The following is a 72,089-nucleotide window of genomic DNA, read 5'->3' as shown; positions in this document are numbered from 1 at the left end:
TTTGGCCTCCCTGCCATTCAACTTTCCCTCGTCCTCGGAGTCAGACGACTCCGAGGCTAGAGCCCCGTCCTCCTCCTTAGCATCCTTGTTCCCCTTGACAGACACCTCTCGGGAGCTCCCTGACTGGGCCTGCTCAGATACCCTGCGTACTTTTGTAAGCTCTTGAGAGCTTTCTCCACAACCACCCTCGCTCTTAGTGCCGCTACCTAGCATGTTTCCCATTTTTTAATATGTTACTCACCGCGTGAGGCCCAAGGAATCCGCCACTTACGCGTGAGCCTGAGGGGAGTCTAAAAGCCCTGTAGGTGCGCGCCACCCAGAGCCCAGGCTTATCCCCAACTCACCTGTCTCGCAGCTCTGTACTGGAGCGTTGTCCACTTCCACGTCGCGGGGGTGATCAGTCCCCGGGCGGGCCTCCAAATGTCGATGTCCGCTCCCGGCCGGCAGGAAGGACACACGACAAAGTCTGGTAGTGGACAACCTTTTCTTTTTATTTTTCTTCTCCGTACAGCCTGCCCTGGGTTCTCCCAGCTGAAGCCTCCTTTGGTCCGCTCCCCGCGGCTCCTTTTGTGCTTCAGCCTGCCCCAAAGCCTCTACCGGTCCGCTCTCCGCGGCTCCTTTTGGGCTTCTACTTCCGGGCTTCTATCTGGCTTCTACTTCCGCCCAGGGGTGGCACCGGTATATATACGGGTACAGTGTCCAATCATGTTAAAGTAAGCAAGGCAAGCTGATTGGCTAACATCATCAGTTGCCAGGCAGACTATATTGTTGAGCGGGTTGTTTACGCGGTAAGCAGGAAACTAACATATTCGATGGGAGGGGTAATCTACCTCAGGCCTCACTCTTTACTACAGGCCTCACGTCCGCCAAGTGAGGCGACCGGGCTCGGGGCTGCGGCTCCCAACAGATTTTGATTACACTTTCAATTTCATTGGCTGATACGGGATTATTTAGAAATTTTAGATCTTTTTGATTTAGTTTTGACAGTTTGATTGTGTCTAGAAACTTGTCCATTATTCTTCTATGTTCATTTGGGAGATTGGCCTGTAATTCTCTTTCTTGGTTGAGTCTTCTTCTGGTTTTGTTATTAGGATAATACCTGCTTCCAGGAATGAGTTAGGGAGACTTGCTTTCCTTTCAATCTCATTGAATGGTTTGAGGAGTGTTGGCATTGTCTTCCCTAAATTTCTTGTAAAATTCAGCAGTGAATCCATCATGGGCTTTTCTTTGTTGGTAAGGTTCTAATTACATTTTCAGTTTTATTAACTGAAATTGGGTTGTTCAGCAGTTTTATGTCTTCTTGATTCAGCTTTGGTAATTCATGTTTCTAGGAATCTGTCCATTTCTTCTGTGTTATTGAATTTACATGAGTAAAGATTTTTGAAGTGTAAGTATTTCTGATCTGTATTTCCACAGGGTCTGTAGTGATTTCACCCTTTTCATTTCTTATTGCATAGATTTGAGTTTTTCTTTCCTCTTTTTGATAAGATTATCTAGGGGTTTATTATTTTTATTTATTGCTTCAAAGAACCAGGCATTCCATTCATTAATTCTTAGTATTGTTTTCTTAGTCTCAATTGCATTGATTTCTGCTCTGATCTTTATAATTTCTTCCCTTCTTTGGGCTTTGGACTTGACTTACTCTTCTTTTTCTAGAAGTTTGAGGTGTAGCATTAATTTGTTTATTTGTGTTCTTTTCATTTTCCTCCTGTGGTAATTTACCACTATAAATTTCCCTCTGAGGACTGCTTTCATTGTGTCCCATTGGTTCTGGTAAGTTGTATTTGCATTTTTGTTTGATTGTACATATTTAATTTCTTCTATGACCTATTCATTGTTTAGGAGAGTGTCATTTAATTTCCATGTGTTTATGGGATTCTTGTGTTTTTTTTTAATGCTGTGGTGAGATAGTATGCATGGGATTATTTCACTTCCTTTGCATTTACTTAAGCATGTTCGTGTGCTGACATATGTCTATTTTAGAGAAGACCCATGTGCAGCTGAGAATATGTATTCTGATGTTTTTGGGTGGAACAGTTTGTACACATCTACTAGATCCATTTGTTCAGAAGCTTGATACAGATCTGCTATTTCTTTGCTGATTTTTTGTTTGGTTGATCTGTTAAGGTTCCCCCATTATAAAAGAATTACTGCTTATTTGATTTTCTATGTCTATTAAGATTTGTATTACAAGGGCTGGGGATTTAGCTCAGCATCGTAAGCATCTGCCTTGCTAGCATGGTCATGAGTTCGATCCCCAGTACCCAAAAAAAAAAAAAAAAAAAAAAAAGATTTGTATTAGATAGTTGTGTGCTCACATATTTGGTGCATATATATTTTTGCTTGCAATCTCTTTCTCTTCTAAGTATGTAGGGGAAAACTACAAGTATGTAGTGACCTTCTTTTCTCTTTTGATCATTCTTGGTTTGAAGTTCACGTTGCCTGCAATCAGAATAGGTACCCCTACTTTTTTCTAGGTTCCTGTCACATGGAGTATTGTTTTCCATCCTTTGACTTTTGGTCTTTGCATTTCTTTTAGAGTTAAACGTGTTTCTTGTACTCAGCATATTGTTGGATTTTGTTTCTTAATCCACTCTGCAATTCTGTTTCTTTTTATTGTTGAGTCGAGGCCATTCACATTGATGGATATAACTGGTATGTACTGACTTCTCTTTATCATGTTATCTTGCTGTTGGTTCTCTACTGTTTCTTTCTGTTTAAGTGTTTGCCCTGCATGGAGATTTCCTCCTGCTGTTTTTCTTGGAGTCATAGTCATCTTTATCTCTTTCTAGAGTATCTTTCAGTACTCTGTGTGTTGGATTGGTGGTCATGAGTTTCTTCAGTTGTCCTTTGTCATGAAAGTGCCTTATTTCTCCATCCATTTTGGAAGATAGTTTTTCAGGATATTTCCATCTGGGTTGGAAGTTGTTTTCTTTAAGGACTTGATGTACTCCACTCCATTCTCTTCTTGAACTGAAAGTGTGTGTTGAGAAGTCTGTCATGATCCTGATAGGTTTTCCTTTATAAGTGATGTGTTTGTTGTCTCTGACAGCTTGTAGTATTCTGTTCTTATGCTGAATTTCTGGGATCATAACTATATGTCTGGGTGAAGATTTATTTTGGTTATGGCTAATTGGGGTTCTATATGCCTCACTTATCTGCATATCAGATTCTTTTCCCATGCTTGAAAAATTTTTCTGCTACTATTTTTGTAAATAGTCTTTTTATATCGTTTGTGTTGAGCCATGCTCTTCTGTTGACACCTGTTAGTCTTTTATTTTTCTCTTTGCATCATGTTGCAGCTGTTGAATTGTTTCCTGGTTCCTTGTTATTTTTAAGAGATCTTTTCTTTCATGATCATAAGCTTCCATCCTGTCTTCAAGGTGTAAGAGTCTATCTTCAGTTTCATTCAAGCACTTTTGCCAGTTTTCAATGAAATTTTTAATTTCCTGAATGTCCCTTTGAATCTGTTTCATGCAATCTAATTCTGTCTTATATTTTTCATTCTAGGTTTCCATAATTTTCTTATGTTCTTCTATTTTGTATCTACATTTTCTTTAGATACACTCAACATTTCTTTCATAATGTTTGTCATTTTTTTAACCTAGGAGATTATTTCTGACCTACTTTCCTCTCTCTATAGCTTCATGAAGTTGTTTCTGTATTTCAGTTATCATTTCAGAGAGTTCAGTTGTGTGATTTCTAGTGTCTTCCATTTCATTGATTCCTAAATTTGTTCTCCGTGGGTAGGAGGACTGAGACTGCATCTTGTACTTTTGTTTTGTAATTTTCCTCTGGGACCTGTGTAGTTGGCCAGGCACCCTACTGATGGGTTGCACTGGAATGCTGCTTTGGGAAGAGCATCAATCCTCTGATATCCACATGGCTTACTGGGCACACTCCTAAACTATGGCACCAGAGCCCAGTGCTGTGACAGGCAGAGCTCAAAATCTTCAGGACCTATGGGCTAGGCTGGTTGCTCCCTGATTTGGACAGCTCCAAGGCTCTGGGCTGGGCAAGTCTTGGTACCTCTGTGACCTGTGAGGCCAGTCAGGCATTCCACTGATGGATTGTGCTGGGATACAGGGCTGAGCAGAGCTTAGATCCTCCTTGCAGCTAGCAGGGATGCACCCCTGGAGTTTGGTACCTAGGCCTGTTGCCTGGCTGGGTGTAGTTCAGAACCTGCTGGACCCATGCAGCTAGCCATGCTGCACCCCTGGAGTACGGTGCCAGGGCCTTGCACCTGGCTGGGTGGAATTCAGAATCTCTGGGACCCAATTTCTTTTCCCTTTTTGATGAGGTTGGCTAATGGTAAGAACCAGCTTTGCAATTCATTGATTCCTTGTGTTATTTTCTTAGTCTCAACTGCATTAATCTTTGTTCTTGTGTTTATAATTTCCTCCCTTGTATGAGCTTTGGGTTTAATTTGTTTTTTTCCCCAGAACTTTGAGGTTCAACATTAGGTTGTTTATGAGCTCCTTCTGCTTTCCCAATATGAAAGTTCATCACTATAAATTTCCCTCCACAGGACTGTTTTCATTGAATTACGTAAGTTCCAGTATGTTTTATCAGAAGTATTGTTTATTGGAGATACTGTTTAATTTCTCTTTAATTTTCTCTGTGACTCATTGGCTGTTCAGAAGGGTGTTCTTTAATTTTCATGTGTTTATATAGCTTTTGTGATTTCTTTTGTTGTTGATTTCAAGTTTCATTGCACTATGGTCTGGCAGTATGCATGGGATGATTTCAGTCCCTCTACATTTACTTAAGCATGTTTTATGGACTAATAGGTGGACTGTTTGGGGGGGAATGTCCCATGTGCATTTGACAGGAATGTTTATTATAATGTTTTAGGGTGGAACACTGCAGACATCTATCAAGTCCATTTGCTCACAGTTTTAGTTTAATTCTGCTATTTCTTTGTTCATTTTTTGTCTAGTTGATCTATCTATTTGTGACAGTGGGGTGTTAAATTCTCCCATGAAAATTGGTTTAGTACTTATTTGGTTTTTCATGTCTGTTAGTATTTTTTTTTATGTAGTCAAGTGTACCAGTGTTTGGTGTATATATATTTATGATTGTTATTTTTTCTTGGAGTTTTCACACATAGGTAGTGATCTTCTTTGTTTCTTTTGATCAGTTTTGGCTTAAAGTTTACATGGTTTGCAAATAGAATAGATATCCCTGCTTTTTTCTGGGTTCTTCTGTAATGGAGTATTATATTTTACCCTTTGATTTTAGACCTGTGAATTTCTTTTTGGCTTAAATATTTTTCTTGACTGCAGCATATTGTTGGATCTTGTTTCTTGATCCATTCTGCCAGTCTGTTTCTTTTGATGCTGATTTAAGACCATTTACATTGGTGAATATAACTGAGATATATATATATATATATATATATATATATATATATATACTCTTGTATTTTTCCTGTTATTTTCCTGTTTTTGGTTCCCTGTCTTTCTCCTCTGTTTAATTGCTTGTCCCTCCTCATAGATATTTATATTGGTGTTCTTGTTTCTTCTTTCTAATATATTCTTCAGAGCATCCTGAAGAGTTGATTTAGTGGTCATGAATTTCTTCTGTTGTTCTTTAACATGGAAGTATCTTGTTTCTCCATTGATTTTGTAAGATAGTTTTGCAAAGTACACCAATCTGGATTGGAGGTTTTCTTTCAGAATTTGAAATACTTTACCCTAAGCTCTCCTTGATTTGATGATTTGTGTTGAGAAGTCTGCTGTGATTCTGATGGGCTTATAAGTGATTTGATTCTTTTCTGTAAGCTGCTTTTCATATTTTGTGCTTGTAGTGAATTTCTGAAATCCTCATTATTGTATGCCTCGATGTGGATTTGTTTTGGTTATGGCTATTGGGAATTCTATATACTTCATTTATTTGTATATCAAATTCTTTATCCATGTGAGAAGTTTTCTTCCATTATTTCTGTGAGAAGGTTTTTAATGGCTTTTGTGCTGTTTCTAGCTTTTTCACTGACTCCAGACAATCTTAATGTTTGCTTTGTTTAATTTTGTAGCTTTTGGATCAACTTTTCATGGTCTCTTGCTATTTTTTTTTCTATTTTGAAAATATCTTTCTTTTCCTGGTTGCTGGTCACAATCCTGTCTTCTAGATACGATATTTTGTTCATACCTTCACACAATTTGTTGAATATGCTTTCAATGGAGTTTTTAATCTCCCAAATTTCTGTTGTCTTTTGATTGTATTCCTTTTTTGTGTTGGGAATTCATGGTTTTCATTGTTTTTCTCAGCTCTTCTGTTTGTTTATCTGTATCTGCTTTTATGCATTTCATTTTGATAATCATTCCTTTTTTTACCTTAGAGATTATTTGATAGCCTCTTGCATTTGTTTGTCCACTTCTCATGCTGTCATTTCAGAAATTTCCAGTGGTTGGCTCTCGATTTCCTCTTTTTTTTTTTTTTTGTATTTTTGGGACAGGGTCTCATTATTCAGATCAAGCTGATCTTGAGCTCACTTTGTTGCCCAGGCTGGCCTCAAACTTGCAGTGATTCTCCTGCTTCAGACTCCCAGGTGCTGGCATTACAGGTGTGCACCACCGTGCCTAGCTCTTCTATCTTTGTGCTCAGGGCTTGTCCTAGGTGAACTGGGCATTTAGGGTTGTATTTTGCTTCTTTATCCTGTTATTTTCTATTTCTTATTGTATATTGTTTTCTGTGCTGATGTTACGGTAGATAGCTTTATCCTTTGTATCGAGGCTTCCTTAGGGAATGTCTGTTTCTCAGTTGTCTCCTAGATGTAGGTGGTTCTTGGTCTTTATGTCGATCCTAAGTACCTGCCTATCCAATATATTAAGAATGTGAAATTGCTATTGAATTAGGACCCATTCCTTTGGTATTGGAGTATGGTGATGATTATGACCCCTTATGGTGGCAGTGTTTTCGAATACAGAGGAGAAAAACCTGACTTTAACAGGTATGGCATCCTGGTTAAAGTAGTATAGTTAGCAATAATAATAGATTGTAGCACAACCTGGCTACTGACAAACTGTGATAACTATTAGCTTTATACCTTTAACAGTAGGAGCAAGTTCTATAGTTATCTAATATAATCTAACATACTAGGAACTTGTATGCAACCATCTTCTACTTAGAGTGATTTTACCGTGCTGTGTGTGGAGGTTAAAAATAAGAAATAGGGAATAGTGTGGAGAGATAAAAGGTTAAAGATAGTGGGATCAAAGTTGGAGGGCGAAAGATAATCATCTAAGTTTTGGGTAATTGTAGGACGTAAGAGGGAAGGATTGGAAGAGAAAACAGGAATTTTGAAGTGAACCAGAAAGAGAAGAGACGATGTTTACTCACATGAAAGTATCAAGGGATAAGTGATGAAAGAGAGGAAGAGGAAAAATGAAATAAACAATAAGAAAGGTTAGAGATATAAATTGTGAAAGAAAGAGAAGATAAAATTTATGGGAAACTAGAAAACTAAAATAAACACACGCACAGAAAAAAAGCAACAAATATACCAAAAGAAAAACGAAACAGAATGGAGAGTGAAAAAGAAAACAAAACCCAACCTAGCTGAGTACAAAGAGAAAACCCAATCAGACAGAAAAGTAAAAGTAGTGACATTTCTCTAGTATGCTCAGTTCTGTGGTAGATCCAAGTTGAATTCCATAAATCTGTACTCTAGTCAAGTTTGCAGGTGGATTTGTGTTGTATATGGGTCTGATCTTGGTCTCTGGATTCAGGGGATTGGATTAGTTTTCTGTGGCTGTAGTTTCCCCTAGCCATTTAGAAAAGAAAGAGAAGGAGGAGGTGGGGAAGGACGAGAAGGAGGAGGAGGAGGATGAAGGAGGAGGGAGAGAAAGGAGGAGGAGAGTGGAGGGAGGAGTAGGGGGAAAAAGAAGAGGAAGAAGAAAAGGGTGGCCTACTGGTCTGATTCTATTTCCGATGTCTTTGTCCCCCAGTAAAATGCTGGTTCACATAACTTACCACCTGCTGGCTTGTATCATCACTGCTGCTTTGGATTTTTCCACACCAGTCCATGAGGCTCTACTCTGTTGCTGGCATTCCCACTCTGAGCTGTTTTAGAGGAGTCAAGGCTTAATAATGCTTGCTAGATTAGGTGTATATAGTGCATTTTCAGTATCTTTTCTTTTCAACTATTTGGGTTGATCCCTTGGTAACTTGAGTAGCATTTAGAGACTCATTCAATCAATTCTTTGTAGATTATTTCATGTAGAGTGTGAAACTTACCAAGATAGTTTCCTGGGTTGAGAGCTTTACTAACCAGATTTTCAGGAGGAACTGAACAGGGATATATAAGTATTGTTTGGATAAAAGAGCACTAATTTAATTTAATTTAATTTTTAATTTATTTTTTTGTGCTGGGAATCGAACTCATGACTGCACTTGCCAGTCCGGTGCTGTGCTGCTGAGCTATATTCCTGGCCTAGGAGCACTAATTTCAGTTTTGTTTTCTGATTTTGATTTGGTTTGTTTTGATCTTACTGTTTAATTATTTTATATTCTGGAGAGATTCACTACTCTGATCATACTGTCTGACTTGCTTCACCAGGATAAGGAGATAGGATAAAAATTGTCAGTGAACAGAACCAGGGCCCAGCAGTTTGACCAGACACCAATCAAGTACAAACACTTCCATTGATATTTTTAAGTTTTTGCTGATTTTGGGAGCCAGACTAACTGCTTTACCCCTGTTTGCAAGTATTTGGCTTTCTTCTCCACTCTTTCCTGTTTTCCTCTTTCTTGCCCTTAAAGGGGTGAAGTCATATGCATCTGGCAGTCTCCTCCATGACTGGGCCTTTTTTCCTTTCCAGGGGCTTACATCTGTCTGGAGAAAGAGGTGACCATGAGCCTTTGTTACGTGTTCCATGTGTGATTAGAGCTGCAATCCCTGAGATTCCTCTGAGGTTCTCCTGAATTCGTCACACTCTGTGGACAACTCTCTCGTGTTGGTACCCAAGAAAGTCTATGGGAAAGACCGATGGAGACAGGCCCCGCTGAGTTAATGCCCAGCGCTTGGGTTGATCTCACCCGTTAGCCTGGCCCCTGCACTATCAGTGTGTTTCATCATAATACAACAAGAAGTGCAATTTTATGTGGGTTCTCACTCTACTGGCTTCAGAAAGGCAGCTGGAGGACGGGCATAAGAAGAGAGTAAAAGTTCAGAGTAGGAGTTGAGTACTCATCTTGAGTTTGGAGCATAGAACTAGAGGGATTGCAACTCCTGGGGTCACTTTTGCCCTCTTACCATGTCATTCAGGACCTTATGTGCACTGCGCCTAGTAAATCAGAGGTTTTCAATCATACTTCAGAAAACATGTGGATATATCATGACACCTTCTTTGCCTTTTCCAAGGTTATGAGAAAGCAGGAAATTCCACTTCTTTCAATGATACACACATAGCAGGCATTCTCTTTCTTGCTGCTTTAGAAATCAGTTTGAGAAAATGCCGTAGGTGCTCAAGAGCATATTTGCTAGTGCACAGAGTGTGTGTCCATTTAAAATCTAATGCACAGTATCTATATTACCAGCACTGGGGGCAATAATTCCTGTGTTTTATGAGAACCAACACTAGACCTTGTAGCTTTTTCTTTTTTTCTGTCTTTTGTATCATCTTTCTTTTCTGTATTCTTTTTCTCTTTCTCCTGGAAAACTGTCAGTGAATTATCTGCTCCTATACTGTGTTTATATCAAGTACTGAGGAGGATTCTTTTCTCTTCCAGGGATTTCTTTGTTACTAATAGAGAATGAAAATTCCTTCTGTGTTTTTTAATCTGCAAGTTAATTTCACCAACGATTTTCTTTGCTGTAGGAAAGTTCTGGTGTGCTTTTTGTATCTTTTCAAAGTCAACTAAAGTTTTGTAGTTTTACAAATGCGTACCTGAAACTTTGTTCACTTCTACTTCCAAAACTCATGTGGTTATATACTTTCCTCTGTAGTTTATCATTTCTTATTACGTAGCTTTGTCTTACAGCTGCATACAGTGTACCTGTAAATGTTTGTCATGTGAAAATCAGGTTTACTTGGCTTATAAAATGCACACTTTATCACCACACATGAATGATCCATCACTTCAGCCTCTTGATTTGCATTACCAGCCATTTCAAGTCTCAGTTAATAAAGCAGATATGTTTCTTGACCTTTGTTATCAACCAAGTGTCTTTACATTTTCATATTTAACTGAATGTAAGTCTATAGTATATCCCAAAAGAAAAAAAGGAGACTTATTTTCTTTATTTGGGTTTGAAATATATAGTGCTACCCTTTGTTTTCCAGAATGGATCCTAATATATTTTTGTCACATTTACAGTTGATTCACTTGTATTATAAATAAAGCTTTATTAGTAATATATGAAGAATTTACAGGGTACTCCATCATCTACTCTAAGTCTGTATGTTATTCCTTACACATTCTGATTGTCCTCTCCACATTTGTTCTTTTGGTTTTTTGAGACAGGATTTCACTTTTTTTTTTTTTTTTTTTAGATAGAATCTCGCTATACAGTTCAGGCTGGCCTTGAGCTCACTTTGTAGCCTAGACTCGGCAACGATCCTCCCACCTCAACCTCCTGAGTGCTGGGATTACAGGCGTGAGCCACCACGCCTGGCTAGGGTTTCACTATTTAATTCAAGTGATATTGAACTCATGTAGCTCAGGCTGTCTAAGTACTAGTGGTGAGCTATCTGCTTCTGACTCCCAAGGACTGAGATTACAGACATTTGCCCTATACATCCAATTTTAATTTTACGTAATATTTTTGTCTATGAATAGGATGCAGATTTTTAAAAGAATTTGTTGATAAGTTTTTGTAAAGATTTATATCAGTGCTTGGAGGTATATGACTATTTCTAGATGGTAGTAAAATCTTTCCTTTACAGTGATGTGTGAGAAAGATTTTTTTCTATAAAAATATTGGTACAGATTGAGAGAAAAAGTGAAAGATCTGTTATCTCCTTCCATAGGTGACATAAGTTTTTGAAAAATTGATACAAGGTGAATCTTGCAAATAACTACACTTCCTTAAATGTAGTCTGTTTTATAAACGTGGTCATTGCATTCACATGTCATAGGTGCATATTTACACTTTTGCTTCTATTAATAGCAAAGCATTTCTTTTTCAACTTTGTAAGTTAGAAATTGTTTTTTCACAAATTACAATGCTTTTAACTGTATTCAAAATACTATATAATGACTGTCTTGAGCCTAGTTCTTTTACCCATATAATATTTTCATTTTAAAACCAATTCTTCTCTTCTAGGCAAAATGGATTTTTTCTATAAAGAACACGTGTTGGCTTTTGTTTACTCTTCTACATTCATACTCTCTTTTATTTTGTAAACATAATTTTTGACAGATCAAAGGTGTGATTTTAGTGTGAGAAAAACTATTCTTTAATATTTACTTTTATTGTTGGTGACTGTTAATTTTGTAAAATATTGTTTCTTATACCTATTATGTTTTGATTGTATCTATTTCTTAATTTTTGTCCGATAAGCTATATTAGAAACTTTTAAAATTTTTATTTTAAAGAGAATAAAAACAAACAAACACAATAAAGCCAATCCAAACAAAACAGTGAGATATACAAGATTTCAAAACAGGATAACAGAAAGTCAACAGTGGCTACCATAATGCCTCTTGTTATCTTCTAAATTGCTGCCCATCCCATCAGACATAATAAAACCAAACAAAACAGAACAGGATAAAACGAATCAAAACATAAGATTGAAGAAAACAAAACAATAAAATGGTACAAAACAAAATAGAACAATATTGGATTTCAAAACCAAGACAGGAAATCCTTCATAGTTGCTATACTGCATATTGTTAACCTTTAAATAAATGCTCAGACTACCGGCTTAGGCCTGCAAAGTCAATCGAACAATACAAGAATTAAGTGTTTTTGTATCTCAGGTGCTATCAACTCAGCCTGTGATCCTCCAAAATCAGCTGGTTGGGTACAGGGGGTGACATAGGGTGGCGCCCTTGTCTCAGCCTGAGTACCAGCTGGCTCACAGAAAGAGTGAATTGGCTTCCTGTGTTGTTTCTCTCCCCAGTCCTGCATGATCCAGAAACTTTTTTTATCTGCTACAGGTGACTTCTTCATATCCCTGAGCTGTAAGATGACATGTGTTTCTTAATTTACTTTAATTAGACATTCTCCTATAAAAACTGTAATACTTTTTTAAAAAATTTAAAAACTAATACTTTATTAGCATTTTAAATCATCATTCATTAACTTTTCTTAGTGTTCAGTTAAGTTTTTGTCTATGAAGCCACATTGATGTTTCAATATGTTGTCTAAATACAAGCAGAGAAATTAAGGACCAACAGGGCTGGGGATTTAGCTCAGCTGCATAAGCGTAGCAAGTGCAAGGTCATCAGTTCAATCCCCAGTAGTGAAAAAAAAAATTAAGGATCAACTACCTAAATAATAAGTTGCTAAAAGAAATCGTTCTGCTGGAAGTGGTAACTCATGCCTATAATCTGGGCACTCAGGAGGCTGAGGCAAGAGGATTGCAGCAAGTTCGAGACCAGCCTGGGCTACAAAGTAAGTGGACGTTCAACCTGAACTGCATAGTGACATCCTGTCTCAAAAAGAAATATAAAAAGCCTCTTTATTAGATTTTTGAAATTTAATTAATTTTATTGATATAAATAGGTATACATAACAATCACATTCATTGTAGAGAATTTACATCTGTACATGATATATTTGGATTCCTCAGGTTTTCTCCATTCCCCCCCCCCTTCCCTTCAGCTCCTCTTTCCTTATTCACAAATCTTTGTTTCTATTTTATATTTTTAATCATTTTTGTATTTTTCCTTCTTTCAATCCCCTTTCCCTTATTCCTTTTTCCTTTTGAACAGTTTCTGCCTCTTTCATAATGTCTGTTATATATTTTGGTTCTTATTTGTACTTTCCATTTCTCACACCAGAGAGATAATGCAATATTATTTCTCAGACATGTGTGCCCAGTTTACTTTACTTACTAATATGGTCTCATCTATTTAGCTGTAAATGTCTCAAGCTTTTTCTTTTTTATCACTGAGTAATCATCATATTAAAAAAACCACATTTTTTCTATACATTCATCAGTTGATGGGTGTTTGGATTGTTTCTAAGCTTTAACTATTGCAAACTGTGCTTCTATAAACCTGAGTTCACATATATCACTATTATAATGTTTTTAATTCTTTTGAGAAGATACTAATATAGCAATAGCTGATTCAAATGGGACCTCTAATCCTAAGTTTTGGAGATTCTCCACACTGATTTCCACAGTAGTTGCACATGTCTACACTTCCACCAACACTGGAGAAGGGCTCTTTTTTCCACATTACCCGTCAACCCTTGATATTGCTTGATTTCTTGATGATAGCCATTCTTTCTGGAATGAGATGGAACCTGAGTGTGGTTTTCATTTGCATCTGTCAAATGACCAGTGATGTTGAACATTTTTCAAATACTTATTTGCCACTTGTAATTCTTCTGAGAAGTGTCTATTCATTTCAGATACCCATTTTTAAATTGGGTCTTTGAATTTGGGGGAATCTGGTTCTTTTCTGATTTTAAAAATTTCTTTTAAAATAAAAAAGATACAGAATTTCAAAGCAATGTAATAGGAGATCAACAATGGTTAATATATTTGTATTGTTAGCTTCAAAGTAGTTGCTCAGCTTGCAAATATAGACACGAAAACATGATCAAGCAATGAAAGCACAACCATTCTTTCTGATGAACTAATAGAGGTTAGTTGTATAATTATGTATCACATATTATCTTTTCCCTTCTTTCTTTTCTCCTTTCCCTCATCCCAGTTGTTCTTTCCTTTTAAGCAATTTCTTCTTTCACTTTCACATCTGTTGTATATTTTGGATCTTATTTACTCTGTCAGTTTTTTAACAGTAGGGAGACAGTGTGATGCTTACACAGGTGGGTCTGATTTATTTCACTAATGCGTATGGTCTTGAGTTGCATCCATTTACCTATAAAAGTCTTGAGTTGATCCTTCTTTATAACTGAGTAGTACTACATTGTATAAAAAGACTACATCTTTTTTATTCATTCCTCAGTTGATGGACATTTGGGTTGTTTCCAAGATTTAGCTATTACAAATCATGCTGCTAAAAATATGCATGCACATAAGTTCTTTATATGTTCTAGATATTAGCCTTTTGAAGAACAGCTAGCAAAAATTTTTCCCACTCTGTGGGTTGTCTTTTGCCTCTTCTGGTGATTTATTTTACTGTGAAAAAGCTTTCTAATAAGATGAGATCCCAGTTGTTGATTCTTCATAGCATTTCTCATGTAATTGGAGTTTTGTTCTTGAGCTCTTTGCCTACACCTATGTCTTCAAGTGTTCCATCTTCCAGCAGAGTTAGAGCTTTTAAAAAAAATTTAAAACATTTTTATTTTAAAGAGAATAAAGCCAAGCTAAGTAAAACAGAATAAAGCCAATTAAAACAAAACAGTAGGACTTCAAAACAATAGGAAATCAAGAATGGTTACCATAGTGCCTCTTGTCTTCAAAATAGCTGCTTATACTTGCAGACATAGTAAAAATCAAACAGAACAAAACCAATAAAACAAAACAATGAATGCAATAAAGGATTTCAAAACAAGATAATAGTAAATCTAAAATGGTTGCCATAATATATCTTGCTACTTTTGAAATAGCTGTCCATGCCATCAGATATAATAAAATCAAACAAAACAAAACAGAATAAAACCCAACCTAACAAAACAATGAAAATGATACAGGATTTCAAAGCAATATCGGAAGGAATTATCAATGGCTACCATCTTCAGAAGGAGATCCCCCATGGATGCTACATTGCATGTTGTTATCCTCTGAATAGATCATCAGACTCCTGGCCTTAGACATGCGAAGCCAATGAAACACTAAACACTTCAAGCAGTAAATTATATTTTACCTTAGTAGCTATCATTGTACCTGTGTTCTCTGGATTAGCTGGCTGTTTAGAGCGGTGGTGGAGTTGGTTCTTTTGATTCCAAGTCTGTGTGCCAGAAGGAGCTGGCATCTTGCTCTCTTCCCAGCAGCCCATGCATGACGCTGATTCACAAGGAGAGCTTGCTTCTTGGTGACTTCTTGTTTTCTTTCCCTGCAGTCTGTGAATGGCGCTAACTCATAGGAAAAGGCTGACATCTGGCTGTCCCCCCCCCCCCCACAGTGGCCCAAACATGGCGCCAATTCCAGAGTTAGAGTTTCTGTTTTAATATTTAGATCTTTGATCCATTTTGATTTTAGTTCACTGCATGGTGATAAGCATGAATCTGTTTTTTAGTGTTTGGTGTGTGACATCCAGGTTTTCTAGCACCATTTTTAAAAAGACTGTTTCTTCCAGTGAAGCTGTTTGACCCATTTTTCAAAGATCAGGTCACTGAGCATGTTTCCAGTTGCTTCCACATATTCTAATCTGTTCCATTTACCTCAGGTCTGTTATTTTTATTTTTTTGTCTTTTTTTTTTTTTTTTCGGTACTGGGGATCGAACTCATGACTGCCTGCTTGCAAGGCAGGCGCTTATGCCGCTGAGCTAAATCCCCAGCCCCGTGAGTTTGTTATTTATGTACAGAAATGCTATTGATTTTTGATTGTTAACTGTCTTAGTTACTTTTCTCTCATTGTTGAGGCAAAATATCTGATGCCCAAAGTGAAGCAAGAGAAGGTTTATTTCTTACAGTTTGGAGGATTTCAGGCCATACTCAGCTGGCTCCAAGGCAGGATGGCATAGCAGGGCAGCTGTTCATGCCACCACAAAGACCAACAGTGAACAGAGCAAAAGAAACAGCACACTTCCTTACCTCCCTTACATTGTATGTCAGCTCTGCCCCCGTGTGGGTGCAGTACTCGCACCACCAATCCCAGCACTAGAAAATGAACCAATCACCAATGCTAGATTAAGCTGTTTCCGCAATTACATGAGGCTTGGAGGGGCCATCTAAACATAAACCATAACATTAACTTTGCCCAGCTGTGCTACTGATTCTGGTTATTAAATCAAGAAGTCTTTTGTTAGGGTTTTTTTGATCTTCTATGTAGATTATTATTTCATCTGCAAAAAATGATACTGTAATTTCTTCCTTTCCTATCTTTATTCCTTTTGCTTCTTTCGTCTAGTTGCAGATCAATGATCTGTCAGAGAAATTCTTTATATTTTTATCTACTGTACTTTTTCATTTGTATGTTGACCTGGTAAGTGCCCTGTATAAGCTATGCTTCAGAGACAATGTAAAAATGAGCTGGGGTTAACAAGGAGAAGAACTAATGACTACATTCTGTTATTGCTTTACCAATGAATTCTATCCTAGAATAAAAATTCCTGTGTAAGACATCCATTTGCATTAGAATAAGTGATTGATGAACAAAACATGAAGTAAAGGTTTTGATAATTCAGCCTCATTTCAGCTTTTTATGAGTAGGCTGAAGATGCTTCATGTTATTGTGTCGTTCACTCTTCATTTTGGAAATCACATGTTTGATGCTATAGGAGGCAGTGACCTTTGAGGATGTGTCTGTGACCTTCACCATGCAGGAGTGGGCTTTGCTGGATCCATCTCAAAAGAAGCTCTACAGAGATGTGATGTGGGAAACCTTCAGGAATGTGTCTGCTGTAGGTAAGGGATAATCATTGTCTCATTTACAAAATCATTGGCTGTTGTGTATCAGTGCAGTTTTCTTCATTGGAAAATGGAAACATTTTTATGACTATTCCAGCCATTGGCACATTGTACCAAGAATCTAACTGGAATCTGTTAATTTTTATGTACCTAGTGACTCATCATTTACATTTATGTTTCTATAACTGTAGAAAGAAACTGGAATGACCAAAAAATTGAAGATGAGTACAAAAGTTGCAGGAGAAAATCTAAGGTAATTTACAATCCCATAAATATGTCCCTTAATTGTCAGGGTGTGAGCAAAATTATTGAAAGTAACATATAGTACAAGTGTGACTATGTTAATATTGCTTGAATTTCACAAAATTTCTTCAAAGATACCTATATGGTGAGTGTATACCAACAATTGAATATTCAAAATATTACAGTGTATGAAGTTTAGGGTGTACTGGCATTATATCACATTTGACATTATGTAGTATATCAGAATAAGCAAGTATTTTCTATGTTCAAGATGTGAAAGTGTATAAAATTGTGTTTAACAATAGATTAGAGGTGTGCATGAAGCAAATTTTGTGTTTAGACTGGGAGTCACATTCAAGATACCTAATTGTGTGTACATGTAAGTATGTTTTAAAGATCACTTTCATATGAAATAAATTATGCAAGGAATGCTATGTGTTTTGAAATATGGTATAAACACACTTTGAGTATTTGCAAATTGCTAACCCTGTGGAAGTACTCAAAATCTAAATGAATATTATGATACTAGTTGTTTTTAAGCAGTCCTCCAATTACTTAGTCCATTAAAGTTTCAAAATATTAGAATGCACCTTCTTATGTTGTTGCTGTTAATGGCATTTCAGTATAACAGCTTTGGAAATACATATAGTTTCCTTAAAAAAGTAAAACTACAAATTTAATTCTATTGCATATATTTTCCCGGATACATTCTCCACAAAATTAAGTGGTCATATTACAGGGATACATACCTAGCCATGTTTGTAGCAGCTATGATCTGAAAAAGCCTAGACGACAATTCACAAATGTGGGCATTAAGGAAATATCAGATAGTTTGGGAATGCTGATGCCTGCTTGCAATCCTAGCATTCTGAGAAGCTGAGCCAGTAAGATCATACATACTTTCTCAGCCCAGGCAACTTAGTAACTGATAAGACTGTCTCAAAATGAAATTAAATAACTTGGGGGTGTACCTCGCTGCTAATTCTCTGAGTTCAGTCTCTAGCACTGAAAACAATGTTTTATGTGTATGAAGTGGAACAGTATTTGGTCAAAAAGAGGAATAAAATAATGTCATTTGTCCCAAAAAAAGATGGATATTAAGCCATAATATTAATTGAAATGAGTGACACACAGCAATCTCAGAATCACATGTTGTATTTTACATGAAAAACTCAAAACTATAAATGAAGGCATAAAATAAAGAAGAAATAGCAGAAAAGATAAAAGGCATTAAGAAGAGAGACAACAGGAAATAGGTGAAGGTTTTCAATGGAAGGAGGCTGTAGAATGAAAGAGGCAATATATAGCATAAATTATAGATTAGATATAAATAGATATTCCTCAAAATGGAAAAAAGTGTTACATATTACAAACATCTCAACTATAAATATTCAAATAAATACTGCTGTTGGGTAAAAGCAGTTTCCAAGCTATCATCCAAAGTGTAGACTGAAATCATGATCAAATATTCCTAGGGTCAGACACCAGATCTCTTGATCAATCATTAATATAAAGACACTTTCAAATGTGATTTATAGTTGTCATATTTGTTTGTTTGTTTCTTTTTCTTTTTTTTTTTTTTTTTTTTGACGAAAAAAAAAAAAAAAAACAAGGAAAATAACACAGAAGAAAGTCAATCAAAATAAACCAGAATAAGGGATACAGGTTTTCCAAACCTTTTGAAATCAACAATAGTTACTGCAATGCCATTGTTGTTTTCAAAACAGCTGCAGATATGACCTTCAGACATATTAAAAATCAAACACAACAGGATAAATAGTAACAATAAAACAAAACAATGAAGGGGGATCTCTTTCCTGCAGGTCGTGGTTTTCTCCCTCCACAGTCTGCAGATGGCGCTGACTCACGGAGAGAGGCTTGGGTCTGGCTCTCTGCAAGCTGGTAGCAACATGCGCATGGCGCTGGTATCCGGGTTGGGATCTTCTCCCGACGGGACTGGTTCTTTTCCTCCACAGTCCATGAATCCATATTTATTTCTTTTGCAGAAGTGAAGAGGTAAAAAAATTGTATCAATATGAATAATGCTATCCATCTGAAGAAATTTTTTTTTTTTTTTTTTTGTCTAACTGTAGCAAACGTGAGGAGGCCTTCACTGAATTCCAGTACTTTCAGAAGCGTGCTAAGACAACTCCTGGAGAGAAAGCCCGCGAATATAAGCATTGTGAACAATTCTACTCTGATTTCACCAAAAGAGCTAACATACAAGAGAAGCCTGCTGAGTATAAGCAAGAAGCGAAAGCCACCGGTACACTGAACTGTGTTCAAATCCGAGAAACACGTGGTAGTAAAGTGGATACACATGTACCTATGCAAAGTGGAAAAGGTTTTGATTCTCACCATGATGTTCAGATACATGAAAGAGCACACAATGGAGAAAAACATTCACTGTGTAAGGACAGTGAAGAATCCTTAGCTAGTAACTTTTCATTCTGTGAACTTGGAAGAGGAGAAACTAGGGAGAATTCCTATGTATGCAAACAATGTGGGAAAGCTTTTAGCAGACAGAGTGATTGTAAAAGACATGAAAGGACTCACACTGTGGTGAAACCCTATATATGTAAGCACTGTGGGAAAGCTTTTGGCACACAGTTTAATTGTCAAAAGCATGAAAGAATTCACACTGGGGTAAAACCGTATGTGTGTAAGCATTGTGGGAAAGCTTTTGGCACACAATTTAATTGTCAAAATCATAAAAGAATTCACACTGGGGAGAAACCTTATGTATGTAAGCAATGTGGGAAAGCTTTTGGCACACGTAGTCACTGTAAAAGACATGAAAGAACTCACACTGATAAAAAACAAACAAAAAATACTGTTAATAATAAAAATTTTTAAATAAAAGAAAGTTAAAACGGAATGAAAGTTAAATGCGGAAAACAGCATTAAAATGTTTGCAAAATTGCAGTCATTTTAACATTCCCACATTCCTTTTAGAACACCAGCTGTTAAGTTTTAGAACCACAGCAACTAAAAGACTACATCTGAACAAATCAGACATAGAGCAAGACAACTCAGAAAACTAGTCTTATCACCCGAGAATGGTTTTAAATGACTTAGAAAAAAGCAAAAACCCTCAAAACATGCTGAATTACCTTTTGCTTTTCAGAGTATCCAAAGATTATCCATAACAGTATGTGTACATTGAGGTGTACAGTGTTTGTAGGCCATCATAATCCTTGCTGTTCTATGAGTTTAGGTATGTTTACTAACCTTGGTCTGTTCATACATTTGCAAAGACTTGCCAGACATCTCAACATAAGTGAGGTGAATTTTAAACAAGCAAAAGAAATGCAAACATGAAAACAAATGAACTATTGAATCAAAGTAGGCGTTCAATTTGTTAATTATCACAACTGCTAGTATCAGGTTACCTAAATTTAAGCAGCAATACCTATATTTTCATGTAATAAAAATAAACAAGTGACAATTGTGCAATAAGTATAATGTCAATTAAAACTGATAGTTGATGTATATTTGATGAGCTTTTCAAAAAGATTAAAACATTTTTGTTTTACATAAATGGATATGGTATGGTACTCATTCTTTACTTTCTTTTCTTAGTACTAATTAGAAATTCAAAACAGTATTTATACTGAACTGAGAACTATTAATGCTATCTCATGTAAAGTGAGAACTCTGTAAAGAGAATTCAGAAATTGCCTGATGTGGTGGCTCACACCTGTAATCCCAGCACTCAAGAGGCTGAGGTGGGAGGATTGTTGCGAGTTTGAGACGAGCCTCGGCTACAAAGTGAGCTTAAGGCCAGCCTGAACTGCATAGCGTGACCCCGTCTCAAAAAGACAAAAAAAAAAAAAAAAAAAAAAAAAAAGAGAGAGAGAATTAAGAAATTATCTTTAAAAACTGGCCATAGACATTGTTTGCCTGGGTTTAGGTTTGCTTCTCTGTTTCTGATAAAGCAAGAGAATCTTGGTCTAAAAACATGCTGCTTTATAAAAGATAAGTGGCGACATTTCTGTAGAAACCAGCTTGCTTTGTCCATGTTTACTTATTTAGAAAGCCCCAAATTTTCCCACTACAGGTATAATGTTCTATAATTAGACTCAGAGTGCTAATCAGTATATTATCCAAAGATTTTTTCTTTTCAACAAATTTATCCCTGACTTTACAAATCATAAGGAACATCACTATGAGGAGGAGTGTGTCTCAGTATTTATTTTTGATGTTAATTTGTTTACAGTGCATAAGAAATTATCTGTACTTATCCACATAGTAGCTATTTTATAGTTGAAACCAGTTTTAACTATTAAAATAATATACAAGGAAATTAGGGGTGTTGCAGTACTTGGTTGCAAATAACTTTGCCATCTGGTGTTGGCTCAGAAAATGTTATTTCTTTTGTGCTGAGGAAACAGCCAAACATGAAACAATCCCTGAGAGTATCGACCAATTGTTTTGCAATGTGCTTTCTTCTCTTCAGTTTGAAAACCCAGATTCTTCTTAATCTCACAGACTGCAGGTTCTGGTACATTTGAACATTGCCAGACTCTAGAACATTCTTTAGAGCCTGAGGTTTCTGGGCCAGTAGGCTCAGACAGGACACAAAAGGCTTATTTGGTAGGCTCTGCAATTAAACACCCAACCACCCTCCTATCATCAGAAACAAAGAGAAAAGTTTTGGCTTTTTCTGGACATCTGGGAACAATTTGCTGGAAGCCCAATTCATAGTCAACAAGTTCTTGGATATCTGTTACCTTTCTGATAGTGTAACTTGGGTCACATGGCAGAGTTAACACAATCTTTCCATCTCAAAACTTCGCCACTACTTGTTCTTTTCCAGCCTGTATATTTGATTCCCTCCAGAAATCAGTGATGATACTGGATATGTTGCATTTCATCTTCTAGATTAAAAGCACTAAAGATCATGCTACAGGACTTATACATAGTAGCCCCAAAATATTTCTGACCTGCATCAATGATGACCTGGTCTTTGTTTCTTAATTTATATCTCTGGGATTCACAGTTTTCTGTGTATTGGTCTGTTTTGAGAAGTTAATATATGTGGTAGGTCCCACAGAAGACTCTTCTTCAGCTGGAGATCTTTTTTGTATTGCCTGAAGACACACTAAAGATAGGATAGACAAGGGACTTAGGAGAAATTTTGTTCTCAACAAGAAAATCATCTGAAGGCAAATGCTTATTTTTATCAAGTGAATATTTCTTTGAAGAAACTACTGCAACTGATGAATCCTTTATTAATTTATCTTCATTTTTACTTCTTGCACTCAGCTCAATAGTCAGTTTCTTTTCTGGAAAGAAACTTGGGTACTTTTCTTTCACAAAAGTTTTTCTTTCACCTACAGCCGCTGCATCACAATCTTCAATCACTTCTGATTTATTCTTTTGGTTAAGACCCACTGATGGCTTATTTTCCAGAGACAGTCTTCTTAAGAGTGACTTTTTTTTGACTAACAAAAAAATACTGCTCCATCTTGGAGTGTAATTAGTGGTTTTATTTTTTGGCTTAAAACCCAAGGAGTATTCAGATTACTTTCTGTTGAGTAACAATTATTCTCTTTCTCCATGGCTGGTTTATAAGCCATTTGATTTTTTTTTCGAATTTTTAGAATTTTTCAGTACAGGCATGATGTCATTATAACTTGATTGATACTGAGTAGTTAAACTTTTCTGTGTGTTTTTTTTTTTTTTTTGTTCTTTTTCTTGGTGCAGATTGGTTTTCATTGCATCTTTGCTGCCACCAAAGGGAACAGGTTTTCCTTCATTATTAGTGTGCAGAGAAATGGTTCTTCTGTCTTACCAACTTTCTCTCCAGGGCATGGAGGCACCACTTATCCTTATTGTGAAAGGATACAGTGGACACAGCAGATTTAAATGGTGAGCTGTGATCTGCAGGTGGCAATCTGTTTTTGTTAGTTGTTCTGAGTGGACCTGAAGTAAAATGGCTTTGTTGAGCGCAAGACACGTTTTGTTTATTTGTCTCACTGCTTTCACAAGTATATGTTTTATTAGATGATGGAAACAGATATTCAGCAAAGCCCAAAATTAATTTCTTTGATAGAATGTCTAATAGGCTGGCATAGTCCAAAGAATCCCGCTTCCTCTTCTTTGGAGTAAAAGGTGCCATCCTAACTAAATTCCTCCTGATCTGTCCCACAGATCGGTCCATGGGCCTCGCTTGGAGAGGGGACGTAGATGGAGGGCTGGGCAAGAGAAAAGAGAGAGGGAAATAAGGCGAGATTCCATTCAAGTCTTGTTTATTCTTAAAATGGCTACAACTTATATAGGGTGGAGGTGGGCCAATGGGGCAGGAAGAGGGCACAAGGAGTGTTATCTGATAGGTCATCGTCACATCTGGATATATGACGTAAGCAGGAGAGGATTATGGGAGATGTAGGCTGAAGCGGGAAGTTGCTCACGTCATGCGCACTGTAGGCAAGGGGAGGATCATGGGAAATGTAGGCTGACACACAAAATGTCCTCAGGTGGGATTGGCAGGGCAGCAGCAGCCATTCTGAGCTGCTCCCTACATCCTCCAAGTGTCTTCAGCCTTGCCCTCCCCGCTGGTTGCTCACAGGGAAAACCTGCACCTCTCAATTCTTTTACTTACTTTGAAATACAGTAAAGAACTCACACCAGAGGAAGTCCCTCAAGGATGTGGTGAGAAAGTGTTTTGTGATCTCCATAATCGCAGAACACATACACAAACCCTGACTGAGAATTGGGATAATAAATACAGTGTGTAAGAAGTCTTTTCTTTAAGACCTTTCATGGAAACATGGCCCTGCATAGTGGAGAATCTTGTATCAATGTAATTTATTTTGTGGGAACATCTGTAACCATTTTGGTGTTATTCAGATTACAAATAAATGCAATACTCTGAGGAAAGAGTCAGTAGAAGAGTTATTACAAGTCTTGAGTTGTCCTATACGTCAGAATGCATACTGGGTTAAATCCCTGTGAATGTACACTGTCAGTTGTGAATTATAGTTTAATAACCTGAAAATTTCTCACATACTGAAAAACTTATAAAAGTAAGTCAGATAAAAATATGTCATTTATTTCTCTAAAAAATACACAACCAGATGAAATATATTAAATAAATATATTCATCCTAGGGAACTGATATGTTTCCATAGCTCATCCTGATCAATATCTTAAAAGTCTTGCTGTCTTAGTGGGAGATTAATTTACAGTGGGAAGAATTTTTTGATTGCCACTTCAGTTGTTTAGCAAATTATTGGATTCTCCAGTATGATTCTCTTTCATATGTGATGACTGAAATTGTATATATTTCTAGGAATTTATACATCCACTGTCTAAATTCATGAAGTGATAATTTTTTGTTTACGTCTCTGAAAAATTCTTGATTTGTCAAGTGTGGTTATGTGCCTATGTAATCCCAGTATTCAGGAGGCTGATGCTACATGATCAAAAGTTGGTGGACAGGATGGGCCACACAGTTAGACACTTTGTCAGAAATTAAAATATCCATGTTTATAATTAGTTTTCATTTTCATTGTAAGTGTCACTGCCACTTTTCCCAGTTGCTACTCTCTGTCTTGCTCATCTTTGCCAGTGCATTGATTCCCTTCTCACTAGCTTTGTGTTTTTCCAATAAACAGATTTACTGAATGTATTTCTTAAACCTTTACATTAACTGTATTTTACATAGAACTGTGACTTCATATGCCAAAATTATCACTTAATTCTATGTATCCCTGAATTCACTTCATGCCTTACTTACTATTGTAATAAAAGCTTATATAATAAGAAAATTTTTATGAAAAACCATGAGTAGACTAGGAATGCAGTTCAGTGGTGGAGCACAGGCTTCTCATACTCAGATCAGCATTTCTCCCCCCACATTGAAATAAAACCATGTACATGGGATTGTAAAGCTATTTATTTTCTACCATTTCTAATCTTTATTATAATCGAGACAATATTTATACTTTGTAAATGGAGGAACATTTCATATTTCAAGATTTTTTTTAAACTTACTTGTTTCAAAACATTTATTCTCAGTTTTTAAAATAGCTCCCTAGTGGCTAATATGTGAATATTATGAAGTGAATTATAGTGATGTCTCATAGTTTGCATTTCTGAAACTGGTTAAAGTTTGAATCTACAGAAAGCTACTTGTTGGTATGCTATGTCTTATTGATTTAGCTATTTCTATTTATTTCTGAAATTGTGCTGTTTGAATTCCAGCAAGTGTTTTTAATATGTTTGTGAATTTCTTCTTGTTGCCTAAAAATATAAGGTCCTCCTAAATTCTCCAATTAGACCTTGAAATTGGCATCCCCTTGGTTTAGATTCCCAAAAGGCAAGGTTTTTGTTTGTCTAGCACCACCAATGGCCCCCTCATTTTATTGAAGATAGGAAATTAGAAAATAGAAGGATATTCCTTGCCCTTGGCTAGGAAGAACCAACATTGTGAAAATGGCCATACTGCCAAAACTCTTATACAGATTTAATGCAATCCCAATAAAAATACCATTAACATAACTCACAGATCTAGAGAAAACACTCCTAAAATTCATTTCAACAGAAGAGACCTAGAATAGCAAATGCAGTTCTGGGCAACAAAGGCAAGGCAGGAGGCATCTCAATTCCTGACCTGAAACTGTACTACAAAGCTACAGTGATAAAATCAGCATGGTACTGGCAAAGAAATAGATCTGAGAATTAATGGAACACATTAGAGGATGCAAGCACAACTACAAAGACACTCAGCCACCCGATATTTGACAAAGGTGCTAAACATGTTCACTGCAAGAAAGATAGCCTCTTTAATAAATGGTGTTGGAAAAATTGGCTCTCCACATGCTGAAGACTGAAACTGGATCCATGCCTATCACCATGCACAAAACTAAAGTCTAAATGGATCAAAGATCTAAATATTAAAACAGATTCAGTAAATCTACTGGAGGACAAGATAGGTAGAAGTCTTGGAGACATAGGGGTAGGTAGAAAATTCATAAACAAAATGCAAACTGCATGGGAAACACTTCAAAGAATCAACTACTAGGATCTCATATTATTGAAAACTTCCTGTCCTTCAAAAGAAATCACCAACAGAGTGAAAAGAAAACCCACAGAATTTTAGCCAGCAACCCCTGAGACAAAGGACATATCCAGAACATATAAAGAATTGAAAAACATCAAGCCCCCCAGATTCAAAGACCCTCTCCAAAAATGGGCAACTGAGATGAACACATATTTCTCAGATGAAGATATACAAATGGCAAATAAATACATGAAGAAATGTTCACCAACACTGGTCATTTGAGGAATACAAATTAAAACAGCATTGAGATTTCATCTCACTTTGGAAAGAATAGCTGCCATCAAGAAATCGACTGATAACAAATGTTGGCGAGGCTGTGGGGAAAAAGGAACACTGCTCCACTGTTGGTGGGAGTGTAGACTAGTGCAACCACTATGGAAATCAGTATGGAGAATTCTCAGAAGACTAGGATTGGAAGTTCCATTCAATCCAGGTATTCCCCTCCTGGATATTTTCCCAGAAAAACTAAAAAAAAGGTCTTATCATAGTGATATATGTGCACATATGTTCATTGCAGCACAATTTGTAATAGCTAAATCTTGGAAACAACCAAGATGCCCATCAACCGCAGAGTGGATGAAAAAGACGTAGTATTTTTAGACAATGGACTATTACTCAGCATAAAAAAGGATGATCTTGAGGCCTTCATAGGCAAATGGAGACAACTTGAGGCTATCTCATTGGTGAAATAAATAAGAATCATATTTATAAATATCACATTGTGTCTCTAGTGTAAAAAGTAATAAGAAATGTAGGAGTAATAAAACCCAAAATGTGTAATTGATATTGTAAAAAAAAAGGAAAAGAAAGTGCTCTAAAGGATATAATTGCATGTATGTTTAAGTGTGTAAGATAGATGACCATATTACTAAGTTTTTGTTGGGTAGTTGAACAGAACTATTTATAGTTTTGCTGTTTGAATGTCCACTTTGTATGCTTTACTTTTGTAACTTGAACAACTATTTCTAAGAAGACAATATGTAATTATTAACTAGTGATTTCTTACTGTTTTTTGAAAGTATGTATTATTTCTACCCTTTTTCTGTTTTTTAAAAAAAAAAGAAAAAGAAAATTGAAAATAAGATGTCTTGACAAACCACCAGTAATACTATATGAAAATAAATGTAAAATAATATACTTGAAATAATTAATTAAAAGACACACACTCTCAGAAGAAATATAAAATAACCCACTTCAGGCTGGGGCTATAGTTCAGCTGCACAGTGCCTGCCTGGGAAGCATGAGGTTGTATGTTCAATTTCTTGTACAAACAAAACAAAAACCCACTTCAAATATGCTTCCTAAAACCTGTGCATTAAGAGGAGCATTATACCCTGATCATCCATGCCTGTCTGCCATGGCTCCAAATATATGTCCTTTCCTGCAGTCAGCATTAATAAAACCCTGATAAACTCTGCCTTAATTCCTAAGTACACTGGTCTCAATTTACTGTATCACACAGGTGAATGCTAAAACTTTTACTGTCTAGATAAGAAGAAAAGAGTAATGCAAAACAGATTATTCAATGATATATATTTCTTAGACACACTTTCTCATGTGGTACAACCTAAGTTTTCACCATTGTGTCTTCATTTTGTGTTGAATACCAGCATATACAACAGCTATGCTTGTTGGGAAATATTCAACATTATCTCAGTGTGTCCTCTTTGAGGTCTTGGCATTCCCATAGCGGCACTGGCCAGTTTACTTCCTGTTGTATCTACTGAAATACCTGTTCACACAGCAGGGGAATTGGCTCATCTGGATATTGTCTGGTGTGAAGGCAGATTACACAAAACCATGTACCTATACTTATCTGCTTTCTCCATCTCTGTGTTCAATGTGATCATCAATGCTTGTGCACCTATGATGCTATTTATGTATGTTGGCCTGGGCTTACCAGATGTTTACATTCTTCACTTTTTGTTATTCTCAAGGTTATAGGATGTGCACACTATCTGCCACTGTGTTAAAATATGCTGGTTAGACCCTGTGACTCTGCCTATCTCATGGGTTTGTCCTGTGATGTGTTCAAGAGTGTAAATTTTAGTGACAATAGTAGTTTTCTTCATTGCCTTGTGTAAGTCTACAATCTAGAATTTTCTCTGCCACATTTCTTCTCATGAAGTGAACCTGTGGAGATCTAAAAATACTGCTTACCACAAATTTGATTTCATAAATGTTTTAGGGCATATTGTCCTCTCCTGGGACTTTACTGTAGCTGCTATCTTAAGAATCCCTTAGCCAAGCAACAGCAGACTGCCTTCTCCATGTGTGCAGTCTACTTCATGGTGGCTGTCATGATTCCTAGACTTCCATTGTCATTTGCTTCCAATCCAAATTCAGAAATATCTAAAAGGAGACTATTTGAGATATCTTCCATATGAGATCAACAATCCTGTCACATTCATCCTCAGGAAAAAGGATCAGAAGACAACGGGATGAAGACAACTCATACCAAACTCTCACCTAGATGTTTTGTGGCTTGGAGTACAATGAAGATTGTACTCCAATGAAATATTGGCCTCTGCATTTCTTCCTTTTTTCCTATCCTTTTGTCCTCTCTCCTTCCTCATGTAACTCCCTACCATCTTAGCTTTTTCTTCTTTGTTTTCTTTCTCTTTTCATTCTTCCTTTTTTTGCTACCTTTCCCCATTTTTATTCTTCTTGTTTCCATTTCTTGCTCTGCTGTCCTTTGTTCCTTCATTTCCCTCTCCCCAATTTCTTCCTTTCCTGCTTTTTTCCTTTATTGATTAGTATCAATTGTGCTGTGAATAGCTCTCAAAATTCTTTGAGCATTTATTATCAAGTAGGTATTGTCTTTTTGCCAACTTTACTAGACTATGGTAACTTACCATTTGATTCATTCATGTAAAAATATACAGAGGCTTGATGGTTTCTCTTGTGTGTGAAAGGATGGTGGGAGATCCACAGGGAAAATGCTGCATACCCTGGAAGCCAAACATGAATTTTTGACACACCTGATAGAAGCTCCCCACCACTGGTAGCCAGTACAGCCTGGTAAAAGCTATAGCCAGCCCTGTACCAGCACACCAATGGTCACCATTGGATATCTGTAGCTAACACTGGCCAAGGGAACCAAATAGTCATGCTTCGGAGAAGTTGTGTCTAATGTGGGAAATGCCTGGGGTCCTACTACCCACTTTTCCAGAAGAACCCAGGAATATGTCAAGATAAAAAAGCAAAAGACAGTATCTGGCCTTCAACCAAAGCATAAAAAGTCCAGAAGATGCAAACGTGGAAGAGGTCAGGAGTTGCACACCTGAAGTTTCTGAAGTAAAGAAACAACTTCATGAGGCTATAAAAGAAATTAGAACAGAAATACTATCTCAGGTAAAAGAAGAAATGAAAAACATAATAAAAGAATTGCTAAACACCTCTGAAGAAGACATAGATAAAAAATAGAGGAGCATAGGAAAATGACGGAAATCTTGAATGAACAATATAAAAAAGATTTAGAATATATGAAACAGATTCAAAGAGATACCCAGGAAATTAAAAACTCCATTGAAGGCTGGTAAAACTGCTTGAAAGAAATTGAAAACAGATTCAGACCTTGAAGACAGAATGGGAGCTTGCAATAGTGAAATGAAAAATCTCTTAAAAATAACAAGGAACAAGGAAATAACAATTCAATGACTGCAAGATAACACAAAGAAAAATAATAATAGGTGTCAGTGAAAAAGCAGGGATGAACACAAATGACATCAAAATTCTATTTATAGGAGTAATAGCAGAAAACTTCTCAAACATATGAAAAGGACATGATATACAGATAAGTGAGGCATATAGAACTCCAGCTAGCCATAACCAAAATAAATCTACAATCAGACATATAATAATCAAGGTTCCAGAAATTCAACACAAGAACAGAATATTAAAAGCTGTTAGGGAAAAGAGACAGATCACCTATAAAGTAAAACCCATCAGAATCATGACGAACTCAACACCAACCACCAAGTGAAGAACTTGAAGTATTGCAAGTCCCGAAAGAAAACAGCTTTCAATCTAGATTGATGTATCCTGAAAAGCTATCTTTCAAAACTAGTGGAGAAACAAGATACTTTTTTATGACAAAGAACAACTGAAGGAATTCATGACCACCAAACAAACCCTACAAAGAACACTGAAGGACTTTCTAGGGAGAGAAAAAAAGATCACATTTCCAGGAACAGTGGCAGAGGGGGATCCTAAGCAGTGCCGACAACTGAATGGAGAGGGAAAGTAGGCAGCTAACAGCAGGACAATTGCATGGCAGAGACCAGCCAGTGCATGTTGGCCATAACCATTAATGCAGATGGCCTCAATTCACCAATAAAAAGGCATACAGGCAAAGTGGATCAGGAGACAAGATCCATCAGTGTGCTTTATTCAAAAAACACATTTAACTCAAAAGGCAATTCATCGACAAACTCAAAGAGGAGAGAACAATGTTCTATGAGACAGGGAATCCTGTGAATTTCGTATAGTAGGTAGCTTTATCACTAGTATTGAGACTTTCCTAGGAAATGTCTGTTCTTCGGAAGTGTCTTCTATTTGTGGAAAGTTTGTAGTGTTTGTATCTGTTCCAGGATCCTATCTTCCCAATTTATTAGATGTTGCTATCTATTTGGCTCAATACCCAGTGCTTTGGTATGGGACTATAGGAATGGTTATGAGCCTAGACAATCACAATATTTTTATAGAAGAAAGAAAATTTGATCACAACAAGTATAATATCCTGGCTAAAGTATTATAGTTATCAATGACAGTAGCATGAAGCATAGCCAGAAACTGTGGTAACTCTTGATTTGGTACCTATAACCATAGGGGCAAAATCTACAGTTGTATAACAAAATCCAGCATAAATCAGGAATTTGTATGCAATGAATTTTCCTCTAGTAGAGTGATATTATCTTGTGCTATATAAATTTAAGAGTTATAGGGAACAAAACAGATAGATTATAGTAGAAGCAAGGCTGAAGGACAAAGGACGATTACACAAGCTTTGGAAACTGGAAATGAGATCAGGAAACAGTAAAGGAGAAAGAAAAAAGATTATTGAAATGAATTGAACAACTAGGGACAATATTCAGTCACATGAAGATATCATAAGACCAAGAGAGATATTGAGAAGATGAATAGAACAAAAATATATGTACAAAGCTAGAAAACTAAAACAAAAAATCAGATAGTAAAAGAAAAGCAATACACACAAAAAAGAAAAAAAGTAAAATGTATCTGATGTAGTAGTATCTAAATCAGCACCCTACTAATCCTGCAAGAGGATTAGTGCTAGTATATGGTTGGCCTCTGGATGCGGGGGCCATGGCCGGTCTTTGGCTAGCAGCTTTCTGCGTGGCCCACCTATATTTACACTGTCTGCATTGTTCTTTTAGTCTGTGGTGTTCTCAGACAGAGATGGCCCATCGCTGCTTCCAGCCCCATGCAGAGTTGGCTCCTCCTGGCCCCTGTGTTCCACATCACTGGCTCCTCTCATGCTCTGTCCTTCTCGTCCTATGCTGGTGCCCACAAGTCTGTCCCATGTTGGTTGCCACAAATTAGAGGGAGTGCTGACTTAGCCCAGGGGTGCTTGCACCACTGGTCACAGGGTTGGGGGTGTTTGCTTCCCACTCCTTGTCCCCACACTGCTGGTCACAGGTTGGAGGGAGTGTGGACTTCCCAGCTAATTTCCCACATCCTGGCTGTTGCAGAACAATCCAAGTCCCTCTCTCATGCTGAGCAAGGACAGGAGGAATTGTGTTGTTTCACTAGCATTCCTCAGTGCTATGGCCAGTCCCTGACCTTGGCATTAGAGGTTCCACTGTTATGGTCCTCAACAAAGAAAGAAAGACAGAAAAAAGAAAAAAGAAAGAAAACCTGATGGCCCTTTGTGGAGGGAGCAGTCATACACCCCTGTGTGAGCTGGCAAAATTTGTTGCCAGGTTGCAGTGTCCTCTGTTTGCACAAAATACAAAGAGCTGAGGGGCCCTATATTCTAGGTCTATCTTGTGTGGAATGAGTCTGCCACACCTTTGCAGTCTTTCCATTTTGGGGTGGGGGCTTTCTGGGAATGCTGATTCCTGCTCCAATTCCACTAGCGTTAAACCCATTGCAGTCCTGTGGGCTGGTTTACTATTTTATAAAGTCCTGCGCCTATGTTTTGTTTGATCTACAAATCTCTTATTTTAGATTAATTTTGATATCAGGTTCTTCCAGTACCTGTGTTTTGGTTGATTTTCTCTGCGAAACTTCTGTGTAAGTCCTCCTTTATTCAGCCATGTTGTATCTCTAGTATTTTACTATTTATGTGCGGGAAATAGGAGAAAGCAGTGTATTGCTAGGAATTGGCAGCACAAGAAGAGGAACAACAGAACAACAGAAACTCTCCGCTGGTGAGAGTGTGACCTATTGGAATCATCCTGAAACATATTTAAGCTATGAATATTTATACAGAATGTTTTATACCTTAGGACTGAGCAGTTATGCTGTCATATTTTCCAAATTAGCCTTCGGAGACCCATAATGAAGGTGTCTATTTCAGCATTACTTGTGCTGAAGAACTGGAAGCAATCCCAATGTTCATTAATGGGAGGTCGAGGGCAATAAATTCTCCAATTTTATTATTTTGGCATACATTGTGTAAGTTTTCACCTAACAGGAAGATGTATTCACCTTTAACCCAGTTTACAATTTTCTATCTTCTCTCAATTTTTCAGTGTGTTGGATCCATGTATCTTATCTATCGTACACAACTGAATTCTAGTGACCACTTTCCAATGAAACAGGAATTCAGCTTACTTGACACCTTGTTGACTGCACATGCACAGGGCAGATATGTTTCAGTGACAACTAGAGTATGACCCTCTGGAACTCACCTCTGCTTGTTCTACCCAGCAGCTAGAACTCTGAAGGGAGACCTGCTTGTATAACTCTAGACTCCAACAAAGTACTTGATCCGTAAGTCTGTCTTCTACTTCCCATCCATTGGTTAAGCACCCTGATGTCTCTGCACTTCCCTTCAGCCATCATCAATGTCTATGGTTCTCTCACAGACTTATAACAATAAACTTGTTATTTTCAGTGTTTTTGCTGTGTTGTCTCTTTCTTTGTCTCATTTGATGGGAGTACAAAGAATTTATTTTCTTTTTAATTAAGGCTGTCTTGGAGAGTGACTGTCTTGACTAGAATAATGTGAATATAAGTCAGACAAGAGCCATAAGGGCATGCTACTTGTACAAATGAGTCTCCTGTGAGAGAGGCAACTGGTCATGGGTCAGAAATTTGGGCATGAGGCTTTTCATCAGGATAAAATATATCCCTATAAACATCATGACCACCTTCCCCCTCGCCCTTGCCAAGCAAGGCTAGAGTTTATAGCCACTCCATAGAGACAAATTTTAAGAAGAAACTGGAAAAACTAAAATTATGAACCTGCAAAATACGTATAGAAAAAACAAAATTTAACACAATATGCATCAGAGAATGTAAAAGCTAAAAGTATGCTTTCTAAAGGAAAAAAATCTTTGTAATTTTCACATATATATCAAAATGATTTATAAAATGTTGATAAGCCATTATAATAAAAAGTAAAAATGTTATCTAACTATACCTGAAAAGATGAAAAGAAGTCACAGAAGATTAGAAAAATAAGTTATATATATTTTCTTCTCCTTGAGATATTAAGTTTTCTTCTGAGAGAAAATATTTTACATAGTAAATTTTAATGTTAATAATGCATTACATAAAAGATTATCTATTTTAGAGACGACAAACTAAAAGATCAATGAGCAATCACAAATGTGCAATGATTTTTTGAGCACATGTAGGAGATGGGAGACTGCAGAAAAGGCAATTCTGTTATACAACACGAGACCTAAAAAAGTAGCTATACACATGTTCAAGAATGATTATGGATTCAGATTTTATCTTTATAATAAGCACAATAAAAACTAAACATTCTAAATAGGAAGTGGCTTATAGCATAGAGTTGTATACAAGATTTTACATATTGATCTAGAAATATTAAGATATTTTATTAGTTTCTTGTTATGTATAGTGATATAATAGTACCTTAAAAATGTATATACTTGAACAAAAACCACCAAGAAGTACATTAAGTACAATATAGTCAAATGAATTAGTGGTTTATTTTAAAAACTTTTCTTAATATCTAGGATAGAATTTTTTTTACAAATAATATATAGTCTGTTTACATAATATGTATTTTTTGAAATGTGCATTTAGAGAAACAGAAACAACTGTTGGCTAAGCTTCAGGACTATAAAATATGCCACTAATAAATTCTTGTCATTAGTTTTCCAACTTTAGAAAGAAAAAGAAGCAAAAATCTCACTCATGTATATCCATATGTGCATATAATAACTATCATTAATCCAAAGAAATCATATAAAATACACCCCTTCCTATTTCTCACTAATTGCTCACTCACATTATTACTAGAACACGCACTTTGTTTTACTTCAAAATACAAGGAAACCATCTAGGTTTCTCTTCTTGTGTCTTCAAAGATTTTTAAAGTATTACAACATTACCCCAAGATGAATCAAACCTTGGAATCACAAATAGTTGAACTTGCAGACTCTCGGGTTTGAGCTGTTCATGAACCACTCAGGTTTGTACTGTCTCATGGACACGAGAAGCATCCATACCTGGGTATAAAAACATCTTGTCGAATCTTTGTGTATAAGTAAAGAGAATTAAAACAAACATTTTAAATGATGGTTAAGATGTTTGAGGGTTCTCTCATGAATAAATTTTGGACATATGTTCTTATTTGTGAAATAAACATATCCAAACCCACAGTTCAGATACAAATCATTTGCACTGAAAGGCAAATGAAAGAGCCACAGTCAGAAAATTACTAGTTTGAATCACAGTTTTACCATTTTTTATTTAAGTAACTTCAAGAAAATTAATTCTAAATTTAGTGTCACCTGATGATAATTTGGTGCCAACATCTGTAGGAGCAAGACATCTTACATTTTGCAGAATTATATTTGAGGAACATAAGGACTTAAAAATGTGAAGACATCCTCAGGTGAAATTACACTCATTGTGAAATGGGAAGAAATTGTTCAAAACAAAAAAGGACCTTGGCTGGGGGGAAAGGAACAGGACAGAAAGGAAAAAGAAAAAATTCAAGTCAGACTATTACTGTTTCTTAGCTCATTGAAAAGAAAGGGTTGTGCTATTATCTATTAGAGAAATTTTAATGGCCATGTCTTGTACTCTGAATAATTACTTTAAAAATAACAACGTGCAATGTGTTATTATTTTGTTTTGCCTTTTTTCTGTAAAATAAAATAGAAATCACACTCACTCTTCCGCCAATCTAAAATACAATAACAAAGCTTTTTAATTCATGTGGCTACTTAAATAATGGTCTTTAAATACATTTTCCCCTGAAAAATTCTTTTGACAGTAGCTTCCTCAAAGCTGCCTTCATGGCTTCATTTCGTAAACTGTAGATCATTGGATTGAACGTTGGAGGTATCACAGTATAGAATATTGAGAACATGAGGTCCACAGCTGATGGAGAATCTGAAGGGGGTCTTAGAAACTCAAAGCCTGCTGTTGAGAGGAAGAAGGTGACTACACATACATGTGGTACACAGGTAGAGAAGACCTTGGTCTGACCTTCTGCTGACTGGATTCTCAGCACTGTTGTGAAGATGCGAATGTAGGAGAACACAATGGAGATCAAACAGATAAATGCTATCAAGGTTGTGAATGCAGCCACTGCAATCTCATTAATGAATTCGTGAGAACATGCTAGTTTCAACATTTGAGGAACATCGCAGAAGAACTGGTGAACAACTCTCTCCCCACAGAAAGGAATGGAGAAGTTAACTACTGTGTGCATGAATCCAGAGAGGCCCCCGACCACCCACACAGCTGCCACTGCATGCCTGCAAACAGTGGGGTTCATGATGGTCCCATACTGTAGTGGTTTACAGATGGCTACATACCGGTCATAAGACATCACTGTGAGGATCGCCACTTCTGATGAGGCCAGTGCTATGAAGAAGAAAACCTGAAGAATACACTGACCAAGGGAAATGTAATTATTGTCTGTAAGCGAGTTTGAAATGGATTGTGGGACCGTGACAGAGATGATGCAGATGTCCAGAAGAGAGAGGTACTTCAAAAAGTAATACATGGGAGAATGCAGATGGTGGTCTAAGGTAACGATAGTAATAATGAGGATGTTACCTGTTACGGCCAGCAGGTATATTACCAAAAAAAGAATTGCGTGTAAAATCTGAAGCTTATGATCATCAGAAAACCCCATGAGGAGGAAGCCGTTCGTTGAGGTCAAGTTGACCATACTCTGAAAGTACCAAATTGGGAACCCAATTTATGAAAAGTAGGAAAAGAATGCGTGATATTTAATATGTCTGCATGTCAAGTAAATTAACATTCATAGCCCAGAGATACTAACATTTAATTCAGAAAAAAGTCTTTCACTATTATCCAGAAATAGTCTCTGAATATAATGAACTAGTCATGAGAATTTTCTGAACAGTTTAGGTTGTCAAAGTTAGAGAAACTGTTGGAAATGATAAACTCTTTTACCTTTAATATCATTTATGGAAATGATATTGATATGCTAAAACGAAGTCAATGATATGACCTTGTAAATGGATCTAAGAACAACCTAGAGACAAATGTAGGAAACATGTCAGAGCAGTCTTATATCTTGCCTCTGAAATGCTCTTAACATTTTTATTTTTATTTTTTTTTCTCTTAACATTTTTAAAAGAGTTGGTTGGAATGAACTTTCCAGAAAAATCTTGAAAAATGCAATAAATCTCAAAACTGTAACAACACATTGCATTCCACAAATATATATTTAATTAGTGTCAATTAAAAATAAAAATAAAACATTGCAACATTCAGATGCTGCTAAAACCAGGCAATGAATTCAGAGCTTTGGACAATGGACAGATTTTACAACTGAATGCCAGTATCTTGCCGGAGAATACCTTCCAACTTTTAAAACCCTTAGGAGGCCATGGGTTGGACATTTTTTCATTGAATCCATTTAAACAAAAAGTAAAATTTTCTAAAATGTATTTAATTTTTCTGTGATAAGTAAATGTTGGTATTCATATCTTTTCTCCTCCTACTATTTGAAATATATTAGATAAAAGGAGTTTATTTTTAAAATAATCAGCTGGACCAGGAGTATAGCTCAGCGGCTTAGCGCCTGTCATTTCAACTCTAATTTAAATGTGCTCATGTTGTAGAACAAAGGAGTAAGTCTGAGTACTAGAATTACTCTACTTCAGTTTTTTTTTTCTTTTTAAATTTGTGGACTTGTTGAAATATCATTGAGTGTCTGGACCAGAAAGAATATTCTTCACCAGCTCTTCCCTTTTCTCCAACCTCTACAATGGTGCCTAGCATATAGGCACTAGGTAAATATTTACTTAACTAATTATATGTTTGATTTTAATTTCATACAGACAACAACTTAGTGATCAAGTTATATGAGTTATTTCATCAGATACTGTGACTTATTCCATTTATTGTCTAAGTAAAATGAAATTACTGAAAGTTACTTGTACTAGTATATTACTGTTATGTTGTAATTTATTTAGAGAACTCATTAAAACTAATTTTTAGGAGACCTATTTTCCATAAGAAAGTCTCAGAACAAAACACTTTCTAAATTCATCACCTATGACTCCATCTCATTCAATATGGCAGCAGTGATTTGAGGGAAATAGGATGTTTACTCTTTAAGGGGCTTCTTGTTCCTACTATTTTTCTGTTCTTTCATTAAGCATGAGAGATGTTATTATTAACACATGGCTTAATCTGTTCCAAACATTGGGTGGTAGGTTTGGAATGTAAAATAAAATGTGAATATATTAAGGCAATGCACACATTTAGAATTGCCACTGGCTAGTAAACCAAAAGCATTATCTTCCTCTTTTAGTCTCTACATTATAGTTTTTTTTCATAGGAGGAGGAAAAGGGAAGATTTTGAGAAAAATTTAATACAACTCGCACACATACATATTTGCACTGTAATTTGCCCTCAGCAGCTCCCATCAATACATTTTAATGTTTCTTTCTACAAAGTAAATAAAATTTTTATATCTTGAGTAAGAATTGCAGATTTTATTTAAATTTCATTATTTTCTAGTTTTGTTGATTCTAAAATAGGAAAGAATGAGATTATATACATATGGAAATAGAATTAGGGAAGATACCATTTTAAACTTTCATTCAATCTTTTAAAGTCAGTTTTTTTTTGTACTGGGAATTGAACTCCAGACCTCAAGTTTGTCAGACAGGCACTGTGCCAGTGAGTTGGATTCTTTCATTGTAAAATAAAATTACATTTATTTGTTGTAGAACACATTTTAGTGGATTTGCCCCCCTAAATAATTTTTCCCTCCACTAATCCCATATACACAAATGTTATTTTGTTCTATAAAATATTTCTAAACTTTGTCTGTTTTTGATCTCTCAGCTGTTGAAACGCTGTATTTTCCTAGAAGCCATCTTTTACCCTCTGTAAGTGGACTCTTCTAATTCCTCACAGAACCTCCTCTGCAAACTTAGTATCCGTTTCTCTTCTCTACTGCTTTCTTGTTATCTCTTGGGACAAATGATAAAATGTAGATAATTAGGTGTCAAATCCCACAATTTTTTTTTACCCACATACAGGGGAAGTTATATCTTTTTTCCTTTCCAAGTCAGTGAGTATGTCTGTTCTCAGCCTTCCCCTGTCTCAAACATCTGCTTCACTATTATGTGTTAATTCTCCTTCCTGCCCTCCTCTCTTTCTTTATACATATGTGTATATAAATACAACTCCATGTGAAACTTGGTTTACTGAGTTTACTTTGAATGAGCCTATAATATTATTTATATATGAATACACAAAATAAATATCTATATATAAGATATAAATTTCTTTTAAATCTCATGCACTGAACAAATGAAAAAGCCTTACTCCACAGTTAATACTTCCATATAGTCTCTTTTTTCTCTATTACTATGCTCCTGAGTAAAATAGTCTCTACAACTGTGTATTCTTTTTGGCATTTTGTTTTGAGAACCATGTTTATTAGGCTTGTCCCATGAGTTTTCCCAATTCTGTCTACTAGATCAATAGGTCATTGTACCAATGGTACATTCAGTGTGCTTTTGTTACTTATTCATTATTTAGGATTACCTTTCTTAGTAAATGACATACTACACAATTTTTTTTTCCTAAAATTTCTCTTTTCCATAGGCTGTAAGCCACTTACTGGTTTTTCTCTCTTGATGAATATTCTTTCCAGTTTCCATTCTCATTCACATCCTTTTCTGCACATTTATTGAAATTTGATTATATCAGGGCTGGGGATTTAGCTCAGCGGCATAAGCGCCTGCCTTGCAAGCAGGGAGTCGTGAGTTCGATCCCCGGTACCGAAAAAAAGACAAAAAAAAAAAAAAAAAAAAAGAAACTTGATTTTATCAAAATACCCTGTCTTCAGATTTCCTTTCTTTATTTATTTTACTAAAATAATTACTAATTAAAGGAGACTGTTTAAAAGCTCTTCTGCACATTTACACATTTTTACTAAACTGGGGGAGTTGAAAGCACTACCACAGGTCTTCTGAGTGCATGATTCTCATATCCAGATTCACAGTCACCTACTTCTAACTGTCTTTTCCTTCATAATTCATCTCTTTTTTAAACTATCTTATATCACTGCTATCTACGTCAAAGAAGGTACAACTTCTCTTTCATCTACTCAAATCAAACATCAAATTTTTATAAGCTTATTATCTCTTGTAATGATTACTTTTGTTACACTAATATATTAGTGAAAACTATCATCTCTGGAAATATTCTGTATGTTTGCTTTATGTAGCTCCAGTCCAACATCCATACCAATGCTAGGATGATCAATGGTGCAAATCACATCTTGTAACATTCTTAATTTTGTTTTTAACTCTATTGATTTTTACTTTAAAATAGTGTTCTAAATATTAGGATAGGAAGCAATGTTTTCCTCAATATGTTCCCAGGTTACCTTCCCTGTATTCTCTCCATGAGACTCCTCCAATACCACATCAAACCCCACATATAATAAAGCAGAATTACTTACCTTACCCTCAATGAACCAATCACATTGTATCATTATCCTGTTCTGGGTTTTTCTTTTCTTTCTTTCACTCTTGTTTTTATTTTTTATATTTTTGGTTTTAGTCATACATTTTCTTTTGCCTGGAGTTTCTCCCAGTAGGCTCTTCCCTTGTTTCCTTGACAAATATTTAATTATTATTTGAAGCAGGTTGTTTCTTCTCATTTAAAATTAATCTGTGTTTGTCAACCCAAGTAAAACTGATCCTTCTTTGGAGCTTAGATTGCATTCATTAAGATCTCTTATAAATAATTTTATTATATTCACTTATTTGCACATATTTCCCAGTCTATTTCAGGGTAGGAAATTATATAGTTTACTTGGAGCTATATCTATGAAAATTGATGTAAGCTATGGTACTTTAGCAGGCATGACTTAAATGTCAAAAGAATTCTATAAAATTCCGAGAAGTTTCACTCACCAAAGTTTGTCTTAGTAGGAAAATATTTCAGTTGATTTTATGAAATTGGTATCTCTATCTAGAATCTAGTTGTGAAAGTTTTATGCGAGAAAATAAGCATTATATGAGATTAAACAGAGCTGGCATAGACCCAGGGACATTTTAAGTTCTCATTAAACCCATGATAAGGGAAATGAAGGAAGCACTTTGCAGGCACTAGGGAATGACCTTTTTCAGTGAAGCTGGTACTTCAGGTAAACATTGTAAGTTCAGAGTATGGGGTTTTATTGAATTATCCCTCAAGGAGTTGCATCAGTGAAAGATAATTACTGTATTGGCTTGGTTTTACTAAATCTTATAATTTCATTTATTCATAGTTAGAGAAAATGAATGTCATTCATAGCTTGTTTACTATTAAAGTTTACAGATTTCTGTAGCAAGAATTTTTTTCATTCATTAATTTGTCATCACTAAAATCAGGCATGATTGTGTAAGTCTCATGTAAGCTTCATTCAAAAACCATGTCTTTTCTAAAATAACTCAGAAATTGATATCAAGCCTCCATTTTAACAATTCCCTAGATGTAGCTTTCATTCAAGGGAAATGATTCAGCTTTTAAAAACTTATGAATGTGTGAAAGACATTTCCATTATTATAATGATCCTTCACATGACATTTAACTTCTTAATAATGAAAGTAATTTAAAATTTAAAATCATCTATAAAAATAATCAATATAGTTTCATGGTTGTAGATTTTACTTTAAGATTCTAATTCCTTTTGAGCTGACATCTATAAGTTCTGAGAGAGAAAGGTCTAGTTTTAGAGATCATTGTGTTAGGCAATGTGAACCTAGTACAGAAAGACAAATACTGCAGGCTCTGCATACATATGTGGGTTCCGAAAAAACAGATCTCATAAATGTTGAGTGTAGAACTGTGGTTACCAGATGCTAGGGATAGTGTATGAGGAAAGGTTTATGGGTAGATACTCATTTAAATCTAGATAGAAGTGGGCCTGGGATTTGGCTTAGTGGCATAAGCACCTGTCTGGCAGGTACAAGGTCCTAAGAAGTGCTGTTGTGTTGTTGCACATTGGAGTAGCTACAGATAACAACTATGTCCTGTGTTTTTCAAAAGTTAGAGGAAAGTATATTAATGTTTTAACCCAAAAGAAATGATACATTTTCAGAGTGGTAAATATGTTTAAATTGATTTAAATATTACAAAAATGCATACACATATCAAAACATCACATGGCACCTTACCAATATGAACAATTTTCATGTTTTGATGTATTAGTAAAATTTTTTTAAAATATAGAGTTAGGGCTAAGAATATAGATTAGCAGTAAAGCATCTGCTTAGCATGAAGGAAGCAGTCATTTTTCCCAGTCCCAGTGAAAAAAGTCAGTTGGCTGTTAATGCAGCTATTTATTTCTGTGTTATTTATTCTAATTTTTTATTTGTTGCTGTTTTAGGCTGTGTGTGTGTGTGTGTGTGTGTGTGTGTGTGTGTGCAATACTGGAAATTGAACCTAGGAAATACAGAGCTAAATCCCTAGTTCTTAGGATTTTAGTGTTTTTATACACATATTTTATTGACATATTTATGTGATACATAACAATAACAATCATCTTCAGAAGTTGGTACATACACATGTCAATGTTATTTCTTGTGCAATTGAAATTATATTCAGGAAGTCTTTGCCTATGCCTAGAGGTTTAAGAATTTGACCTATTTTATCTTTCACAAATTATTTCTGTTTTAATAGTCAAGTCTTTGATATATGTTTACTTTATGTTAGTACATGGTGGAAGACATGCATCTGTGTTCAGTATTCCCCATGTGTGTAGCAAGTTTTCTGTTCACCTGTAGATTTTGACCTTGTTGTCAAAGATCAGATGCCTGAATGTGCTGGATATTGTTTTTATATCCTGCCTTCTTTTTCATTGATCTATATGTCTGGTTTTTGGTCAGTATTATGCTGTTTTTATCATGTAGCTCTGTAATATAACTTGAAAGATGGGACTGTAAACTTGTCTTACTCATTTTACTCAGAATTCCTTTTGTTATTCATTTTAGGATTGTTCTTTTTTTGTTTGTTTGTTTTCTTTTTTATCGGTACCAGGGACTGAACTCATGACTGCCTGCTTGCAAGGCAGGTGCTGATGCCGCTGAGCTAAATCCCCAGCCCCGATTGTTCTTTATTTTATTTTATTTTATTTTATTTTATTTTATTTTTTGGTAACAGGGATCAAACTCATGACCTCATGCTTGCCAGGCAGGTGCTTATGCAGCTGAGCTAAGCCCCAGTCAGATTTAGTTCTGTTAAGAATACTGCTGTTGGTATTTTGATTGTGACTGCATCAAATCTAAATACCAGTCTTTTTTTTTTTTTTTTTTTTTTTGGTCTTTTTCTTTTTTAAAAGAGGTATGGGATCGAACTCATGACCACACACTTGTATAGGCCGGCACTTATGCTGCTGAGTTAAATCCCCAGCCCCCTAAATACCAGTTTTAAAACTATGGTCATTTTGACAGTATTAGTCCTGCCTATTCTAGACGAGGAGATAGCTCTCCATTTTGTGATAGTCTCTTCCATCTCTTTTTATCAGAATACATGGTTTATGAGCATAATTTATTCCAGAAAAATGTTTATAATCTGAACCACTTGTATGTCAAAATGAATTCCCTCATAAGAAATATTGGAAACTCAGATAATTCATTACACAACTCAAAAATATTTGTATAAAAGTGATTGTAATATTGTAACATGATACAAAATTGTAAACAAAATACACAATATGAAGAAAATTTTCATTGTTAGTGTGAGGGGAATAAGAGAGAGGGGGTAGGTTATTGTGTAGAATGACTTTCTGTCACTAACAGAATCACTGCTATCTGCTGGCTCAATGTATCTTTTTCTTCTGGTTCAACTTTAACAAGAAACCTATCTAATGACACATGCTTTTGCCTCCTTTTGAGGATTTTATGGAAATGTAGCATTGCATTGTCTTTAAACAGATTGTTTGCACTGTCATGGCCTTATTTAGGTGGCGCTTTTCTGCAAAATTTTGCACTGTTTCCCACATTTTGTACATCTCCCTAGTCACTTAAAGTAAAAGATTCCTCTGCCTTTTGTTCCACCTACTCTGCTGATGAAATTTTCTCTATAGCTTCTTGCTGATCACTCACAATCCCACAAGAGAAAGATCCATTGACTCAGTTGTGATCACACAATATTTGGATTGTAAGACATTTCTCATCAAGTCAAAATTTATGACAAATGTTTGCTTATCTTGCAAAGCACTTGCAAAACAAATTACCCACAATCCAAGGTTTTACTGTACTGTAGTTTTCAGTACAGAGATTGTTTGCTTTCTCTTTAGGTTAACACCTAAGTATTTAATTTTTCTTGGAGCTACCCTGAATGGTATCATTTTCCTAATTTCTTAATAAATTCATTATTGTAGTACAGGACCACTATTGATTTTTGTTTGTTGGTTTTGTACCTGCTATCTGGCTAAATTGATTTATTAGTTCTAGGAGTATTTTGGTTCTATATTGGGGGTCTTCTATGTAAAGGAGAGTGTCATCTATAAATAAGTAGAGTTTGATTTCTTTTTTCTGATTCATATCTCATTTATTTTTTTCTCTTCCTTAATTTTTAAGCTAAATTTCCAGTACCATACTGAGCAGACGTGGTGATAGTATCTTTGACTTGTTCCTGATTTTAAAGGAAAATTTTTCAGTTTTTACCCATTTATTATGATAATGGGAGTGGGTTTGTCATAAATAGATTTTATTAGATTGAGATAAGGTCTTATGTACCTATTTTCTTCTGAGATTTCATCATAAATTGTTGTTGGATTTTGTTAAAGGCTCACATCTATTGAGGTGATCATATAGTTTTGTTTTTGCTTCTATTTATGTGCTGTACTACATTTACTGATCTGTGCATGTTGAATCATCCTTGCATCCCTGGGATGAAGCCTATTTGACAATGATGCATGAAATTTTAGATGATTTGTTGAAATCTGTTTGCCAGTATTTTTTGAGTATCTTTGCTTTTATGTTCATGAGTGAGATTGGCTTGTAGTTTTGTTTTTTGTTTTTAGTTGAGTCCTTGTCTGGTTTTAGAGTTAAGGTGATCAAGCTTCCAGGAAAGATTTTGACTATGCTCCTTCCCTTTCAATTTCATTAAAGATTTTGAGAAGTACTGGTATGAGAACCTCTCTGAAGTTTATGTAGAATTCAATGGTGATTTGACTGGGTCTTGGGTTTTTTTTTTTAAGATCATAGTATTTTTCAATTACTGCTGTTGCTTAATTGCCTTTTATTGGATTATTTAAGTTTTTGCATTTTCTTGGTTCAATTTTTTCAATTCATATATATCTGGATATTTGGACACATTTTTTCTGGATTCCCCAAATTATTGGTTACAGGTTTTTGAGATAATTAGTAACAACCTGGATTTGGGTGGTTATTTATAGAAATTTCAATGTTTTTATTTCTAGTTGTATTTGTTTGAGTCTTTTCTTTCCTTCTTTGGTAAGTTTGGTTAGGAATCTGTCTATTGTTTTTACTGTTTTAATATCCAGCTCTTCAATTCATTGACACTTTCTATAATTTTCACTCTCAATTTTATTAATTTTGGCTTTGATTTTTATAATTTCCTTCCTAAGGGTTGGATTTATATTTGTCTTGTTTTTCTTTTTTTAAAATTTTATTTAAGGAAAGACTAAACAAAACAGAAAATGGGTAGAAATAATACATATATTCAGAAAAAAAATAAACAGTAGAAATCACTAGTTGATGTTTACATATTGTCCTTTTACAAATAGTTGTTCAAGATACAAAAGTGGAACATATAAAGTGGGAATTCAAACAGCGAGACTGCAAACAGTTCTGTTCAACTATCCACCAAAACCTAGTAATATGGTTGTCAACCCTATACACTTAAACATACATGCAGTTATCCATATCTTCATTTATGTTGAGATTAAACAAACTAAAGCAGGTTAAAATCATTCTGAACAAAGAATAATAGTATTGCTGGATTTCACATCACAACACTCTGAGTACTTTAGTGTCTTTTTTTTAAATTTAATTTAAAGAAAGACTAAACAAAACAAAATGAGTTGAATTAATACATACTTTCAAAGAAAAGAATAAACAATAAGAAATCACTCTTTGATGATTACAGCTTGTCCGCTTACAAATAGTTATTCAAGATACTAAAGTGGAGCATATAAAGTGGGGACTCAAACAGTGAGACTGCAACCAGTTCTGTTCAACTATCCAACAAAAATTTAGAAATATGGTTATCAATCCTATACACTTAAACATACATGCAGTTATCTATATCTTCAATTATGTTGAGATTGAACAAACCCAAGCAGTCTAATATCACTCTGAACAAAGAATAATACTATTGCTGGGTTTCACATTATGACACTCCAGGATCAGCACTGGGTACTTTAGTGTCTCTTTGACTTCAAAGTATCTGTTCATTTCATCATGTGACATAAGATCAGTTCTCATAAACTATTTATAGATTCTACACATGCATGAGTCTTAACATGTATTTCTATCCTTTCTATATTAGAGGGAGAAACAAAACAAAGCAAGGCAAAACAAAACATATTCATATAAACACATGAAATGAAAAAGACATATAAGACCGCTGTACAAGGAGTTCTACCATAGTTCCTGTGTTGTCTTTTGTTATCTTCAATAGAATTGGCTATATCATCAGACATAGCGTAATTGAATATATCAGTACATAACAGTATTAATAAAAACACAACTTTGTATATAGTATAAAACTTCAAAAACAGGCAGTTATCAAACCAGAATGTGTATCACAGTCTTGTCATTTTCAGTGTAGTGGCCTATACTCTCAGACTTGATACTATGCATTATATCAGTTTTGAATAAAATCTGTCGATACCAAACAGCAATCGAACAAACAAGATTTAACTAATATCAGTCATGATAAAACGGTATAAGTCATACAGGGCTCCAGATTAAGATAATAGGAAATTAAAGATGATTACTGTGCTATATCCTGATGGTTTTGGAATAGCTGTCTGTGCCCTCAAATCTAATGCAAGTAGACAAAATGGGACAGAATAAAATCTATCTAAGCAGAGTGGTGCAAGTAATGTTTTAAATCCTGATACACTATTAGCAATATCTTCTGCCATCTTTTTTATGACTCTCCCTTGCCTTTCACTTCCCCAGGGTACACTGTGCATTTTTGGGTCTCACCAAGGTTCTTGGTTTTAAATTGGGGAGTGGCCACCTGCTATTTACCTATATGGTTCCGAACCTTCTCTCTCCTGGTCTTGATCTCTAATTATATTCCTTTACCTATTAAAGCCTGTCTTTCCAACCTATCCATAAATACTGGTCTAGTTGCCCCTATTACTCTCTGGTTCTCTGTCACATACAGCATTGTTTTCTCATATTTGATTTTCAGTCCATGTACTCTTTTTCATATTAATTATATTTCCTATAAATAGCATCTCAGTGGACCCTACCTCCTGATCTACTCCACAAATGTTTTTTTTAATTTAGTGTATCAAGGCCATCTATATTAGAGATTATAACCAACCTTCTCTGCCTCATTTCTGTTATGCTCTTTTTTTTGCCATCACTTGTCTGCATATCTTCTTCATTCTGTTTTCTGTTCCATTCATTGAGGCCTCTCTGCCACTGTTCCTGGAATCCTAGTACTTTTCTCTCTCTTTAGAATGCCCTGCAGTATTCTCTGTAGAGTTGGATTGGTGGTTGCGAATTTCCCAAGTTCCTCTTTGTCTTGGAAGCATCTTGTTTCTCCGTTAATTTCTAGAGACAGTTTAACAGGGTATATTAATCTGGACTGGAGGTTATTTTTTTTCAGGGCTTGGAATATTTCACTCCTGGCTCTTCTTGACTTGATGGTTTGTGTTGAGAAGTCTGCCGTGATTCTGATGGGCCTTCCTTTATAGGTTATCTGTTCCTTGTCTTTAACAGCTTTTAGTATTCTGTTCTTATATTGAATTTCTGGGATCTGATTATTATATGTCTGTGTTATATGCCTCTGTTTTGTTTGTAGGTGGCTGGAGTTCTGTATGCCTCATACATCTGAATACCATTTCCTTTTCCTACGTTTGGGAAGTTTTCCTTAATTATTTCTGTGAATAGATGTTGTAGTTCCTTTGTTTGTACCCCTGCTTCTTCATTCACATTCTTTATTCTCAAGTTATAGATCCTCTTGTCATCTTCTAGCCTTTGTATTGTTACTGCTTGTTTCCTTGTTATTTTAAAAAAGTTTTTCCTTTCATAATCCCACATTGCAAAACTGTCCTCCAGTTTGGATAATTTATCCTTAGTTTCTTTCAAGCATATTTCCACAGACTTCTTAATTTCCTGGTAATCTCTTTGAATCTGCTTCATGTATTCAATGTTTTCTTTATATTCTTCATCAAATGGTTCTCTCCTTTGTTCAAGTCCCTCCTTTCTTCTGTCTATGTCTTCTTGAGGGGTGCCTAGTATCTCTTTTATTAATCTTCTTATATCGTGCTTTATTTGGCTAAATATTTCCCGTTTGAATTTGTCTATGAGGTCCCAAAGATATCTCTTTATGTCCACTGATGCCGTGTCTGATATTGCATGTTTGCTGTTCTCATTCTCCTTCGTATTTACCTATCCTGGGTCAATGTTCTCAGGGTTGGGACCTGGGGACCTTTTCTTGTTGCTTCCTCTTCCCATCTTTTTTGTTTCTTTCAGGAGGCCCCAGTTTCTTTCTTCATTGGTTACAATTCTTCTAAAGCATGCTGGCTAGGTGACCCTTCCCACTGCAGTGTGCTAGCAAGTTGCAAACAGGGGCAGCGTATGCTGTCCCCTTCCCTCCAGATCAGTCAAGCTGTGAGGCCTTCACTATATTACTGTGTGCTGCCTCTCCTCCGGGGCAGTCAAACTTCTGGGGCTTTCATTGCATTAGCGTGCACTGCTGCTGTAGGGAATTGATTTTGGATAACCTATTGGGTCTCAGCCAGGTCGTGTGACCCAGGCTTAGCTCACTCCACCAATCCAGTTTGCGAAGGGAACAGCTGGCTGAAGTCACTGCTGCCCTTTATACTTTCCAGTCCTTCCCAGTCCCAGGTTGTCATCTGCTGGAGCCCCCCTTTCTGTGGAATGGCTCCACTCCCGTCACTCACCACAGGTCAATGCAACCCTCCAGCTCAGCTCTCCATTCGGCTGGCTGACCCCTGAACTCAGTGTGACTGCATCTTCAGTGAGTCAAAGTAGTGGGACCTTGGAGGGCTCATCAAAAGTCGCCTGCTGTGGGGGAGCACTGAACCTTTAGCTATTCCAATAATAGCACCGGGACTGTATGTTTGATTGGTTCTTCTCACCTGAGTTTCTTCTTGGGATGAGAGAATTCATCTTTTGGGGCTCGCCACACTGTTTTTTTTTGTTTTTTTTTTTTTTTTTGAGACAGGGTCTCACTATGCAGTTCAGGCTGGCCTTGAGCTCACTTTGTAGCCCAGGCTGGTCTCGAACTCACAACGATCCTCCTGCCTCAGCCTCCCAAGTGCTGGGATTACAGGCATGAGCCACCAACGCTCAGCTATCATGCTGTATTATGTTGAATTCTAAGTTGACTGTTTCAGAGAGCCTCTGTAACCAGCTGTTATCTATCTGCCATCTTTGCTCTAATCCCATTTGTCCTGTTTTTCTAGGACCTTTAGATGAATCATTAGGTTAATCCCTTGGTTTGTTCTGTTTTTCTGATGTGAGCATTCACAGCTATAAACTTCCCTCTTAGAACCATTTTCATTGTTTCTCATGGATTCTGGCATGCTGTGCTGAAATCATCTGATCCTAGAAATATTCTAATTTATCCCTTGATACATTTGTGATGCACTGATTATTCAAGAGTGTTAGTGTTCATGCATTTGTATGACTTCTGTGGTTAGTTTTGCCATTGATTTTTAGTTTAATTTTACTAGGATATGATAATATTTATAGAATAATTTTAATTCATATGAATTTACTTATAAATGCTTTATGTACCATGTAGTTTGTTTTGGAGAAAGTTCCATATGCTGTTGAGAAGAATATATATTCTGATTTTGTTGGGCATGCACAATCTCCAGATATTTAAGTCCACTCAATATCCTTTTTTTTTTTTTTTTTTTTCCTGTACCGGGGATCCAGTTCACAATTCACATGCTTGCTTGCCAGGTGCTTTTGCTACTGAGCTAAATCCCTGGCTTTAAGTCCATTTGATATAGGAGAAAGAAACTCCCAACCTACTAAATGTTGGGTAGGAGTTCATGTTCTCTAAAACTAAAGAATGAATCTTAGGAACAAAGGAGGTTAAGAGCAGAATATATTTATTGAGAGGAAGAAACTTCTGTCTGAGAGAAAGATAGAAGGGGTCCCGAGTGGGTCGCTGAGGACCCTACATTTTCTAAGGATTTTTATAAAGTAAAACCCCAAGGTGAGGCAGGTCCAAGTGGGGGAAAAAATGAGAACTCAAGAGGGTGGGCATGAGGTGGGAAAGAACTATGGTCAACCAATAAGATCAAGAGTATAATTGCTCAGGTAAAATTGATTAAATCAGGGACAAATGGGAAAGCAAGTCACTTAACAAGCAGGCATGTGTGTAGAGCTGGGGTTTTTCTGAAGGGGCTTGGGTTAGTTGCTTCTTCCAGCTTCCTCAGGGTAGTAGATACCTATTTAGAATATCATCCCTGATGTTTATCCTTAGAAAGTATGTGGGTGCATTTGTTTTATCTTTTGTCTTGATGTCTGGCCCATAGTGAAGGTGTATTTCTTCCCTAGATACAAGGTATCTGGTCTAATGCACTGTATCCTTCAAAAGCTCAGCCCTGTCTGACTGCCTATAATATTTCAATCTAATTCAGCTGCCTGTAATACATTTGTTATAATTTACGGCTCACCTCTGATATGTCTTTCATTTTTGTGTGTGTATAGTTTATCTGTTGTAATAGTGGTTACATAAGGAATAGCATACTGTGTACACTGCTTTACCTTGCACGAACATTATATATTCTTTTCTTTAAAGGCCTAGGGACTGAACTCAGATGTGCTCTACTACTGAATTATATCCCTAGCACTACTTTATTATTTTTCTAAATTTAGAAATAGGATCTCTATTGAGTTGCCCAGAGAAAATCCAAACTTGAGATTCTATAGCCCAGCCTCCCTGACTATTCAAATTACAGGTCTACATCATCACACCCAGCTTCAATATTACATTCTTAGAATCACCCTGACTTAAATATTTAAATATTTAATTTTCATTTGACAGATGCATGGTGCTCATGTGTGTGGACACAGTGCCATAGTTTACTCAACAAGTGCAGAGACGGAGTTTAGATGTTTGTTATTGCAGAAAACTTTAGACAGGTACAGAACCTGGAGGAAACATAATAAGCTTCTATGTATTCAGCATTTACTGCTAATATTTAGCAGTCCATGACTGATAGTATTTCATTTATACCCCACTTCATTTTCTGCTATCCATTAACCATTACATTATGTAGAAATATTATAGTTCCATGAGAAGATACTTTAGTGAATTCCTCTGAACAATAAGAAAAAAAGAATAAAAAATTGGGAATGTGGCTCAGTGGCAGTGAATTTTCCTCAGATACGTGAAGTCCAGAATTTGATCTCCAGTACAAGATAAAAGTTAGGTGAACATTTAAAAAGAATTGCTTTTTCTTTTATTTAAAAAAAGTAAAATGAAACAACAATAAAAAAGAGGTTCAAAAGAGCCTAGTAAGATAGTAACTAATTAATATATTGCATATTATTATCTTCACAGTGCTTATTCAGAGTATAAGATATATGCATGAAATATTCTAAAAAATATTAGCACAAACCTTTCTTTTCAATAACTAAGAGAAACCAGCTGTCTTACTATCTTAACTATCTTGTATATATATACTTTTTTACTTTCCCTCATCACAATTTTTGGTTTTGTTTTTTTGTGGGTTTTTTTTGGCCTTTGTGAGACAGGGTTTTGCTATGCAGTTCAAGTTGGCCCTGCTCTCACTTTGTAGCTCAGGCTAGCCTCAAACTCACAGCAATCTTCCTGCCTCACCCTCCCAAGTGCTGTGATTACAGGCATGTACCACCACACCCAGCAGTATCTTTTTTCTTTTGAATAGTTTCTTCCCAATTCACAATATCTATTGTGCATTTCGAATTTATTTGCTCATTCAGTTTCTCACACTAGTGATGTTTACACATGGGGGTCTCATTTATTTCATTTATAAGTATGATCTTGAGTTGTACCCATTTACCTATAAAAGTCTCAATTTATCCTTCTTTATGGCAGAGTAGTACTCCATCATATAAAAATACCACATCCTTTTTATTCATTCCTCAGTTGATGGCATTTGGATTATTTCTGAGAGCTAGCTATTATAAATTGTGCTACTAAGATATATGGGTACCCATATATAGCTATGGCATAATGTTATTAATTCTTCTGGGGAGAGGCCCAGAAGATTAGATGCACCAAATGGGGTCCCTAATCTTACCTTTTTGAGGAATCTCCACACTGGTTTCCACAGTCTTTTTACCAGTCTATACTCCCATCAACAGTGGAGAAGGGGTTTCTTTATTCCCGATAGTCTTGCCAGCATTCATTACTGGTTTCTTGATGACAGTCATTTTTTCTGGGGTGAGATGGAATCTCAGTGTTATTTTAATTTGTATCTCTTGAATGACCAACATTTTTTCATATATTAATTTAACATCTATATTTCTTCAGCTGAGAAGTATGTATTCATCTTAGATGGCCATTTTTGGATTGGGTTTTTTAATTCTGGGGGCCTGATATTTTTGAATTCTTTATGTATTCTAGATAGAAGTCCTTTGTCTAAAGGACAATTGGCTAAAATTTTTTGCCACTCTGTGGGTTGTCTCTACTCAGTTGGTGATTTGTTTTGCTGCAGACTTTTTGAACATTTATTTATCCTTTGTAGTATTTCCCATGCAGTCTGCATTAAAAAGAATTTCTAACAAAGAAACATTAAATCTCATGAACATGTATGTAACACTATTTCTATTTAGTGCTAAAAATTTGAAAAAAATTTAAATACTGCTAGCCACTCAGGAAATTATTAATGTATTAGACTTGCACACTATATTGAAAGAGTTTATACAGGTAGTGTTTTTTAAATAAGGGAAGGTATAAGTTTAGATGTCTGAATAAGTTTTTTAGAAAAGTAGAAATTTTCAAGAGCATCTCCATAGCCTTTAAACTTTTAAAGGATAAACAAGGAAACTGCTATCCACAGACTTTTTTTTCTCTACCTTGAGTCTTCAAAACCTAAGTTAGACTTAATTCATACTGCGTCAAAAGTAGAAACAATGAAATTCATGCTTTGCTTTTCAATAAGACTGGACTTTAGAGTATATAAGTGAGCCTTGCCACCTATGATGGCTTGTATATAGATAGTCCCCCAAGCCTCATTCAGTCAAAGAAGGCTGAATCTATGGTGTGTGATACTGGGATTAAGGGTGTGGTGCTGAGACCCTGGGTGTGCATGTTGTCCACCCTAAAATGAGCAGCCTGGAAAAAGGACAGAGAGAGAGCCGCTGCCATCACTTGCTGCTGCTTCTGGTTCTCCTGTTTCACTGTTTGTCCACTGCTGCCTCCTACCTGCTCTGCAACACCCCTCTGCCATGCCATCCCGCCGCGAAGTCAGCTACTTGTTGACTAAAACCCCTACAAATTGTAAGCCAAAATAAACTTTTCCTCTTCTAACTTTACATGTTGGGTATTTTGCCTCAACAATGAAAAAAGTAACTAAGACACCATTCAAGGTGGCCAAAAAACTCGTTAATCTTCATCAGATGTCCTGAAAAGATGAGAAAAAATTGACATATCACCTTTTATAGCAGCAGATGTACAAAAACAAGGATAGCTTGAAAATGTAGATGAGCAGTCAGATGCTTACCTAGCAGACAGATAGCTCAGGGTTGATCCTGAGTGTTAAAAATTAATTAATTAATTAATAGATAGATCACCAGGTGTAGCAGCACACAACTGTTATCCCAGCTGCTTGAGTGGCTGAGGCAAGAATATTAAAAGTCCAAGGCAAGCCGTGGCAACTTAGCAAGACTTTGTCTCAAAATTAAAATATGAATATATAAAGGGGTTGAGGATAGAGCTCAGGAGCAGAGAAACACTTGTCGAGCATATGGGAGGCCCTCAGTTCAATCCACAGCAAAACATACACACACAATTGCGCACACAGAAATGAAAATATTCCTTTACACACGATCATGTTCAGGATATTGTGTATGATGAGTGTGTTAGAGGAGCTGTCACAAGATCATACTGTGTATGTGGATAAGACATAGGTGATAAATCTGCAGGATTCATGGAAGGCTGTCATCACTGTGGGTTGAATTAATTTTATTTTGGGGAATACTGGAGATGATTCCCTTAAACTGGATGTTCGTCAATGGGTTAAAAGTGCAGAGGAACAGAAAAATCAGGCAGAGTAAATTCAAATAGGACAAATCTCAAGAAAAAATGTGGATATGGAAAACATCAGGTGTAACAGGTAAGTCAAAGATGAGAGCTGAATGAAAAGTGATGGATGGGAACATCCGTCAGGTCCTCAAAAACTCGTGCATCCCCTGGGAGTGGTGGTGCGTGTCTGTCATCCTAGTTATTCAGGAAACTGAGACACTAGAATCAAAGGCTCAAGCTTAGCCTGGATGACTTATCAAAACCCCATCTAAAAATTTAAAAATACGAAGTGAAGGATGTCGTGTAACACTTCTACGTTCAGTCCCCACCCAGTTTCACAAAAATAAAGCTGGTGCGCCCAAAACCAGTTTGCCCTGTGGCCGTGGTCTGAAGCCTTTGTATCTATTTCTGGTTTACCCTTCTCTCTTTTTCAGCCTTTTCCCTACGTGTACCTCAGGCTCCAGCTGCAGAAGCTGAACACAGAGTCAGAAAAAGAAGCACATACCAAAAAATCCTGTAACCAAGATAACAAAAGATCTAAAAGTTTAGGAGAAAAAGTAAGTTTCTTATTTTACCATTTTGGAAGTGGGTTACAAGTATACCATGAGGATGTCATGATACCATTTTGTGGGACTGTGTTTATACAATTTACAAAATTTTTGCCACAAAATTTATTGCCCAACTTGGGACACATTTGAGAGTGAAAGGTGATGCTATCCATGATTGTGGAAAGAGCAAGTATAATAACTACAGATCACAGGAGTGTTCACAGAAAATCATGAAGGTCATTTTCCACCATGTCTGAAGGCTTTTGGGGTGGCACCCTTCCACCACCCTTCACCCACCATCTCACTCTTATAAACGTGGTTGTTATTATTTTCCTCCTACTAGTTTATAAATTCCTCAGAACCAGGATTGTGGTCAGCACCCACCTTAGACTGAAGCACACATCATAGATGATTCTTTATGTATCACAAACAACCAATAGATGTAGGCTTCCTTCATGAGGCCAGGTAACTGACAGGTATGGATTGCAGGAGGGCCCAAAGGGGCAGCCACATATAGAGTTCCACAAGGACCCTAGGGGCCGCGAGGGAAATGCTAAAATTTAGGAGTGGGAGATGCAGGCTAAGGCCTCCTCAAATTCTTGTCTTTATGTCCTCTGACTGGCTCTGTACACCACTTCTTAGCAAGTTTCTTGAGTCTGTCCCCACTGGCCCCAATCTTGGTCCTACTCCAAAGCTCCCTCATGAATTTTCTTTAATTGTAAGCTGGGAGCTCCTGTTCCGGGGCTGGAGTATGTGGGCTCCCCTTGGGAGTTGTCAACCTCACCTTCCTCCCTCAGTGTCTGTGCTAAGTATCTGCATGGACACCGAGGAGTTCTACACACAGGTGAGAGGCAGGTGTGCTATGAAAGGTGAGCAGGCAGAATGGGTGCCAGATACCGGCTTTCACCCCATTTACCCCCACCATCTCCTTGCCCAAGTCTCCAGGTCTCACCATCCTCTTCTAAACTGATACATGATCATTGAAATGTGCATGGGATATTTCGTGATATTTTACTATATGTGTACAATATGTAATAACCAGATCAAAATAATTGGCATGCTTATGACATCAAACATTCATGATTTTTTTTACTTTTCCCTTCCCATGAGAAAAGGCTGTTATCTGTCAGAAGAGGCTGTTGTGAGAGTTTCCAGGGAAACCAAGGGTGACATGGACATCTAAGACCTGGCAGAGGGACCAATGGAGGTTGCAGAAGGAGATCTTATCTGGAGGGCAGCTGTTTCCTGTCCTTTCTCATTTAGTGAGTACAAACACAAGAAAAGGAGAGTGGAGTTCCTTAGATGACAGAAACTCCTTCACAGGGTGTCTCTGTAGAATTTGACTTCCTGCAAGGGTCTCCCCAAAGGTGAATGTCATTTTCCTGTCACTTTTCCTGCCTTGACTCTTTCTTGCAGCTCTTAATAGTGGCTACTGGTTTGTTTGCCCTTTCTGTTTATATACCAGCATATCCTCTATCTTTAGCTTGCATTGCTATAAGGTAAAGTAGAATAATGAATGTGAAGACCATTGGTCATAAAAGTTAAGATGCCAGTTTACCAAATATGTGTCCATCACTAGAGCAAAGCGAGGATCCTTGCTTCTCAGCAGATTAAAGATAAATTGATGAATTCAAAGTAGTTGACTTCTATTTTTCTAGGTTCCTTGCAAATGCCTGTCCTGTATGATGAGATTCCACTTTATCCCTGTCATTAGCATTTGAGATTGGAAGTGTAGTAGAGGAAGACAGCCCCCACTGAGCTTCCGTCCCCTTGAATGCAGAAGTGATGCTATGTCATTCCCAAAATTGGGTGATAAAGACTTCCCCTTCTGCCTACGGTGCTTTGGCTTCCGCATGATTGCAGATCGCTTGCCCTGGAAGAAGTCAGATTCCATGCAGTGAGGAGGGTCACTGCCTCCTACTGCCTCAGGAGTGATCTTGAAGGACAGTTCCTGTCGTGCTTCTGGAGGACGCCTTGTCAACAACTGGACAGTAACCCACGGGAGGCCTACATCAGAGGCTTTCTTCTAAGCTGCACTGGAATTCCTGACCCATAGAAACTGGGAGATAAAAAGTATTCATTGTATTTTAAGCTGCTAAGTTTTGCAACAATTTGATGCATAACAACATATAATTAATTCTAACTTACAGAAAAAATTCTACATGGTTGTGCTACTTCGTGAAGCGCAGAAACGCCTGTTACTGCAGCCCTGGAGAGATGAGGAGGCGAGGAAACCGGGTGGGTGAGGAAAACAGAACAGGAAGAGGCCTGCGAAAAGTTTAGAGGTATGAGTCAAGACTTTTCTTCTCTCTCTCTTTTCTTTTTGAATTTTCATTATTTTAATTTATTTTGATTAGTATATATTTGTGACATAGTAATTACATGCATCACACATTGCATCTGAATCCTTTTACCTGTACTTCCTCACCTCTTTCTCATCCCCTACCAGCCCCAGATCACTCTCCATCTGCATGAAGTAGGCTGATCTCAATTTTCTGTTGTCTATCTTGTATTTTTCTCTTTAAATTATTTCTATTTAGGGTTTGTCTTAAGAGAAGCCATATGATATTCAATCTGCTGTGTCCGCTTGGCATTATGGTGTCAGGGTACATCTGTTTTCCTGCAAATGACTCAAATTTTCCTTCTCATAGCAGATAGTACTCTAAAATGCTTGTGAGAGGGATGACAAGATTCAGCCAGGTGTCTGCGTAAGACAAGTGAAAAACTGGATCTAGCACTTTATTTGCTCTGGAGTATGTTGATGTTTTCCACTTAGTTGTTTAAATGTATTTATTCTTGTGTTTGTCTTGACTTCTGATATTTTGACTATGATCAAGGGAGCTTGGCACTTTAAAATATGCAGAGTTAGAGGGTTGGGGATTTAGGTCAGTGGCATAAGTGCCTACCTGGCTAGGTTATGAGTTTGATCCCTGGTACAAAAAAAAAAAAAAAAAAAGATTTGTGTAAAAGATGCAGATTTATATTCTGATTTGGCTTTACCTGTATAAAATTACATTTTGTTTCTGGCCTCCTTCCACACAAATGGTGTTTAGAACACATTACTGATCAAACATTAAGTGAAATTCCTCTTCGGTGACAAGCCTCACATAAACCAACTAGCAGACAAGACAATGAGTAAATGATTCACAAAAGCAAGTGGGAGACAGGCATTGTGATGCACCTCCATAATCATAGCAGTTAGGGTGACTTAGGCAGCAGGATCACGGGCTAATGAATTCAATGCCAGCCTGGATAATACTATATAGTAAGACCCTGTCTTCTAAGAGGATAGAAAATATTAGTCAGAAGGATTTTATTTTATTTTTAATTTTATTTAAAAGGAAAAAGAGAAAAAACAAAACAAAACAAAGCGGTGTAAGGGTACAAGTAATACAGAACTATATAAAAAAAAAACAGTAAGAAATCACCAGTTAATAGATTACATATTATCATCTTAGAGATAGTTGCTCAAGTCACAGTATCAAAGCATACAAAGTGGACATTCAAACAGTGAGACTGCAAACAGTTGTGTTCAATGATCCAACCAAAAACATTAATATGGTCAACTGTTTAACACCCCTAAACACACTTGCTGTTGTATCTTTTAGAGCACTTTTTTTCCTTGTCAGAAGGATTTTAAAAGGATGCTTTTGTGCTAGACACTTTAATTAAACAGCATAGTTACAGCAGTCTGTAAGCCACTTCTACTATGGTGCTGATTGTGAGATTAAAAAGATAAATTTGAGTCACTTATAGAAAATAATGGATGCATCTTAAGACCATAATGGTCAGTGAAATAATTCAGACTTAGAAGCTTAAATACTGCATGATTTGTCTTGCATGAGAAACCCAAATTATAAATAAAGAGCAAAAGAAAAGATATAGAATAAAAAATAAGAAGATGGATCTTCTCAAATGGGAGGGCTATCAAGAGAGGGAAAGAAAAATGAAATTCAGTTGTGTTATGTCCTTGTACCAACTCCACACACAAAAAAGAAACATGTAATAATAAAAATAAACAAATAGAATACAAAATAAAGTCTCAGTGTAACTGAGTACTTCATTGTTTTAGGAGATTGGAGTCCCAAGTCACTGTTCCTTTCCCTTAGCCTGTGACTTATCTGTTATCCCACTATGTTGGACAGTGACATCATTTGGTTATATGTAGTCATTTCTCATTTGGGGCACTAAAAGAACAATTCCTTTGTCTGCGTTATAACCGAGGGGCTACCACGATACACTCTCAAAATATAAATATATACAGATTAATCAGCATCTCATGCATCATTTCTTTTCTTTTTGGAATACACATAAATTATCTCTTGGGAATGAAGTAATTCAAACCCTGTAACAGATACCAAATCCTTAGGATCCTAGAGAAAAGACAGAATTGCTGAATGTCGCGCCAGATACTTGTACTCTCAGCACTCAGGAGACTGAGGCAGGAGAATGAAAAGTCAAAGCCCTGGACAACTCAGTGTTTCTGTGAGACCCTGTTTCTAAAACAACAAGTTAAAAAATAAAACTCACATAGAACTAGGAAAGTAGCTCAGTGTAAAGGTCCTGGGTTCACCAATTTTAAAAAGTAAACTAAAGCCAAGAGTTTGCCTGCTGAATGAGATTGTCAAAAGTTCCAATGATGCATAAAAAATGAAACACTCCATTTCTTTTCTTTTTGGTAATGACACAAACCAATACAGATATATGGTCCAATTTTACCAGCTGAGAGGGCTTCTATGACTATGTTATGGAAATACAGACGTGTGTTCCCATTATGTCCCAGTACTTACACTGTTGAGGTTTGATAAATTAAAAATAAAATAGCTGACATAAAATGCAGAACACAGAGTCCAATTTTTTTTTTTTTTTATCGGTACCGGGGATCAAACTCACAACCACCTGCTTGCAAGTCAGGTGCTTATGCCGCTGAGCTAAATCCCCAGCCCCCAAGTCCAATTTTTTTAAATGTCAAAAAAAGGGATTGAGAATATTATTAAATGTTAAAATGCCTGCTTAGCACAACTAGTGCTTTGAGTATAATCCCTAGAACTGCAAAAAAAGTCAGCCAATTCAACATATTTTTGTGCATATTCTTTAGGTGACCAGGAGCTGAGCCATGGAGGTATGGTTGAACCAGTCATCCACAGATGACTTTGTCCTTTTGGGTATTTTTTCCCACAGTCCAGCTGATCTTGTTCTTTTCTCCGTGGTCATGATAGTCTTCACAGTGGCCCTGTGTGGGAATGTTCTTCTCATCTTCCTTATCTACATCGATCTACGACTTCATACTCCCATGTACTTCTTCCTAAGTCAGCTCTCCCTCATGGACCTCATGTTGGTCTGTACCAATGTGCCGAAAATGGCAGTCAACTTCCTGTCTGGCAGGAAGTCCATCTCCTTTGTGGGTTGTGGTATGCAAATTGGCCTTTTTGTCTGTCTTGTGGGATCTGAGGGGCTCTTGCTTGGACTCATGGCTTATGACCGATATGTAGCAATTAGCCACCCACTCCACTATCCTATCCTCATGAATCAGAAGGTCTGCCTCTGGATTGTTGGGAGCTCCTGGGCTTTTGGGATACTTGATGGCTTGATTCAGATGGTGGTAGTAATGAACTTCCCTTACTGTGACTTGAGGGAGGTGGACCACTTCTTCTGTGAGATGCTATCCTTGTTGAAACTGGCCTGTGTAGATACATCCCTTTTTGAGACTGTGATATTTGTTTGCTGTGTTTTCATGCTACTCTTCCCCTTCTCCATCATTGTGGCCTCATATGGTCGAATTCTGGGGACTGTACTCCGTATGCGCTCCACTCATGCACAAAAGAAGGCTCTGGCCACCTGCTCCTCTCACCTGACTGCTGTCTCCTTCTTCTATGGGGCAGCCATGTTCATCTACCTGAGACCAAGGCCTTACCGAATTCCTAGCCAGGACAAGGTGGTCTCTGTCTTCTACACAGTCCTTACTCCAATGCTCAATCCTCTCATTTATAGCTTGAGGAACAGAGAAGTGATGGGTGCACTGAGGAAAGGATTGAACCACTGTAGAGTCTTCAACCGGCCATAAACACGAGGGCTACTGTGTCTGGCCTCAGACTCCTGGATTCAAGTGATCATCCTGCTTCAGCCTCCAGAATAACTGACATAAACTGTATCCCTTGGTTACTATAATTGGGAAAATATTTCACTGTTTTTAGGGCTTAATTTTATCAATAATGAGAATCATGACACCTGCAGGCTGAGGAAGTTCTTTAATATCTTAAATCTCTCTCTCTCTCTTTCTGTGTGTGTGTCTCTGTCTCTGTCCCTCTCTGTCTTTTCAGAAATGTTTTTTCCTCAGCCTGATGCAGACTGATTGTTTTATAAAATACATTAAAGAAGAATGGAGGTATTTGTACATTTAAGTATGTGCAGAAATAAGGGGTGGTTATCACTTATGTAAAATTAGAATTACTATCAACAGATGATTCTCTGAGCAGAAGTTGCTGACTCTTCTTACTAATGTAGGTCATTTATTTAGTGTGTATCATTTGCTAGGCACTACGTTATTGCTTCATTTAACTAGGTAGCTGTCACTTGCCTTTTACTTATTTAATGTCTCATGCTAATATAGAGTCTCACTAGTGACTTGATGAAAAGATTCAAGATAGTACAAAATCAATCTACAAAATTCTCCTTGGTGAACCCTTACCCTTCTGACTTTATAAAAACTACTTTAAGCCACACATAGTGATACACATCTGCAATTCCAGCCCTCTGAGGCTGAGGCAAAAGGACTGCATATTTAAACACAGCCTGGGAAACTTAGCAAGACCCTAGCTCAAAATAAAAACAAAAATGGCTGAGATGTAGCTTGGTGTGAAGGCCTTGCATTCAGTTCTTAGTAGAGAGGGAAAACAGACTATTTTCAAAAATAGAAACACAGGGCTGGGGATTTAGTTCAGTGGCACAAGTGCCTGCCTAGGAAAGTTGTTACGGTTTAAGAACTGGTGGTCAACTTAATGCCAGCTGGATTACATCAGCATGGCGCTGAGCATAGATGCTCCATCTGAGGAAAGTTGCCAGCATAAATAGAGAGGTGGAGAAGGAAGGTGTTAATGCATTACTGCATTGAGGTGTTGAGGCATTGTGGGTTCTCCTATGAGTTGCTATTTGAGCCGTTGGTTTTCCTGGAGAAGCTTTGGTCCTCACATCAAGCATTGCTTCTTGGCTCGGGACAGGAAGACATGTGCCGCTTGGTTTCCAGGAGGAACTCCTCAGGCTGCTTCCTGGCATGTACCCGACTGTGCTTGTCATCAGAGGAGCTTGGAGCCTCTGTGTCGCTGAGGATGGCTGTGGTGGCTTTCAGGACAGCCCTGATCTTTGTTGTGAGTGGGACTTCTCGGCTCCAGCGTAGAACCCTCATCCCATCAGCACAGCCACTTCGCCCCGCTGGCATGGATTTTCTGGTTTCCACCGCTGACCTTTGGGCCTTCCCAGCATGGGTCCATAAAAGAATCTGGCGGGGGGGGGGGCTGGGGGTTTAGCTCAGCGGCATAAGCACCTGCCTTGCAAGCAGGCAGTCGTGAGTTCGATTCCCGGTACCGATAAAAAGGAAAAAGACCAAAAAAAAAGAATCTGGCGTGAGTCCTTCTTGTGGGCTCTGGACCTCCAGTTGGACTCGTGGGAGGCACTGTCATGAGCTCTGGATTTTCATCTGGACTCGTGGGACATTGCTGTGGGATTTAGACCCTTAACTAAATATTCTATGTCTTTGGTGTTGCGAATAGATTTCCTGCATTTTCTCGTGTTAACTCCCGGTGACCATTATAAAAATAATATTATAAACTCCATGTCCTGATTCTAGTTGTTCTAGCTGCACAACCCTTGACTACAAGAAAGGTCATTAGTTTGATCCTTGGTTAAAAAAAAAAATAGAAACACAAAGTCCTTTAGATGCATAAGGAACAGTGTTAAGACTTATTTGTATATTCAGTATATTTGTATATTCAGTGTCCATGAGAGCTGTGTATACATACAGTACTCTAGCAGAATTTGCCACTCTTTGTCACTTCAGATTTTGTTTAACGGTTGGTTTACATTCTCTCTTTTCTTTTGATTTGATCTATGTAGCACAGACTGGCCTCACGCTTCTGGGCTCAAGTGATCTTCCTGCTGCAGATTCCAGAATAAGTTGTGTCTTCTTAGGTATTAAGTCTGGAACATAAAACTGGGCATGGTAGTACCTACCTGGAGTCCCAGTACTCTGGGAAGCAGAAGTGGGAATATTGCAAGTTCTATCCCAGCCTTGGCATTTTACTAAATTAATGAGACTGTGCCTCAAAATTTAGATTTTCTTTTTTTTATAGAATACTTTTTTTTTTTTTTTTTTTTTTTTTTGGTGGTACCGGGCATCGAACTCACAGCCACACGCTTGCAAGGCAGATGCTTAAGCTGCCGAGCTAAATCCCCAGCCTTGTGCCTCAAAATTTAAAAATAAAAAAGATCCAGGGATGTAGCTCAGTGTAAGAAGCCCCAGGTTAATTTTTAGCACCAAAAAGAAGAAGAAAGAAAAGAATGAAACATAGAACAGAATTTATTCTTTTATTTGGGAAGTTATTTTCAAATATTTGTATTCAATCCATTTGTATGGTTGTACATAGCCTGTTAAATTTAGAAGCAGCCCTTATGTACAATTCTAATAAAACTACCTTTTCTTGGAAAAAAAATCATCTCTGTCGAAAGCCTAGAGAAAAAGAAGGGGAAAGTTAGATGCTGGGAATTCCGCTAAGCCACAGGGAGGTGTGTGCTCAGTTTTAGGATTTGAGATCTACTGTGAAATGTTGGGCTGTAAGCTTAACCTGCAAGAGGCCCTACCTAGTTCAGTCTCCAGCACTAAAAGAAAAGAAAAACAAAAACAAAAAGAAAGAAAAAAATGAAAGAGTCTTACAATAGGTGATGACTTTAGTTATCTCGGTTTGATTTGCGCAATAAACATTCCACAGTAAATACCATTACTAAATTAGGGTTACTAGTGAGACTGAGGAAATCAGGTACTTATGTATCCAGCAAACATAGGCTTACTTTCCTTTGCCTTAATTAGTGTAGTGATGGAACATTCATGTTTAATTCTTTTTTTGTGCTTTAAGTCATTTCTTGAGCAAATGTCAGAGTTTATTGTTTTTGTAACCCTAGGAATCAAAAGACCTCCCTTATATCCAGGTTTGTAATTCAATTACCTAATTAGTGATAAGATGTGTTAATTTCATCACTAGTCTTAGTGTGTACAATTAAAACTTAAAAAATTTGTAAAGTAAAATAGAGAACTATGTATCAATGCATAGGAAAATAGAAGAAATAAAAATCTTGCCAGGGTATACAGAAGTTTGTGATACTTGTGTCATTTTTATACATGCTTGAAATTTTCTATGCCAAGCAACTTAAATTCTGAAAAGCCATTGCTGTTTAACAACTACATCACCATATGTTTTTTTAAATAGTAATTCTTTTTTTTTTTTTTTTTTTTTTTGTCTTTTTCATTTTTATCGGTACCAGGGATCGAACTCATGATGGCCTGCTTGCAAGGCAGGTGCGTATGCCACTGAGCTAAATCCCCAGCCCCTCACCATATGTTTTTCTAGCTCAACTCACTGGGGGATTTTTGTATATGCATGTGGCAAATCTCTATTATAATCACGTCAATCCAAGTCAAATTATAATGAATTGTTAAAAATTGCTTTATACCTACAGTTGTAAAGACTGTGTACGTGTTTGTGTAAAGCTAAGGTGAAATCTGCATAAGAGTAAGGGTTGTATCTGTCATAATCACATAATATCCCATAATCTGGCCTTTCAAGAAAAATACCTGCCATAGCACAGAGTTAAGATCAAGGATTAATCTTTCCCACGCAGAAAAACAAATAGCCACAGGAGGGCAGCAGAGAGCAAAGTGCCCAACCAGGCAAGACAATGAAGTGTGGGAGCTGATTTGGCAGAGGTAAAATACACCCGAAATGGAGATTTTGTTAACCATCACATATTTTGTATAATATGGAGATCAAAAGTATAAAAGGATCAAAATAAAAAAGACGTTAAGAAACTGAGAGACAGACACCGGAGAGACAGGAAAAGGATCAAGGAAGAGGAAGGGGGAAGGTGTGGGGTAGGGGCAATCAAACCAAGTATGGCGTGATGTGCATCAGTGTCAGTTCCCCGAGCTGAATGTGCTCATTGTATACCACAAACATACATCAATGAACATCTCATAAATAACATGTATGTGTGGGAATTCATGTGCATCTGGTGGGTAAGGGGGTCATGGGGGATGAAAATGATCAGTGTTGTGCTGAATCTATGAAGCTGCCAAAATGAAACCCACTAATCTGTTTAATCAACACGCACTAATTAAAAAACAGATGTGAGCAAACAAACAGAAATGGAGTTCAGTTTCATTCCATTTGACTTTTTTAACCTGAAATTGAAATATGTCGCTTTGTTATCTCTGAAATACACAGGGGCAATTTTCATAGAGAGTGGGGCCAGATTTTGAAAAATATGTTATTTTAGACAGAAAAGTGAGGAGGGCAACTCAGACTACTCCACTTTTGTTATCTGTTGCCCTTAGCAAGTTCCATAGCCTCTCCGGTCAATGTCCTCATCCGTAGAATTGGGGCACCAGAAGTTCCAGGGGTAGGTGTGTGTAGCTCAGTGGTAGCCCACTCACCAGGCATGCACAGCAATGTAAGAAATAGCAGCAGTAGTGCGAACTTTAGGGGGTTGTTGTGAGAATAAGAGGAGTAAAGCCTATGGATGAAGCACAGGTCCGCCACACAGAAACTCTGGGTTTTAGTTGTGTTTTGTTTTGTCTTGTTTATTTTCATTCTGGGTATTGAGCCCAGGGCCCTGTGTATACTAAGTGTATGCTCTGTCACTGACTACATGCCCAACCCTGTTTATTTTTATAGATATGTATGCTCCTAGACTTATGATGGACTTTTATCCTAACAACCCATTATAAACTGAAAATATATTAAGTTGAAAATATATTTAAAGCTGAGTTGGTGTTGTACATCTATAAATCTAGTATTCTAGGAGGCTGAGGCAGGAGAATGACAAGCTTAAAACAATACTACACAACTTAAGGGCTTAGCAAGATTCTGCCTCAACATAAAAAATAAAAAATAACTGGAAATGTAGCTCAGTATGATGGCCCTGGATTCAATCCCTATTACCACATAAGAAAAAAGAATACATATTTAATGTACCTAATCTATATAACACCAAGCTTAGCCCATTTTAAACATGCTAACTTACAGTATCCTATAGTTGAGCAAAATTATCTAACACAAAGCCTCATTTGTAACAAAGTGTTTCAGATCTCACAAAAAAATGCTGGCAACAGTACAAACAACTATGTACCCTCACAATCAACCCAGAGCTGTGGCTACCAGTATCTTGAAAGAATCATACTATGCATTAGTAGCCTGGGAAAGGGTCAAAATTCAGGTTTTAAGTACTATTTCTGCAGAATGGATATCACCTTTGTATCATCATAATGTTAATTTTAAAAAAATACTAAAGGAACCTTCACAAACCTGGAACTGTCTACCATTACCAAAGGTACAATATCTGAGAAAATGGTATTTCAGAGGCAGTGGGAAACAAATGTAGGCAGATAGGACAAAACACAATTGTGAGCACCAAGGATTTTGCAAGGCTGAAGCAGGGGACTGCAAGCTTGAGCCCAGCCTGACCAACTTACTAACTTAGTGGTATTCTATCATAAAATCTGAAAGGACAAGTTTAGATGATGCATGGTGTCCCTCATGTGAGAACCCTAACATATGAATAAAGTGCAAAACAAGAAAGAGTAGGAAACAGCAAGATGGATCGTTTTTGGTAGGGAAGGAAACTGAAAGATGGGAGGAGATGGAGGGAAAGGAGATTTAAAAAACAGGGGTGGGGCCGAGGGGGACCATGAGGAGCTGTATACATGCATCTATCAAGTTCTTATGGAATATATACAGGGAGGAAGAGGGAGGAGACGGCATTAAAAAAAAAGAATTGAGGTATGTGATTTGCATATACCAGCTCCCCAGGATGAATGTAACTAGAAGTACTAAAAACATGAGCTAATAAAAACAAAATTAAAACAACAATTTTTAAGGGTTGACAATATAGCTCTGTGAAAAGGTCCTGCATTCAGCATCCAGTACTGCAAAAAGGAAACACAAACAAATCAGGATCCCATCCAGGGTGTAGTGGAAAGGAAGGAGCTGCAATGGGGAAGCTGCAAAATTCCCACTGAGGATGAACATGTCCTATTTGGCCAAGACTCTCAACAGCCAGAGCCATGTCTGCATCTCCTGGGTGGTTTATCTACTGATGCCTTAACCTTGGGCTTCAAGTCTGGAAAAACCATGAGAAAGTCTGTTATAAAAGCTGCCCAGTCTGTGGCATTTTTTCCTAGCAGATTTACGAAATTAGAACAGTGTTTCCACAGAGGACTAAGCATTGCCAGTCCCATTCCCGCGGTGAGCCCTTAAGAGAAGTGGAGCTAGCGCATATCTCAGGCACAGCTCAAGGGAGTTCCAGGGTAGCTGATGCACACTGGACTGGAGCCGGACTCTGTCTGCTCAGAAGCTCTTTCCACCAGAAAACCTGCTGCCACCGCCCGCAGCAATCCAGCATCTTCTCTGTCCTCCTTGGCTTCTGCTTCAACCTTTGTTCACATTCAATTAAGAAAACTAGTTTTGGGAAACTAGCGAACATGCCTAGCTCTCTCCCATACATGGATCAGTCCTGAGAGGGGATAATCCAGATGGTGTTCCCCATTAAAAGGAATACCAGGGCAGAAGTGAAGGAGAAGGTGGCATAGGGCACAAGTAGGAGATGCTAAAGAGGTAGTATACACACAAACACACACATGTACACATATGCACATACATGAGTATGCACACATAAAGGGTAAAAGTGCTGCAGAAAGTTCCTGCCTGTGTAATGGACACAATGCTGCTACTTGGCATCCTGGAGCAGCTAGCAGGCATCCCTGGAGTTCTTTCTAAGAAGGCAGAAGAAACACCTGGCTTCCAGCCAAAAGCAGTTGCTCTAGGCACTCTCCCACTGGGAAAAGAAAATGAGTTTATCCAGAGTCACCCAAGAGAGGGACTCCCTCAAGCTGACTTGGGCTTAGGAGGCTCCCAGGGCACTGTGCTCTTGCTTCCTTGAGTAGCCCAAGAGTACTCATTAGATGCTTGTTAGAAACTTTCCTATTAATGAGTCCTGGAGGAAAGCATGCTGCACAGAGCAGGTAAGGGACAGAGAAGCTGGGTCCCTCAGCGGGTGAGCCTGAGGAGCCAGGGATGATTTTGGCCCACCACATACTGTGCCCTGTCTTCTTCCAGCTCTGAGAGCACCCAGCCCTGGATCACATGCTTCCTTATGCTTTCTTCCTTCATAGAAAAAGATGGAAAGCCCCACCGTGTCACATGCTTATAATCCAAGCTTCCCTAGAAACTCAGGCAGGAGAATCAAAAGTACAAAATTAGCCTGAGCAACATAAGAAGAGCTTTTTTCAAAAAGAAAAAGGAAGAAAACAAGGAAAGAGCGAGGCATGGAGGAACATGCTCCTAATTTCAGCATTCTAGCAAGCTGAGGCAGAAAGATTGGCATTTTGGATCTAGACTGGACCACTTAGTGACACAGGAAAGCACGAGGCATAAGAAGAAAGCTAGTTAAGCAAAGGGGCTTTGCTCAAAGGTGAAATGTCCCTTAATCTCACCTCTATTCACCAATTGTAAGCAATACATATACTAATAAGTTCATGGTTCAGCACCTAGAACTTGAAAATGCAAATATATGGTGTCACAAAGCTGAAGAGTTCATAAGAAATGGGCTACACTGGCTGAGATGATTCAAATTTGTGCCAGCTTTGGCCCCTCCTTTGAGCAGGGGGCTGCCTTGGCAGTGGCTTTTACTCAGGTTATTCACCCACAGCCTAGAAGCAAGGTTACTTTTTTCAGCTGTGGAGGCAGAGGACATTTTGACCAGTACTGCTCTGCTGTACCTGTGAGGGCAGCCCAGCTGTTACTGGTTCTTCTAACGAAACCTGGCATTTGTGTAAGGTGTAGACAAGGCTATCATTGTGCAAATGAGCACAGATCTGAAACTCATGTGGGCAGTCAGCCTGTCTCAGGAGACTTCCAGCAGGGCTGGCTCTGTCCCCACCAAATAGTGGGAATGCTTCCCCTAATTCCACCCCAACCTTACGCCCTGGGCCTAGTGCATGTCTGACCTCTGACAAGTGACAAAAGATAGCAGAGGTTGGGATCTTAGTTTCTCCTCTAGATTTGCACCAACTCCTAAAATGGGACTCCAAGTTATTTCTACTGGAATCTGTGGATCTTCACTCCCTGGAACAGTGGATCTCCCGTGAGGTCAAAGCAGTCTCATTATAAAAGGTCCCCTGGTATTGCCTGGTGTCATCAACACTGACTATATAAGGGAAATCAAGGTTATGATTCAGTCTATTCAGAACACTGTCCAGGTCACGCCAAACTCTTGTATTTCTCAGTTAGTCATTCTTCCTCTAATAGAGATTGGGGAATTTAAAAATAAGGAATGGGGATCCAAGGGTTTTGGCTCCTCTGATATATATAGGACTCAAAAACTGTTGTTATGGCAATTCTGGTCCTTTTGGCATACTGCATTAGCAAACTTCCCTGGTGTTACTGTCATTATCCTCCAGACAAATTAATTCCATTTGCTTTCCTCACGTGTTTTGTTTTCCCTTCTAAAAGAAAGATCTTTACACTGGACAATGGAAGGAATCTAGTTGGCTGCTCACTTGGGGTAGAGAGCATGATTGCGTTTTTCCAGAAAATGCTGGATGGCCTATCTAGGTGCCAGAGTACGCTGCTGGTTGTATCATGAACCCAGATCTGGAAAAGAAACTGATCCCACTGTTCAAAAAAAGCTGCTAACAGTGATGCCTCAGAGACCATGCTACTAATACACAAGAGTGGGGCTGGGCCTGCCCTGGGCTAATTAAAGAAACTGACCCAGGATACCCAGGGGATGGTAACCAAAAACAGGACTCAAGGTCTGAGTAAGTTGATCAAGTGTATGGAGATAACTGAACTAAAGACAATGTGGAAGAAAGGGGTGTGACAGAAAGTTATTGGTGTTTTTTAGAGAAAATAAAATACAAAATTATAGATTAACTATAGCTAAAATTTTTTTATTTAAGGAAAAAAAAAACAGGAAAAGGGTACAGGCAATACAAAATTTAAAAAATAAACAGTAAGAAATCACTAGTTAATAGATTACATATTCTCATCTTAGAAATAGTCATTCAAGTTACAAAATTGAAGCATATAAAGTGGACTTTCAAACAGTGAGAGTGCGAACAGTTTTGTTCAATGATCCAAAAAACAGACTTCCGGGAGAACATGGCGGACAGATAACAGCAACTACCGGAGGCTCTCTGAAAGACTCGGCTCAGAAGCCAGGAATGGTGCGGACTAAGGAGACATAGGCAGGTGGAGATATGCTCTGCTGACTCAGGAACGAATTGGGCTGAGAGAAACCAACTTGGAATGCATTCCTGGTGGTAAAACAGGAACAGAAAAGCCTCGGAGTGGAGGCTGGACCCCGCACCATTGTAAGCTGCAATTTGGGTTTCCCGCCGCGCGGCGGCTGGCTGCCTCTACAGTGGCTCGGCAAGGAGAGAGACGCGCAGAAGCTCTGAGAACAGCAATCTGCGAACGGCAGGGAGGTGTGCACTGACTTGTGGTGAGGTGAGTGAGAGAAGCTGACACTCTACCACAGTTTGACTCCAGCGGAGGACTTTCTGGGCCCGAGCAGTCCTGCGGGAGCAGGGCGCGGTGGCGACTCCAGCCACACATCCCCCTCTCGGGCGGGATTGGTGAAAAGTGCCTGGCCTGCGTGACGCTGCCGGCGGACCTGGTAGGCTGTCCCAACCCAGATCCCAGAGCCTGACGGTGGCCGGGAGGGGAGACGCGTAGGCTGCCTGGTCCGTAACTCCCTGGTGCGCAGCGGTGAGCGGGAACACCTAACTGGCGCAATTCGATCAGGCTGTGGCTGACTGGGAGAGAAGCTGGGCCTCTTATATAAGCTTGCATATATAAGGAACAGAGAAGAGGCAGCATGGGAAGAGGCAGCAACAAGAAAGGCTCCTCGGCCCCCAATTCTGAGAAACAGGCAATAGCAGACACCGCACCAGTATACATAAGGCACCATATAGAGAGCCTCATAGACCAATTCAGGAATGAAGTTATCAACGACCTGAAGCTAGAAGTATGCAGAATAGTTAGAGAAATGCTAAGTACCACCCAAGAAAAAACAGGCGGTGGAATGGAAGAACAGAAAAAAAGGGGAGAATTGTTTGATGGAGAAAACAGAGAAAGCATAGAATACGTGAAGCAGGTTCAAAGGGACTACCAAGATACTAAGAAGTCTATAGAAGACTGGCATAACAGCTTGAAAGAAACTAAGGACAGACTATCTGAACTGGAGGGCAGACTTGTAATATGGGAGAATGAAATGAAAAACTTCTTAAAAATAACAAAGAAACAAACAGCAATAATACAAAGACAAGAAGATGATAAGAGGATCCATAACTTAAGGATTAAGAACATAAAAGAAGAAGTAGGGACACAAACAAATGAACTACAAAAGCTACTCACAGAAATAATCCAGGAGAATTTTCCTAATTTAGCAAAAGGTAAAGATACTCAGATGTATGAGGCATACAGGACCCCAACTACCTACAACCCAAACAGAGCAACACCCAGGCATATAATAATAAAAATTCCAGAAATTCAATACAAGAACAGAATATTAAAAGCTGTAAGAGACAAGAAACAGACCACTTACAAGGGAACACCCATCAGAATTACAGCAGATTTCTCTGCACAAACCATCAAATCACGAAGAGCGTGGGGGGAAATAATTCAAGCTTTGAAAGATAATAATCTCCAGCCAAGATTGAGATATCCTGCACAACTGTCCCTGGAAATTGATGGAAAAACAAGGTGCTTCCAGGATAAAGAGGAACTGGGGGAATTTGCAACCACCAATTCAACTCTACAGAGAGTATTGCAGGATATTCTAAAAAAAAGAAAAATACAAAGAATCCAGAAATAATGGCAGAGAGGCCACAACGAATGGAGCAGAGAACAAAATGAAGAAGACAAACTGACAGCTACTGACAGAAAAAGAGCTCAACAGAAATGAGGCAGAGAAGATTGGATGATAGGAACAGCTATTTTGGAGAAAATGACATCTTAATAGGTAATACTGATTTAGTATCATCTTGTTTTGAAGTCTCATCTAGCTTTTGTCCTTCTGTCTCCAATGGTCTAAATAGGTTGTATCTTACTGGATTTTATTATGTACGATAGTATAAGCAAAAACCTTGTAAAGACAAGGAGATTATACAGAAACCATTATTCATTTTCTGTTAGTCGATTCTAAATACTCTGTAA

The 72,089-nt window shown here is 37.4% G+C and overlaps 2 protein-coding genes and 1 pseudogene across 2 annotated transcripts; 1 reads left to right on the top strand and 2 right to left on the bottom strand.

Moving 5' to 3' along the window:
* Window positions 1-21,176: 21,176 nt before the first annotated feature.
* Window positions 21,177-23,022, bottom strand: LOC100713366 (N-acetyltransferase ESCO2-like; annotated as a pseudogene).
* Window positions 23,023-27,906: 4,884 nt separating this feature from the next.
* LOC100713094 (olfactory receptor 14J1) lies at window positions 27,907-36,319 on the bottom strand. Its single transcript, XM_003468730.4, has 2 exons — window positions 35,386-36,319; window positions 27,907-27,947 (listed from the first exon to the last, which is right to left on the bottom strand). Exons 1-2 carry the CDS (start codon window positions 36,317-36,319, stop codon window positions 27,907-27,909), a joined length of 975 nt encoding a protein of 324 aa, XP_003468778.4.
* A 23,403-nt stretch (window positions 36,320-59,722) lies between these two features.
* On the top strand, window positions 59,723-60,670 carry LOC100713830 (olfactory receptor 2V2). Its single transcript, XM_003468814.2, has one exon. It carries the CDS (start codon window positions 59,723-59,725, stop codon window positions 60,668-60,670), a length of 948 nt encoding a protein of 315 aa, XP_003468862.2.
* The last annotated feature ends 11,419 nt before the right edge of the window (window positions 60,671-72,089 follow it).

This window comes from Cavia porcellus, unplaced genomic scaffold, assembly GCF_034190915.1.
Source record: "Cavia porcellus strain 051 isolate PalLab524CR breed Dunkin Hartley unplaced genomic scaffold, mCavPor4.1 scaffold_13, whole genome shotgun sequence".
Classification (NCBI taxonomy): domain Eukaryota; kingdom Metazoa; phylum Chordata; class Mammalia; order Rodentia; family Caviidae; genus Cavia; species Cavia porcellus.
The sequence above is the reverse complement of the archived record's forward strand: the minus strand, read 5'-3'. Positions and strand labels throughout refer to the sequence as shown.

Coding starts and splice junctions, on each gene's coding strand:
- LOC100713830 (XM_003468814.2), top strand. CDS start 59,723: ATGGAGGTATGGTTGAACCAGTCATCCACAGATGACTTTGTCCTTTTG.
- LOC100713094 (XM_003468730.4), bottom strand. CDS start 36,319: ATGGTCAACTTGACCTCAACGAACGGCTTCCTCCTCATGGGGTTTTCT. Junction 27,948..35,385: donor AGAATTTTTCAGGGGAAAAT/GTATTTAAAGAC, acceptor GGGTCTAACCAG/CATATTTTAACACAGTGGCA.